Source organism: Gorilla gorilla, chromosome 6, assembly GCF_029281585.2.
Source record: "Gorilla gorilla gorilla isolate KB3781 chromosome 6, NHGRI_mGorGor1-v2.1_pri, whole genome shotgun sequence".
NCBI classification, from domain to species: Eukaryota; Metazoa; Chordata; class Mammalia; order Primates; family Hominidae; genus Gorilla; species Gorilla gorilla.
Genome location: NC_073230.2, coordinates 52,332,596 through 52,401,260, shown reverse-complemented (window position 1 = coordinate 52,401,260; position 68,665 = coordinate 52,332,596). Strand labels below are relative to the sequence as shown.

The window sequence follows — 68,665 nt, the reverse complement described above, 5'->3', positions numbered from 1 at the left end:
GAAAAAGAATAAGTCACATTGGTTCCATGGCCACAAACCATTCAGATCAGCCACTTGCTGACCCTGGTTCTTAAGGACACATGACATTAGTCCAATCTTTCAAAATCTTGTCTTAGGGCTTGTGAGGAATCAGAACTAACCCAGGACTCAGTCCTGCTTCTTTTGCCTCAAGTGATTTTCCTCTGTTTTTCACTAAATAAGCAAATGAAAACTCTCTCCATTACCTTCTGCTCTCTCTTTGTCCACTTACGCAGTAGGTGACTGGCATGTGCCACAGAGCAGGCCCTGCCTCACTGTCTGCTGGTCAGTTCTGGGTTCACTCAATGGTTTTGTGAATGTAAATAAGGGGCAGGTCTTGGCCCTAGAGGATTGAGATGTTTTTCTATATCTTAGAACTATTTTTGGATAAATTATATATTTTCCTTCCTAGTAGAAGTGTTACTGCCTGTAACTAGCTCAAAATACTAATGCAGTTTCTGCATTCTGGGTTTTGTTTTTCCTTTTTTTTTTTTTTTGAGTTTTGCTCTTGTCTCCCAGGCTGGAGTGCAATGGCGTGATCTCAGCTCACTGGCAACATCTGCCTCCCGGGTTCAAATGATTCTCCTGCCTCAGTCTCCTGAGTAGCTGGGATTACAGGTGCCCGCCACCACGCTCAGCTAATTTTTTGTATTTTTAGTAGAGATGGGGTTTTACCATGTTGGCCAGGCTGGTCTTAGACTCCTGACCTCAGTTGATCCACCTGCCTCAGCCTCTGCATTCAGTTTATTCACATATTTTTGGTAACTCCCATGGCAGCTCCTAGGATTTCAGCGGTCTGTGGGCCAGAAAGCAGACACCGGGGCTGACCTCAAGGCCGTATCAGAGGGCCAAGCAGAGTTCTTTTGGATACCTGCTTTTCATCCCACAGGGCCTTAGAGTCAGAGGTAAGGTAGCAACAGAGCTAGAATGGGGCAATGCACTCTTACCCTCCTTCTCAACTTTTATTTAAGCTGTGCTAAATGTTTTCTTCAAGGGAACCAGATTTAGTTCTTTACAGAATTTTCCAGTGAAATAAAACATGTTGTAATAGCTGTGTTTGAGATGAAATAAGAGGTTGTGGGCAGAGGGGAGGCACCTAAAGGAAAAGAGGAAAGGTGCCTGGGCTACCTATGCAGATAACCTGGAGTGGACTTCACTGTGGACTCATGGTACTAAGGCTTGGCCTGGACAGGCAGTCTAGGGGGTATGGGAATACATGGTGTGGTTCAACTATTTGCAAAGGTCAACCAAATAGACCACATGTTCGCAAAGTATCATCTGAGGAAATTAAGTACCTTCTTAGCCCTCTCAGTCATAAATTTGAACAAATTTTAATACACTTCCCTCATGCCCTTCTATATAAAACTTAATACCATTAGTTCCCCATTCTTGACATTTTCAGTTTTTATTATATATTTATTTGAAATATTTATTAAATTATCTGACCTACAGAACTAAATTCTTCTCCTTTTGTTATTTCTTATGTCCTATACCATATATGTACCTATTTATATATATATTTATATATTTTTTAAATTTTTATTTTATTTTTTGCGACAGTCTTGTTCTGTCGCCCAGGCTGGAGTGCAGTGGCGTGATCTTGGCTCACTGCAACCTCTGCCTCCCGGGTTCAAGCAGTTCTGCCTCAGCTTCCTGAGTAGCTGGGATTACAGACACCCACCACTACACCCGGCTAATTTTTGTATTTTTATTTTATCTTATTCATTTATTTATATTTGAGATGGAGTCTCACTCTGTCGCCCAGGCTGGAGTGCAGTGGTGCAATCTTGGCTTGCTGCAACCTTCACCTCCTGAGTTCAACAGATTCTCCTGCCTCAGACTCCCGAGTAGCTGGGATTATAGGCGCCCGCCACCATGCCCAGCTAATTTTTGTATTTTTAGTAGAGACAGGGTTTCACCATGTTGACCAGGCTGGTCTTGAACTCCTGACCGCAGGTGACCCGTCTCGCCTCCCAAAGTGCTGGGATTACAGGTGTGAGCTGGCCGGGCACAGGTGATGGGGTCTTGCTCTGTCCCCAAGGCTGGAGTGCAGTGGTGCCATCACAGCTCAAAGCAACCTTGAGCTTCCAGGTTCAAGTGATCCTCCTACCCTACCCTCCCAAGTAGCTGGTACTACAGGTATACCCCACTGTGCCTGGCTATTTTTACTCTTAAAAATACATGTGGGCTGGGCACGGTGGCTCACGCCTGTAATCCTAGCACTTTGGGAAGCCAAGGTGGGTGGATCCCTATAGCCCAGGAGTTCGAGACCAGCCTGGGCAACATGGCGAAATCTTGTCTCTGCAAAAAATACAAAAAATTTAGCTGGTGGCACATGCCTATAGTCCCAGCTACTTGAGAGGCTGAGGTGGAAAGGTCACTTCAGCCTGGGAGGTCAAGGCTGCGGTGAGCCATGATCGTGCCACTGCACTCCAGTCTGGGCAACAGAGCGATCCCATCTGAAAAAACAAACAAACAAACGCAATTTAGGGCCAGGTGGGGTGGCTCACGCCTATAATCCCAGCACTTTGGGAGGCCAAGGCAGGGGGATCGCCTGAGGTCAGCAGTTTGAGACCAGGCTGGCCAACACGGTGAAAACCCCTCTCTACTAGAAGTATAAAAATTAGCCAGGCATGGTAGTGTGTGCCTGTAATCCCAGCTATTCAGGAAGCTATGGCAGGAGAATCGCTTGAACCCGGGAGGAGGTTGCAGTGAGCAGAAGTCGAGCCACTGCACTCCAGCCTGGGGGGCAGAGGGAGACTCTGTCTCAGAAAAAAAAAAAAAAAAAATGCAGTTTAGTTCTCTAGGCTTTTCCATTTAATAGTTTTATATCTTCCTATTTCTAAATCTGGATGACAGTGTAACACTCCAGTAAGGTGAATTGTGAATTGCTGAAATTCTTCAGATGTTTAAAAGAGTTTTCAGTATTCCTCATGTTAGAATTAATGCAGAGAAAAATTATGTCCTTTGAACTAGTTACATGTTGTGGACTTCTGGCCTGAGGCTCTTGGGGATTATGTGACATATTGGGAAGGGACACATTTCTGCTCTGTGGCTGTTACTAGAAATCTAGCCAGCAAATCAGACTACGTTTCTGAGAAGACAGGAAGGCACAGATTAGGGTTGAGCCGGCCTTCAACAGGTGTGGCTGGCAGTAGACACAGTGGAGCACATCTTAACTATTTTGGTAGGTCCTGGGTTTCTCTTGGTAGTTTTTGATAGAAAGGGGAATGGTGTGAGGAAAAAGTGGGCATACATCTCACCTTTCCACTGATAAGGCAGGTGGAATTGGGATAGTCAGTGGATGGGCCAATAGCTGGTGGCTGTGAGAAGAATAAGGATTTCCATAGTGGTGTGTCATATTTACAGATAGGTTGTGACCTAAAAAGTTTTTTAAAAAACAGCAGTTAGGGGAGGGGCTGGGCGCGGTGGCTCACGCCTGTAATCCCAGCACTTTGGGAGGCCGAGGCGGGCGGATCACAAGGTCAGGAGATTGAGACCATCCTGGCTAACAACGGTGAAACTCCGTCTCTACTAAAAATACAAAAAATTAGCCAGGCGTGGTGGCAGGTGCCTGTAGTCCCAGCTACTCGGGAGGCTAAGGCAAGAGATGGCGTGAACTCGGGAGGTGGAGCTTGCAGTGAGCTGAGATCATGCCACTGCACTCCAGCCTGGGCGACAGAGTGAGACGACTCCTAAAAAACAAAAACAAAACAGTAGTTAGGGTACACACACACAAATTCTAGTGATTTTCCCCCCAATACTACCCTTGACTTTTGAAATTCCTGCTTTCTCAGAGTTTATAACATCCTTACCAAACAGCCTTCTCCCTCCTTACCACAAAAAAAGAAAAAAAAAGTTCTGGGGTTGAGGGGACACTCCATTCTTAACATCCTCTATTATCCCAGCCCAATTCCCCAGCTCTCACTGGGACTAGTTGTACCTATCTTCATCATTTGGTCCCAGCATGACTACCTGTTGGTGCATGAGCTGATCTCTCCTAACCTAACAGCCAGATGCTAGTCTCTGGTACTCAGATGCTGGGCTGCATCAGATAGGATGCACAGGGTCCTCCTGGAAGCTTGTTGACATAGATTCCTGTGCAACACTCAGATATAGTCTTAATGTAGATTTGTGTTGGGTGGTATGGTAGGCAGAATAATGGCCTACCACTCTAAAACATATGAATATGTTACCTAACATGACAGAAGAGAATTAAATTGCTAATCAGATGACTGTAAAATAGATTATCCTGGATCATCTGGATGGGCCTAATGTAATCACAAAGGTTGTTTCCTTGGCCTCTTCCAGCTTGGCTCTGGCTCCCTTCCTCCAGCAAGGGTGGGTTGAGCTCTCACATGGCACCACTTTAACCTCTTCTGCTTCCCTCTTCTACACTGAAAGACTTATGGGCCAGGAGCAGTGGCTCGCGCCTGCAATCCCAGCACTTTGGGAGGCCGAGGAAGGCAGATTGCTTGGCCCCAGGAGTTCAAAACCGTCCTGGGCAACGTGATGAAACCCCATCTAGAAAGAAAAGAAGAGAAGGGGAGGGGGGAGGGGAGGAGGAGATACATATATACACATACACACACACACACACGCGTACGTACATACATACATACACGCTAACTGGACGTGGTGGTGCGTGCCTGTAGTCTTAGCTTTCCAGGAGACTGAGGTGGGAGGACCACTTGAGCCTGAGATCGCGCCAGCCTGGGTGACAGTCAGACCATGTCTCAAAAAAAAAAAAAAAGATTTGTGATTAGGATTCTTAGTCCTCACCTGTATTAGTTTCCTATTGCTACTGTAACAAATTACCACAAATTTAGTGGCTTAAAACGACGCAAGTCTGTAGGTCAGAAGTCTGACACGGGTCTTAACTGGTGACCCGAGTCAGATTTGGGACACAAATAACAGAAACCAAGCTGTGCAGGTGACTGACAGGCAGTCCGGTTAGGGAGCCCTACAGCAACCCGCCGGTCCTCTCTCTCAGGCAGTTGCTGCCATGGCTCATTATTCCAACCGGTTCCCCTCAGCCCAGTCTATCTCAGTGGCTCCATTCATAGGGTGATGTGCCCGGCGGGACACTAACCCTAACCAAGCAGAGAGACGGTCATGCCCGTCACGACCTCGGCCCTCGGCCCCGGCCGAGGCTTCTCCTGCAGGTCGCGAGAATCAGGTGCGTCAGCGGCGTCCGGGAACGCCAGAAGAGCCAGTGGAGCGGCTCTGTAGTCCAAAGTACCCCGTCGACCCCAGCACGGCCGCTCCACCGCCTCCTACTAGACCCAGTCCCAGGGACTGCGCAGTCGCAGAGCTCCGTCCGAGTACCGGAAGCCTAGGCGCCAGCACTTCCGGGAAGTGACTTCGTCTCAGAAGCCGATTGGTTGTTGCTTTGCTCCCGTTCGCGTGGGTGGCGTTTTTCCTGCAGCGCGTGCGTGCTGCGCTATTGAGCAGCGCCATGGAGGACTCTGAAGCACTGGGCTTTGAACACATGGGCCTCGATCCCCGGCTCCTTCAGGTACACGCGAGGGCTGGGGAGCCGGCTTACGGGCTCCGCGGGGCGCGCCATCACTCTTCACGCCGGTTAAACCGCACTCCTGGTCTCTCCTAGGCTGTCACCGATCTGGGCTGGTCGCGACCTACGCTGATCCAGGAGAAGGCCATCCCACTGGCCCTAGAAGGGAAGGATCTCCTGGCTCGGGCCCGCACGGGCTCCGGGAAGACGGCCGCTTATGCTATTCCAATGCTGCAGCTGTTGCTCCATAGGAAGGCGGTGGGTAACGAGAGAGCTGAGGGGAGGAAAGAGGCAAGCTCCAAAAGCCTGGGAAGGGCGGTTCCCGTTTGTCTGAGGTTTTCTCTTGGCCCTGTACCCGTGCAGGCCGGCCTGAGAACCTGGTGCTGTTGTGGCAAACACTCTGGGCTGGAGTTCAGGTTACCTGGATCCTTGTCCGGCCCTGCTACCACCAACCTTTGCGTAATCTTCGACAAAGCACTTTCTTTTCTTTCTTACATTAAAAAGGGAGCACATCTCTCTTTTCCACTTACAGAATTATTGTGAGAATTTAGCTTCATAACTAGTATATTTAAAGTAGCTTCATAAACATCAGAGTACGTTATTCTTTTTGAGGGTCAGTGCCTGGGGAAAGAACTCTCCACTCTGCATTCTGAGGCGGGCAGAGTGATAGATGATCAAAGTACTGCTGAGTAGTGTTGCAGCAGATGGGTCAGGTAGGCTGGAAGGGGTAGAGACACGTGGACACAGTGATGTGCACTGCTGGCTAAAGTCTTTAATTCATATTCTTACAGACAGGTCCGGTGGTAGAACAGGCAGTGAGAGGCCTTGTTCTTGTTCCTACCAAGGAGCTGGCACGGCAAGCACAGTCCATGATTCAGCAGCTGGCTACCTACTGTGCTCGGGATGTCCGAGTGGCCAATGTCTCAGCTGCTGAAGACTCAGTCTCTCAGAGGTAGGTAAAAGCAGCAAAGCTGTACCTGAATGAAGCTACACAGTGTTGTGGGGTTGGGTTTGTGTGTGGCAAAAAATAGAGCAAATCCAGGGTGAGATCCCAGCTGCTACATTCTGCCTGATACTGATGTCCACCTGCAGAGCTGTGCTGATGGAGAAGCCAGATGTGGTAGTGGGGACCCCATCTCGCATATTAAGCCACTTGCAGCAAGACAGCCTGAAACTTCGTGACTCCCTGGAGCTTTTGGTGGTGGATGAAGCTGATCTTCTTTTTTCCTTTGGCTTTGAAGAAGAGCTCAAGAGTCTCCTCTGGTAAGGCAGAGGTGGGTGTGATTCCTAGTGGAAACATCTGTGAGTAGGAGTTGGGACGAGAGCGGGGTGGCTGGAAGCCAGTTACTACAATTAGCGGCCCTTGGAGCTGGAATCTGATTGGATTCTTTCATTTCAGTCACTTGCCCCGGATTTACCAGGCTTTTCTCATGTCGGCTACTTTTAACGAGGACGTACAAGCACTCAAGGAGCTGATATTACATAACCCGGTAAGAGGCACCATGGAAGTGTCTGGAGCTGCAGGCATGGGGGCACTCAAAGATCTTGATGCTCCTTCTTAGGGGAGCCTTTGGTGTTTTGGGTGAGACAGTTGTCACTTAGTGTCTCATCCCTGGTCCTGAGGCACTAAAAGCCAGTGGTCTAAAATCACTGTATATTTCCAAGTGTCCACAAGGGATGTCTCCCATTTCAGGCCATGCTTTGCCTAAAATCCTGAGCAAGGACCTCCCCTAAGGGGCAGCTTTGAGCAGCAGAGCCAAAATTCTAAGGCCAAGGTTCTCATCTTAAGTAAATTTTACCTTTCAGAAGGCCTGTTGCTGTAGGCCTTCCCTTCTCAATGTAGTCCTTTATTGATGTGTTTCTCTTTGTTCTGTGCTTGGAAGTATTTTATATATGGTTTATGTGGTATACTCTATATACCACAACAATAAGGGCATTTTGGGATTTTAGGTTACAAAACTGGAGGAGACTTAGGGTGCCAGGAATCCTTAAATGCATCTGTGCCCTGCACTAAAATGTTGATGCTTTGGTTGGTGAGTAAGTGGCCATACATCTCTGTGTTCTTTTCCTTTCTGACCACAGGCCTGTTTTCTCCCCAGGTTACCCTTAAGTTACAGGAGTCCCAGCTGCCTGGGCCAGACCAGTTACAGCAGTTTCAGGTGGTCTGTGAGACTGAGGAAGACAAATTCCTCCTGCTCTATGCCCTGCTCAAGCTGTCATTGATTCGGGGCAAGTCTCTGCTCTTTGTCAACACTCTAGAACGGAGTTACCGGCTACGCCTGTTCTTGGAACAGTTCAGCATCCCCACCTGTGTGCTCAATGGAGAGCTTCCACTGCGCTCCAGGTCTGCCACAGCCAACATCTTGGTTGAAATAAGTTGAAGATAGAGATGGAAAGGGGACCCAGTTAATGTTCTGTTTCTTAAGCACTTAGTAGGGGCCAGGTTCTAGATGTGACTGATACTGACTTCTCCCAACTCCAAAATACCTATCATGGCCGGGCGCCGTGGCTTAAGCCTGCTGTAATCCCAGCACTTTGGGAGGCCGAGGTGGGCGGATCGCCTGAGGTCGGGAGTTCGAGACCAGCCTGGCCAGCATGGTGAAACCCCGTCTCTACTAAAAATACAAAAATTAGCCGGACATGCTGGCAGGCACCTGTAATCCCAGCTACTCAGGAAGCTGAGACAGGAGAATTGCTTGAACCCGGGAGGTGGAGGTTGCAGTGAGCCGAGATCGTGCCATTGCACTCCAGCCTGGGCTACAGGAGTGAAACTCTGTCTCAAAAAAACAAAACCCTATAATTATTTTATTTCCAGCTGAGGAAACTGAGGCACAATGATTAAGTAGGGAAAGAGATTAAGAAGAGGAAAAAGGAAAGGGTGATGGTTACTGTGATACTAGGGATGACAGAGGGGCCTTGAGCTTGCTCTGCCGAGCTGATTCTCTGTCCGCTCTTGGCTGCAGGTGCCACATCATCTCACAGTTCAACCAAGGCTTCTACGACTGTGTCATAGCAACTGATGCTGAAGTCCTGGGGGCCCCAGTCAAGGGCAAGCGTCGGGGCCGAGGGCCCAAAGGGGACAAGTGAGTCCATGCCTCTTTTTCCATCCCTCCCCAGAAATGCCTGTGTTTTTAGCTTTTTGGAAGACTAAAACCAGAGTGCACTGAGCAGGGAGCCAAACCTTCCAGGCCTGGCTGGTAGTGTAGCCCAGAGAGCCCCGCAGGTTCTTGCTCAGCTGCCTGGATATAGAGAAGGGAGTGGATGGTGCACACTGCACATGCACCACAAAGGGCAAAACTGCCGGGGTTGTTGGCATGCAGAGCCCTGCAGGGGAGATGGCCCATCCTGCATTGGTGGTATGGCTGTGACTTGCAGGGAGCATATTTCTGAAGGGAAAAGGAACCCCCCAGCTCTCCAGTCTCTGTCCAGCCGAAGGCTTGACTAGCTCAGAGTTGGTTTTCAGATCACCATGTAGGGCAATGAGTTCTGCTGTTGTCCTAGAACAGAGGTCAGGCCAAGATTTGGCTACATGTCAAAGCTCCAGGCTGCCCCAGGAAACCCTGACTCCTGGAACGGTTCCATTGTTGAAGAGTCCTCTGTATGTCAGGGTCTTATGATCTACAGGCATTGTTTAGAGGAAGTTTTGCTGATTCAGCGTGTGAATACATGCCCAGAGGAGAGGAAGGGTCCGGCTGACATTGAGTTATCTCTGCAGGGCCTCTGATCCGGAGGCAGGTGTGGCCCGGGGCATAGACTTCCACCATGTGTCTGCTGTGCTCAACTTTGATCTTCCCCCAACCCCTGAGGCCTACATCCATCGAGCTGGCAGGTAGTAGTGTGACGGCCCAGGCATCGGCGTGGTAGGCACGCTGAGGGACTCGGGGTGTGCTGGACAGAGCCTGCGGGTTGGAGATGCAAGCTGCACTGTCTTCCCTTGCAGGACAGCACGCGCTAACAACCCAGGCATAGTCTTAACCTTTGTGCTGCCCACGGAGCAGTTCCACTTAGGCAAGATTGAGGAGCTTCTCAGTGGAGGTAAGAGCCTGGCTCCTGTGGTCCTGGGCCAGGGTCAGGCTTCTCCCACAATGCTTTAAAACTCCATGATAATGATGACAAGAGGTCACAACATAGTGTGACAGGCCACTTCCACCATCCATCCTTGTTCTGCCCTGAGTGGCAGGCACTGTCCCCCTTGAGAGATAAACAAATTGAGGTAATTTGTCCAAAGTTGTGTTTACTGTCTGCCTCATGAGCGTTGAGTGACCTGACAGGCTGCTGTGACAGCTCAGGACAGCACCTGACCCCAGGGTGCTGGGTGGTCCTAGACTGCTCTCTGTGGCCATCGTCATGGGGTACCTTGACTCCCAAGGAATACCATGGGGTACTCCTTGGGAGAGGAGAAGAGAGTGGGTGACGGGTTCTTGGGCTTGGGGCCACACAGGCCACCCCCATCCACACATGGGGACAGATGGGTCATCACTGTAAGAGGCCCAGGTACAGCTAAGCTGCATGTTCGGCATCCCAGGAAGGCGGTGGGTCCCCTGCTGCTTTCCCCCAAGGAGGAGGTGCAGGAGGCCTCCAATGAAGACCCTGTCCTAAGGCCTCAGCCTGTGGGACCCTCGCTGCTTTCTTCTCCACAGAGAACAGAGGCCCCATTCTGCTCCCCTACCAGTTCCGGATGGAGGAGATCGAGGGCTTCCGCTATCGCTGCAGGGTGAGCTGCTGTGGTGGGGAGGGGAATGAGAGGGGAGGGGCTGTGGCCCAGGGATTGCACCGTCTTGCTGAGCATCCAGGTGTGAAGGGAGGATTTGGGGCAGCCTCACTGTCTTGACCTTCAGTGTCCACCCCCAGGATGCCATGCGCTCAGTGACTAAGCAGGCCATTCGGGAGGCAAGATTGAAGGAGATCAAGGAAGAGCTTCTGCACTCTGAGAAGCTTAAGGTGAGGGGATGGGAGGTGAGAAGGGGATAGATCTTAGACAGCTGCCCTTTTTGGAGACTGGCTGAGCTCCGAGTGGTGAGAAGCAGAGAACTGGGCAGTTTTCTGGCCTTTGGCACAGAAGGGGAGGAAATGGACCCAGAATCATAGAAGGAAGCCAGTCTGTTCTGCTTGGTGGTAAATTGGCACAACCTTATGGTGGACACTGTCCAGCAGAATTACGAGCTCATGTGTCCTTTCATCCGAAATTCCACTTCTGGAACTTAATCCTGGTCACACTTGTGAATGTGCACAGTCAAGCATGTGCCTGCATTCATCCATCCATGGCATTATCATGGAACCAAAAGATGGAAACAGCCTGGGGCCACCATAGGGGGCTTGCTAGGTAAACTCAGGTGCATCCAGAGCCGAAGGTTACATGGGAAGGAAGGAGGTTGGTTGCGTGTCCATATGGAACAGTCTGTAAGATGATGCCCAGCAAAAAGGGGTACAGGGTACTGCCATGTGTGTCATGGAGAAGGGAAAATGGAAACATCCACTCCCGGGAGGTTCTGAGAAATGCACAGAAGCAGCTGCCTCATGGCTTTTGAAACACATGACTGTGTTATCCTTTGAAAAGCTAGGTCTGTGAAGTCACACAAGAAAGATGCTCACTCTGTGGCTCTCCCTCTTCCCCCGGCAGACATACTTTGAAGACAACCCTAGGGACCTTCAGCTGCTGCGGCATGACCTACCTTTGCACCCCGCAGTGGTGAAGCCCCACCTGGGCCATGTTCCTGACTACCTGGGTGAGTGTGGCCTGACAGGGAAGGAGGCAGCAGGCTGGGGAAGTGGCATTAATTTCTCCGCTGCTGGGTCAGCCCCTGTGCTTTGTGCTGGGGATGCTCAGGCAGAATAGAACCTGGAGACCCTGGCAGCACGCGGGCATGTAAACAGGCACACCCCTGTGTTTCTAAACTTGTTTGCTTGGTCCCACGGGTTAGCTGTTGCTGTCTCCATTTTAGAGATGAGGAAATTGAGGTAGTGCAGGATGGGTGGCAGACCCAGCATTTCAGGCCAGGTCGTCTCCAGAGCTGGGCCAAATGGCCATCCATGGGTCTAAGGGAGTGAACAGGTTTGGGAGAGAGTCACGGGCAGGAGGCAGAGAGAGCCACCTGTGCTGCAAAAGACTCAAGATTAGCAGCTGCTGAAGAGGCATCTGTGGAGTCTCTGGGTAAGAACAGTCAGCAGGGAGACAGACTCTGTAAGGCCTAAACCGACAAGGTAGCAAGAGAAGAGCCAGTGGTGGTGCGAGGGATGCAGGGGTTGGCAGGCATGAGGTCAGGACCCTGGGATTGGTTTCTGTGGTGCAGCCCAGGCTAGAGCTTTATGTGACCATTAAAGCTGGGCACCTCTCCTCATCTTTGGCAGGCTCTGGGTAATGACTTCTTTCAGTGTCTCATAGGAGGTGTTTTTGGTAATGAGTATGTGTGACTTTTATGCCTAAAATGGATTGAAGGAGGAGAGTGGTGGAGAGGAGGCTGTGGGCAGCAAGTGCAGGACCCTTCCCAATGCCACAGGGTCTGCTCAGCCTGGACCTGCAGCCACCCAGTGGGTGTGGTGTTGCTGCTATGGAGGTGACAAAGGGTGGAGATGGAATGTTCCAGGGCAGGAAAAGCCTGGGCACTGGGAAAGGAAGGATCCAGAAGAGATGGGAACATGAAAATGCCAGAGAGAGAGCTGTGGGGGCCAGGTTCCCACGGGACAGTGAGCTGGAGGAGACCCCAGTCCAGGTCCTGGCCTGAGATGTGAGGAGGGGAGTTGGGAGGGTGGGTAGGGAGGGAGAAGGTTAAGGCTAGAACTTTGGCCTCAGGAACCCAGTCTGCTCCTATAGCAGAGTCACTTGCCAAGGTGTGGCCAGGAGGTTTAGAAGGGCCAGGAGAAGGTAGAAAGGTGTCAGGATGTGGGATGTTTGACATTTGAAGGGGAGGGCCCTGGTGTGGTTGGCCTGGGGGAGTCCATGGGGTGGGCGAGGTGAAGATAGAGCCAAGATCAGGTGCAGCTGGGATGCAGGGCCCCCTGTATTTGTAGTAATGGGCCACAGGTGAAGAAACTACCTGTTGACTTTTATTTCAGCTGCATTTTCTTTCTTTAAGGATGTCTGTCTTTTTCTTTCTTGTTACATGTTTATTGCAACAAATCTAAACAGTATAGGAGAGTGATTTAGATAGTGGAAGTCTAAGGTGCTCACATTCTCCTGGCCCTGTGCAGATGTGATAGTGAATAGATGTATGTCATAGGCTGCCAGTTGGGTCAGAATTGGAGAATTTGCTGCAGAATCAGTGGGAGGGCAGGGGTGGGAGCAGTAGCGGTGAGCCCATTGCTCAGGCAAGCATCTCTTCCAGTTCCTCCTGCTCTCCGTGGCCTGGTGCGCCCTCACAAGAAGCGGAAGAAGCTGTCTTCCTCTTGTAGGAAGGCCAAGGTACGGCTCCTGGGGACTGCGGACAGCCCCAGGACGCCTCCCCACCTGCTCTTTTGTCATCACCAGAATGTGTAGGCGCCTTGCCCTAGGGAGGGGAAGAGAGGGCGCCCTAGAACCGGGCCCCAAAAATCTGGTGTGGGATAGGGGTACTTTTGGAGCCGCCTGCAGGCCCTGCTTTTCTTTCCCCAGCTGCCTTTCCCCGTTTCCCTATCTGCAGCACCTTCTGGTCGTGTTGGCCAGTTGCCAGCACGGCTCCCTTTGTGTCTTTCTCAGTTGGGTGGGTGGGTGGGTGGATTGTCTGTCGGCCTGATTCCCCCAACTAACCTGTGACTTTGCCTCCTTAGAGAGCGAAATCCCAGAACCCACTGCGCAGCTTCAAGCACAAAGGAAAGAAATTCAGACCCACAGCCAAGCCCTCCTGAGGTTGTTGGGCCTCTCTGGAGCTGAGCACATTGTGGAGCACAGGCTTACACCCTTCGTGGACAGGCGAGGCTCTGGTGCTTACTGCACAGCCTGAACAGACAATTCTGGGGCCGGTAGTGCTGGGCCCTTTAGCTCCTTGGCACTTCCAAGCTGGCATCTTGCCCCTTGACAACAGAATAAAAATTTTAGCTGCCCCAGTTTGTGCCTCCGGCATATGAAAAGGACTATTTGAATCCCCAAAACATCAGGAGTCGGGAAACTTCGGAAGACAGCTGCGCCTGGCTCTGTGGCTGCATGCAGTGCTTCACTTGGCCAGCAGAGGTCAGCTGTGCCGAGCTGCCCCAGCCATGAGAAGAGAAGCCTGCCCTTGCTGGCAGGTGGCTATGGCCGGCCCAGAGCCTTCTTGCCCAGCTCCTGCAGCCCTGCTGCCTGGGATCAGGCTGGGAGATGGGCCTTCCTGACCTCCAGCCTTCCTCTCGCCGAGCACACGCACATGTAGATTCGGGGGGGAAGCTGCCTGCTCTCCCTTAGAGGAGCCAGGGCAGCTATCTGCTGGTCCCTTTCTGAACAACTGTTGATGTGTGAGCTGTGTCTGTGTGTTATGTGCATAAGCGCTGGTGTAACGTACACATATGTGTACTGTTCCTTATGCCCTGGCCTGAGCTCTCCAGCTGCCTTCTCAGCCTGAAGGCTGGGCTTCTCTGCTGGCTTGGGGTCCTAGATTGCATGTCACCTGCTTACCAGGCGTCACAAGGCCAGGCTAGGGGCATGAGGAGGTTGGGGCAGCGGGAGAGTGGGGAGAAACTAGGAGAGTGCCTGAGTATTTTAGAAAGAACCAAGTTTTTTCTTGGCAAAAGCTTATACAGAGACGAGGGAGTCTGGGCCTTTGGTTATGGTAGGACTGAAGCTAGCAGGACCCGAGATTTGGGGCCTCCATGATCCCTGCTCCTCTTCTGTTAACACCCAAGGATTTCCACAAAGCCAGTGTGTATGATGGGAGCAGGACAGTGGTATTTTCTGGGCAGGTGTGAACTAGAGCTGCTAAGGAGCTGCAGACGATATTCTTGCAGTTTGGTGGTTAGCAGTATTCAGAAGGACAAAGAGTTAATGGAACTGGACATAAAGAGCAACCATTTGAGCATCTGCTGGGAGACATCTGTCAACTGCACAGACCCTATCAGTGGGCATCGCTTCCACCTCTTGGAAGACGAGACACGGCAGAGAGTGCCTGCAGTGCTGAGGCCTGGTCCTTGCCCTAGGTTGGCCTTCCCACCTGGCTTCATGGAGTGCTGAGGCTGGTCCTGGGGACAGTGAGTGCTCTGGATGTTTTAGCCAAGCTGTGTTCTAAAGTGATGCACAGTCTGTCTCCACTATGTTTATCTCTCTGACCCTGTCACTTCCAAGCACACCCTACGAAGAGCTTGTATCCCAGAGCCACCCTGATGGAGAGGAGATTGGTTTCCCCAGTGATTTCCTTCTTTGGGGGGTGGGGTAGAGGAACATGGAGCCAGCCTTATGCTGTATTCCTGCCTGGGGACAGCAGGGTCTGGGCCCGGAGCAGAGGAGCTTGGGTAAAGATATGGTGGCTGTTTGTTCAAAGTGTACATTCCTTCTTCCTAACGGCATCCCTGGGGGAAGGTATTTCTGTTTTAGGTGGGGAAGATGAGGCTCAGAAGTTGCCTGGTGAATGAGGTTCTTTGCAAGATGGGTTCTGGCCTGTCCACCCTGGTGGAGTAGCTGGTATCACGGGGGCTTTTGCTGTGGGGTTAGGCACCATGTGGGCGCTCTGGGGCCAGGGCATTGGAAAGAATGGGAGGATTGCTTGAGCCCAGAAGTTCGAGGCTGTATGATCACGCAACTGCACTCCATCCTGGGCAACATACTGAGACCCTCTCTCTCTCTTTTTTTTTTTGAGACAGAGTCTCACTTTGTTGCCCAGGCTGGAGTGTGGTGGTGCAATCTCAGCTCACTGCAACCTCTGCCTCCTGGGTTCAAGCAATTCTCCCTGCCTCAAACTCCTGAGTAGCTGGGATTACAGGCGGCCGCCACCACAGCTGGCTAAGTTTTTTATATTTTTAGTAGAGACAGAGTTTCACCATGTTGGTCAGGCTGGTCTTGAACTTCTGACCTCAGGTGATCCACCCACCTCGGCCTCCCAAAGTGCTGGGATTACAGGCGTGAGCCACCATGCCTGGCCGTGAGACTCTATCTTTAAAAAATAAAGAACAGGAAGGTCCATCTTCATGTCCTGAGATTACAGAGAGAAAGTAAGTATAAAGGGCTCGTTCAACACCCCACCTGGGAGGCAGGTACCATGTGCCCATTTATGTGTGAACAAACAGGCACTCAGGGTGGGCCTCTTGGACTTAGTCTGGCCAAAGCCTGTGCCCTTTGCACAAATGTGCAAATCAGGACTGGGGCAGGCCTTGGATGAGGGTATGTGTGCTATGGGCAAATGAACCTAGGGCTGTCCAGGGCCAAACAGCACAGAGGGCGTGTGGGCCTGGAAGGGAGGAAGGGGGTGTGGCACGTGCTGCGTGGAAGCCTAAGGCTTCACTAAACAGCAGAGAAGCTTGGATGGTTTTCAGGCTGGTGACGCCCTGGGCTGAAGCAGGAAGGTCAGGAGAATGCAGTGGCCTCTCCACTCTGGGCTGGCACAGTTTTGCCCACATGTATACCTGAATGGGTGCCTGGCTGTGTGCACTGTGCTACGGTCTGGAATCAGATGGACAAGGCACAGTCTATGAGGCAAGGAGCAGAGATGGTCAGCCAATGCAGACTGCTCAATAGTCATGTTGGGAGTTCAGGGTACTGAAGGGCTATAAGGGGCCCTCACCCAGTTGGAGAGAATGCTGGCTTCCTTGAGAAAGTGAGGTTTATGCTGAGATGGGAAGGGTGGGAAGGAACAGCAATCCTAGTAGGGGAGACAGCATGTGCAAATTCCCTGGGGTGGGAGGGATCCCTGCACATTTGAGGGTGAAAAGACCAGAGGGTTGTTACCAAAATATGCAATGGGGGCTGAAAATTTGATTTTTTAAAAAAAATGTAATAGTCACATATTAAAAATTCAAAGGATACAGAAGATGGAGGGTTTTTGAAAGTGAGGGCATTCTTTTTCTTTTTTCTTTTCTTTTTTTTTTTTTTTTGACATGGAGTCTTGTTCTGTCACCCAGGCTAGAGTGCAGTGGCGCCATCTCGGCTCAGTACAACCTCCGCCTCCTGGGTTCAAGCGATTCTCCCGCCTCAGCCTCCTGAGTAGCTGGGATTACAGGCACCCACCATCATACCTGGCTAATTTTTGTATCTTTGTAGAGATGGGATTTCACCATGTTGGCCAGGATGAACTCCTGACCTCGGGTAATCCACCCGCCTCGGCCTCCCAAAGTTCTGGGATTACAGGCGTGAGCCACCACACCCGGCCAACAACATTCTTATGATATAGCTGGTGATAGCAGATGGGAGGACAGTGGTGTGCCCAGAAACCTCTGGACCTAGAGCACAAAAGGCTCAGGGTGCATTCCCAGCCCAGCGGATTCTCTGCCTGCATCTGCTAAGGATGAATGACTCAGCTTTGGGGGAATTAGTTGTGAGACTTTGGACTTCAGGGGCGGGGCCTCAAGAGGCAATGGTGGTAAAGTTGAATTTGAGCAGGGAAGGTGCCCCTGTCAGCTGTCATCCTTTTCCCCAGGAACATCATTATGTAAGACTCCAGCCTTGTGGAACAGGCTGTGAGTTGCTGCTCTTCCATTCCTCACAGCCATGTTTACAAGGGTAAGGAAGGGAAGGAGTGGTTCATCATTGCAGAGGGGAAGGTGCCTTGGCCAAGCAGACCTGCTCTGTGCCAGGCATGACACTGGGCAAATGCACAGTATTTAGTTTATTTATCCTGAAATGCTTTCAGAACTCAATGCATCCAGTGTCTTGTTATCCCTCCAGCCTATCCGCAAACCTGCTGAGATGCAGTAGGTTTGGCGTAGAATGCACTGAGGGTATCTGTGGCACCAGTGGGCTAAAGAACAAGGCACATCAAGGGGGTCTTCCGACAAACACCCCAAGGGCTGCCTCCACCACGCAGCATCCTGCTGTGGCTCGCCTCAATGTCCCAGGTGCTCTGTGGGTACAGTGGCCAGGTCAGACCATGATGGCCACTTTCTGACTTTATGGTCTCATACAGGGAAGGCATGTCACTTTTCTTGGCCTTCTCTAGGTTCTCACCTGTAAGTGGGGGTAAAATGTCCCCTCCAAGGGTTCCTGTAGGGGCCGAAGTGGCTCAGGCACCTGGCACGCCTGTTGCAGCCCAGCTCTGTGCTAGCACCTCCCAGTGCCTGTTGAATCCACCATTGCCTTCTGGGATGTGTCTCCATACTTCCATGAGAATACGTCTAGGGCACAGCTTGGGGTTCTGCATTTGAGTTCTCACCTCCGTCCCAGGTGAGCCCAAAGGTGCTGGTCTCTAGTCCACATTTGAGAGGCAAGGCTTTAATATCCACCACACACATTTATTTTGCAGATTGGCAAAAGCTTAGATTGACTAGCCAGCCCAATGTCACTTGGCTAAGTGGTAGAGGGGAGGTGCTGTGTTTGTCAGACTCTAGTCTGGAATTGGAGGTGGGATACCTAGGTTCAAGTCCTGGATATGAAACTTCCCTGTCACATCCCTTCTCTGAGCCCAACACTGAATCCGAAAGTCATGGTGACGTGGGAGGCCAGGTAAGGTAGGAGATGTCTAGCTAGATTGGAATTTCAAATAATGAGGAATTTTACAGCATAACTGTGTCCTGTCCAATATTTGGGACATATGCTAAAACAGATATTCACTGTTTCTCTGAAATTCCAGTATAGCTGGGCATCCTGCTTTTTATTTGCTAAATGTGCAACCCTAGGTTGTGAGACCTCTCTGACCCATGCGTGGCCTCCTCCAGGAAGTCTTCCTGAGCGCCAGCCTGGGCTGGGCATCCTCCTCTGTGTGTCTGATGCTGCTCTGACCTCATGAAGCTCTAATTGCTGGGGCCTGTCCCCACCTTGATGTGGGAGCTCTTCGGAGGCAAGGACCATGCCAAGTTGCATATGTGTGTGTTCCTGAGTCCAGTGGTTCATTAAAAGCTTTTCCCTGAGAGTATCCTTAATGCCCTGGAGGTAATTCTCTTTTCACAACCTTTCTACTGCCTGAGGCTCTTGAGGACTAATTCCAGTTAAAAGCAGAGGGAAGGATGTGGTAGGAATAGCACCGCATGGAGCTGGACTCTGTGCCCCCCATGCAGCAGGCAGGACCCTCCCTCTGTGTCACCTCCATGACTCAGGGCTCAGACAGGAAGCCCTCATCCTCGTCCTCCATGGGTCTTATGTTTGTCAAGGCCAGGGGTATCAGGCGTAGGCAGGGGCCCATGCCTGCTCCCATCTGGGAGACCCTGCTTCAGGCCCCTCTCATGGCCCCTTTTGTTCCCCACAGCTCACTGTGCAACTTGTTGGTTCAAGGTTAGAAAATGCAGTTTTGTGTTGAGGGGGACCATCACAGAAGACAAAGGGTCCAGGATGAAGGCTACCCATCAGCTTGCAGGGCTGGGACGAATGTGAGAAGCAACTGATGCTTGTACAGTAGAGAGTAAGCATGTAGGGCCAGTCCCCAGACCTTGTCTCCCCCTCAGCCTTGACATGTGATCTCCATTTCTGGTGGCTACCCCTGCTAGTGGTCTGGCTGAATTCACCATCTTAGCCCTGCCCAGGCTAAGACCCTCTTCCATCAGAACCTGCAGCTGGGATGCTGGGAGCAACAGTCAGGGCAGAGCTGCCCATCCTCCCATTCAGGGAGCCCTCAGGAAGTACTTGGGACCCCCCGACCATTTATAGGTTCAGCCTGCCTCATCCCCTCCATGGACCAACACGCCCTTCTCCTCAGCAGTGGGCTGGGGGACCAGGCTCCTGAACTGCTTGTGGCTGTTCCAGCAGTGGGGAGATGGAGGGTCACACAGCCCTGAGTCTATGGCTTTGAAAGCAACGGGTCCTGATTGCAGCTGTATTCGTGAAGCGAAGTATCTAATACAATCACCAAAATGTACAAATTGGACCCCTATAGGTTCAAGGATTCTTGGTGTAGGAGGTATGGCCCCCGCCCCGGGAACCAGGACCTCAGCTTCCAGAAGCAAAATGCATGAATGCAGTGATGGTTAGGCCAAGTGCCAAGGGAGACAGCCAACCCCTGCTATCATGGCCAGAGGAGGGAGAGACCACTCAGGACTGGGTGGTGGTAGAAATCCTCACTGCCAAGGAGATTCTATGGGCAGGCATTGGGAAGGCCCGGAGAAGCCTGAGAGACAGGCTTGGCTTGGTTATAGCAGAGCTGGGTGGAGGGAGCAGATTAGTTGGCTTAGCATAGGCTTCCTGCAGGGTGGTGGTTCTCGGCCAGATTTGCCCCAGTGGGGCTTTTGGGAAAGTATGGAAATATTGTCGTTTTTTTTGTTTGTTTGTTTGTTTTTTTTTTTGAGACAGAGTCTTGCTCCATTGCCCAGGCTGGAGTGCAGTGGTGTGTTCTTGGCTCACTACAACCTCCATCCACCTCCCGGGTTCAAGTGATTCTCCTGCCTCAGCCTGCCAAGTAGTTGGGACTACAGGCATGTGCCACCGCACCCAGCTAATTTTTGTATTTTTAGGAGATGGGGTTTCACCATGTTGGCCAGGCTGGTCATGAACTCCTAACCTCAAGTGATCTGCCCGCCTCAGCCTCCCAAAGTGCTGGGATTACAGGTGTGAGCCACTGTGCCAGCCAAGAAACATTTTAGGTTATCATATCTGGGCAATGGATGCTACTGGCTTTAGGTGGGAAGAGGCCGGGGATACTGTTAAAATCATGCAATGTACAAGGCAGCCCCCACAAGAGAGTTCTGTTGTTGAAAATGTCCATAGTGTTAAGGTTGAGGACTCTGCTGTGGGGCAACAGTAGGAGAAGGGGTGCTAATAGTCAGGTGGTGGACAGCAGGGAATTACAGGTACATCAGTTAGGAGTGTATACAGCTGCAAGTAAGAGACCACCAGATGGCAGGAACAGTGGGAACAGAATGGTTTATCTTTTTCATGTGTCAAGATAAGTGGTGCTAAAGTCAGGCATGGTGGCCCTCACTTATAATCCCAGCAATTCAGGAGGCTGAAGAGTGAGGATCACTTGAAGCCAGGAGTTCAAGACCAGCCTGGGCAACACAGTGAAATGCCATCTCTAAAAATAAAAATTAAAAAAATTAGCCAGGGACTGGGTGCAGTGGCTCACGCCTGTAATCCCAGCACTTTGGGAGGCTAAGGTGGGTGGATCACCTGAGGTCAGGAGTTCGAGACCAGCCTGGCCAACATGGTGAAACCCTGTCTCTACTAAAAATATAAAATTAGCTGGGCATGGTGGCACACCTGTAATTCTAGTTACTCAGGAGGCTGAGGCAAGGGAATCACTTAGAACTGGGGAGGCGTAAGTTGCAGTGAGCTGAGATCACGCCATTGCACTCCAGCCTGGGCGACAGATCAAGACCCTGTCAAGGAAAGGAAAGGAGAGGGGAGAGAAGGGGAGGGGGGAGGGGGGAGGGGGGAGGAGAAGGAGGGAGGGGGAAGATTAGCCAGGCATGGTGATGAGCACCTGTAGTCCCTCCTAGCTACTCCAAAGGCTACAGTGGGAGAACTGCTTGAGCCTGGGAGGTCAAGGCTGCAGTTAGTGATGATCGTGTCACTGCACTCCAGCCTGGGTGAAAAAGTGAGACCCTGTCTCAAAAAGAAAACAGACAGATAGGAAGAAAGAAAGAAAAAGAAAGAGAGAGAGAGAGGGAGGGAGGGAAAGGAAAGGAAAGGAAGGAAGGAAATGCATGTGATTTTTGTGTATTGATTTTGTATCCTATAATTTTGCCAAGTTCATTTATTAGTTCTAGTAATTTTTTTTATTAAAAAAAATTTTCAAGATAGGGTCTCACCCTGTTGTCTAGGCTGGAGTGCAGTGGCACGGTTATAGCTCACTGCAGCCTCCATTGCCAGGACTCAAACAATCCTCCTGCCTCAGCCTCTTGAATAGCTGGGACTACAGGCAGGCCAGCATACCTGGCTAATTATTTTATTTTTTGTAGAGATGGGGTCTCACGTTGTTGCCCAGGCTGGTCTTAAACTCCTGGGCTCAAGTGATTGTCCTGCCTCAGTCTCCCAAAGTGCTGGGATTATAGGCATGCTCCACCACACTCAGACAAGTTATAATACATTTTCAGTGGCGTATTTACTGTTTTAGAATATAAAATCTATCTGCAAATAGAGATAAGTTTAATTTTTTTCTAATTTGGACACTCTTTTCCTTCCTCCCTCCCCTTCCCCTTTCCCTTCCCCTTCCCTTTTCCCTCCCTCCCTCTCTCCCTCTCTTTCTCTCTCTCTCTTTCTCTTTTCTCTTTTCTTTTCATTTCTTTTTTGCCAAATTGCTCTGGATAGAACTTTTAATACTATGTTGAATAGAAGTGGTGACAGTATCTCATTCCTAGACACTTTTCAAAAGAAGACATACATGCAACCAACAAACATTTGAAAAAAAACTCAATATCGCTGATCATTAAAGAAACAGAAATCAAAACCACAATGAGATACCATCTCACATCAGCCAGAATGGCTATTATTAAAAAGTAAAAAAAAGAAAAAATAACATGCTGGCAAGGTCATAGAGAAAAGGGAACACTTGTACAGTGTTGGAGTGTAAATTAGGTCAACTATTGTGGAAAGCAGCGTGGCAATTCCTCAGAGACCTAAAGGCAGAACTACCATTCGATCCAGCAATCCCATTACTGGGTATATACCCAAAGGAATGTAAGTTGTTCTACCATAAAGACACATACACACGTCTGTTCATTGCAGCACTATTCACAATAGTAAAGACATGGAATCAACCTAAATGCCCATCAGTGACAGATTGGATAAAGAAAATGTACATATATGTCATGGAATACTATTCAGACATAAAAAAAGACATGTGATTATGTCCTTTGCAGGAACATGGATGGAGCTGGAGGCCATTATCCTTAGCAAACTAACGCAGGAACAGAAAACCAAATATCACGTATTCTCACTTATATTCTCTCACTAAATGATGAGAACTCATAGGCACTAAGAGGGGAATGACAGATGCTGGAACCCAGTGGAGGGTGGGAGGAGGGAGAGGAGCAGGAAAAATAACTATTGGGTACTAGACTTAGTACCTGGGCAAAAAAATAATCTGTACAACAAACCCCCGCGACACAAGTTTACCTATATAACAAACCTGCATATGTACAACTTAACGTAAAATAAAAGTTAAAAAACAAGGCCAGGCATGGTAGCTCATGCCTGTAATCCCAGCCTTTTGGGAGGCCGAGGTGGGCAGATCACTTGAGGTCAGGAGTTTGAGACCAGCCTGCCCAACATGGTGAAACCCTGTCTCTACCAAAAAAAAAAAAAAAAAAAAAAAAAAAAGCCGGGTGTGGTGGTCCATGCCTGTAATCCCAGCTACTCAGGAGGCTGAGGCAGGAGAATTGCTTGAACTTGGGAGGCAGAGTTTGCAGTAGGCTGAGATCGCTCCACTGTACTCCAGTTTGGGTGACAAAGCGAGACTCTGTCTCAAAAAAAAAAAAAAAAAAAAAAAAGTTAAAAAACAAAACATCCGACACCACACACCACATGGCAGGATCCAGGATCCAATCAGATCAAGCTCTGGCATCACCCCATGGCAGGATCCAGTCAGATATTACCTTCCAGCATCACCTCATTGTGAGATCCAATTAGATCATGTCTCATTATTACCCTGTGCTTATAAAACCCAACCCAACCCCTAGCTCAGGAAAAGAGATTGAGCATTCCCTCCTTCCTTGCCATTTGACTTTAAATAAAGCTTTTCTTATCTCAAAATATAAAAAAGAAAGTATCTCCGCTGGGCATGGTGGGCTCGTGCCTGCAATCCCAGCACTCTGAGAGGCAGAAGTGGGCAGATCAACTGAGGTCAGGAGTTCAAGACCAGCCTGGCCAATGTAGCAAAACCCTGTCTCTACTAAAAATACAAAAATTAGCCAGGTGTGGTGCCTGGCTAATTTCCACGCCCGGCTAATTTTTGCATTTTTAGTAGAGACGGGGTTTTGCCACATTGGTTAGGCTGGCCTTGAACTTCTGACCTTGTGATCCACCCACCTCAGCTTCCCAAAGTGCTGGCATTACAGGCATGAGCCACCACCCCCAGCCCTCTTCTTCCTGATCTTAGAGGAAAAACCTTCAGTCTTTCATCATTAAAAAAAAAAAATTATTTTTCTAGACAGAGTCTTCCTCTGTTTTCCAGGCTGGAGTGCAGTGATGTAATCGTGGTTCACAGCAGCCTCAAACTCCTGGGCTCAAGTGATCCTCCTGTCTGAGCCTCCTGAGTAACTAGGACTACAGGCATGCACCACCGCACCAAGATTTTTTTTGGTAGGGTCTTGCTTTGACCTTCCTTTGACCTTGCTTTGACCCTTGATTTGACCTTGCTTTGACAGGGTCTTGTAATGTTGCCCAGGCTTCTCTTGAGCTCCTGGGCTCCAGTGATTCTACCACATTGGCCTCCCAAAGCAGTGGGATTATGAGCATGAATCATTGAGCCTGCCAGCCTTCTGTCACTGAGGATGATATAAACTGTGGGGTTTTTTGGTTGTTTTTGTTTCTGAGATGAAATCTCACTCTGTCGCCCAGGCTGGAGTGCAATGGCACAATCTCAGCTGACTGCAACCTCTGCCTCCTGAGTTCAAGTGATTCTCCTGTCTCAGCCTCCCGAGTAGATGGGATTACAGGCGTGTGCAACCACGCCTGGCTAATTTTTTGTATTTTTAGTAGAGATGGGGTATCACCATGTTGGCCAGGCTGGTCTCTTAACTCCTGACCTCAAGTGATCTACCCGCCTCAGCCTCCCAAAGTGTTGAGATTACAGGCATGAGCCACCACACCTGGACATTTTTTTTCATACATGGCCTTTATCATGTTGAGAGAGTTACCTGTATTCCTTGTTTTCTGAGTGGTTTTATTATGAAAGGATGTCGGATATTGTCAGATGTCTTTTCTGCATCGGTTGAGAGAATCATGTGACTTTTTCCCTTCATCCTGTTAATCTGGTATAGTTCATTAATTGATTTCCATATGTTGAACCATCCTTATATTCCAGGAATAAAGTCTACCTGGTCATGATGTATACTCTTTTTTTGTTTTGTTTTTTTTTGGAGAGGGAGTCTTGCTCTGTGGCCCAGGCTGGAGTCCAGTTGCATGATCTCAGCTCATTGCAACCTCTGCCTTCCAGGTCCAAGTGATTCTTCTGCCTCAGCCTCCTAAGTAGCTGGGACTACAGGCATGTACCACCACAGCCGGCTAGTTTTTGTATTTTTAGTAGAGACGAGGTTTCACCATGTTGGCCAGGCTGGTCTCGAACTCCTGACCTCAAGTGATCTGCCTGCCTCGGCCTCCCAAAGTACTGGGATTACAGGCTTGAGCCACTGCGCCTGGCCAATGTGTATAATCTTTTTAATACGATGTTCAGCTTGGTTCGCTAGTACTTTTACTCAGTATTCATGAAGGATATTGTATATTTTATTCAATATTTATGAGGTCTGTAGTTTTCTTGTAGTGCCTTTGGTTTTGATATCAGTATACCATAGGATCAGGATACTATGAACATGCCCTCATAGAATAAGTTAGGAAGTGTTCTTTCCTCTTCAATTTAGGGAAGAATTTGAGGAGGATTGATATTATTTATTTTTCTTTTTTTTTTTGAGATGGAGTTTTGCTCTTGTTGCCCAGGCTGGAGTGCAATAGCGTGATCTTGGCTCACAGCAACCTCTGCCACCTGGGTTCAAGCGATTCTCCTGCCCCAGCTTCCTGAGTAGCTGGGATTACAGGCATGTGCCACCATGCCCAGCTAATTTTGTATTTTTAGTAGAGACGGGGTTTCTCCATGTTGGTCAGGCTGGTCTCGAATTCCGACCTCAGGTGATCCGCCTGCCTCAGCCTCCTAAAGTGCTGGGATTACAGGCGTTGCGCCACCATGCCCAGCTGATATTAATTCTGCTTTAAATGTTTGCTAGAATTCGCCAGTGAAGCCATCTGATCCTGGGCTTTTCTTTTGGGGGAGTTTAAAAATTACTGATTCAATTTCCTTACTAGTTATATGTCTATTTAGATTTTCTGCTTCTTCATGAATCAGTTTTGGTATGCAATGTCTAGCAATTTGTCCATTTCTTCTAGATTATCATTTGTTATACATTCATTTATAGTATTATATTGTATTTTTATTTCTGTAAAATTGTAAAGTTCCCACTTTCATTTGTGATTTTGGTAATATGAGTCTTCTCTTTTTCTTAGTCACCTTACCTAAAGGTTTGTCAATTTTGTTGATTTTTTTCTTTTAAAATTTATTTTTCTGTATTATTTTATTTGTATTATAGATTGCTCCTCCAGAATATTTTTTTCAAGAAATCAACTTTTTGTTTCATAGCTGTTCTCTATAGTTTTCTATTCCCTATTTCACTTATCTCAGTTGTAGTCTTTATTATTTTTAAAAATTCTAGCTTTGAGTTTAGTTTTTTTTTTTCTAGCTCCTTAAGGTGTGCAGTTAGAAAATTTCAAATCTTTCTTCTTCTCTTCTCCTCCCCCTCCTCCTTCTTCCTCCTCCCCCTTCCTCCTCCTCCCCCTCCTCCTGTTGGGGTGATCAGACCCAACACCAGGTCGTGGGGGTGACAAAGTCCGGCGGAGTCAAAGGATTGAAACAAAGACAGTTTGCGAGATAAAGGTAGGACACCAAGGGGCCATCGTGATCATGGAGGCTGTGAAAGCCCCGCGCTCTGGGAGCCCACGGTATTTATTGGTAATCCAACAAAGAAACAGGTGGTGAGGCATGTTCTCACTCATAGGTGTGAATTGAACAATGAGAACACTTGGACACAGGAAGGGGAACATCACACACCGGGGCCCGTTGTGGGGTGAGGGGAGGGATAGCATTAGGAGATATACTTAATGTAAATGACGAGTTAATGGGTGCAGCACACCAACATGGCACACGTATACATATGTAATAAACCTGCACATTGTGCACATGTACCCTAGAACTTAAAGTATAAAAAAAAAAAAAAAAGAAACAGGTGGTGAGAATGTGGAGGTCAAAAGGGCAGGCGCATGATCTACAGCTGTGACGGTTTAGCATTTATATGGAACATGTTCTGCTACTTGAGATAATGGGAATAGGAGCCTAGGAGGGCTAGAAGCAAGGAGCCAGCAAGTCTAGACACATTCCAGAGGACATCATGCAAGTCCTGCCTCAGTTTCCCTCCCAACACTCAGCTTTTCCCCAACATCCTCCTCCTCCTCCTTCTTCTTTTTTTCTTTCTCTTCCTCTTCCTCTCTTTCCTCCTTCTTTTTTGTAGAGATGGGGATTTGCTATGTTAATCCAGGTTGGTCTTGAATTCCTGGCCTAATATGATTCTCCTGCCATGGACTCCCAAAGTGTTGAGATTACAGGCATGAGCCACCACACCTGGTCCTTTCTTTAAAAAAATTTTTTTTAAATTTTTTAAAATTTTTTTGAGACAAGGTCTTGCTCTGTTGCCCAAGCTGGAGTGCAGTGCTATAATCTCAGCTCACTGTAGCCTCGACCTCTTGGGCTCAAGTGATTCTCATCCCTCAGCCTCCCAAGTTACTGGGACTGCAGGCACGTGCCACCATGCCCGGCTAATTTTTCCTGTCTTTCTTGTAGAGACAGGGTTTAGCCATGTTGCCCGAGCTGGTCTCCCTCAATCCTGCCCCCTTGGCCTCCCAAAGCACTGGGACTACAGGCATGAGCCACCGCGCCAGCGTGCTTTCTTCTTTTTTGATTGTGCTTATGGCTAAAAATTTTCCTCTTAGCACAGCTTTGCTGCATCCCATAAGTTTTGGTATGTTGTGTTTTCATTTTCATTTGTCTCAAGGTATTTTTATATTTCCTTTGTGATTAATGCTTTGATCCATTGGTTGTTAAGCAGGTGTTGTTTAATTTCCAAATATCATGAATTTTCAGGGTTTTTTTCCTGTAATTTATTTACTTTTTTTTTTTTTGAGCCAGGATGGAGTGCAGTGGTGTGATCATGGCTCACTGAAGCACTGATCTCCTGGGTTCAAGTAGTTCTGTCGCCTCAGCCTTCTGAGTAGCTGGTACCACAGGTGTGTGCCACCATGCCTGGCTAATTTTTTTTTCTTGAAACAGTGTCTCACTCTGTGGCCCAGGCTGGAGTGCAGTGGTGCGATCATGGCTCACTGCAGCCTTGATCTCCTAGGTTCAGGTGATCCTCCCAACCTCAGCCTCCTGGGAAGCTGGGACTACAGGTGCACACCACTACACCAGCTAATTTTTTGTATTTTTAGTAGGGATGGGATGTCACCATGTTGCCCAGGAAGTTCTGAACTCTTGGACTCAAGCAGTTCGTTTCCCTCAGCCTCCCAAAGTATTGGGATTACAGGTGTGAGCCACCACACCCAACTTATTTTTATTTTTAGAGATGGGGTTTCTCTATGTTGCCCATGCTGATCTTGAACTCCTGGGCCCAAGAGATCCTCCCAACTTCTCCTCCCAAAGTGCTGTGATTACAGGTGTGAGTCACCGTGCTCAGCCCCTTCTATTATCGAGTTCTAGTTTCATTCCATTGTGACTGGAAAATATACTTTCTATGATTTTAATTATTTAAAATATAACAAGGCTTGTTTTGTTGCCTAACGTACTGTCTGTCCTGAGGAATATTCCATATGCACTTGAAAGAAATGTGTATCCTGCTGTTATGGAGTGGAATGTTGTATATATACAAGTGTCCAAGTGTTTTATAAATGTTCAAGACTTCTATTTCCTTACTGGTCTTGTGTCTAGTTGTTCCATCAATTATTGAAAATGGAGTATTGAAGTCTCCACCTACTTATTGTTGCATTGTCTATTTCTCCTTTCAATGATGTAATGTTTGCTTTACATATTTTAAGGTCACATTGTTTGGTGCATATATATTATTACTTATTCTTGATGAATTGACCCTTTTAGTAATGTATAATGTCATTTTTGTCTTTTGTAACAATTCTTTATTTAAATTCTATTTTGTGGTCAGGTGCAGTGGCTCATGCCTGTAATCCCAGCACTTTGGGAAGCTGAGGTGGGCAGATCACTTGAGGTCAGGAGTTCAAGACCAGTCTGTCCAACATGGCAAAACCCCGTCTCTACTAAAAATACAAAAAATTAGCTGGCTGTGGTGGGACATGCCTGTAATCCCAGCTACTTGGGAGGCTGAGGCACAAGAATAGCTTGAACCCAGGAGACAGAGGTTGCAGTGAGCCAAGATTGCGGCACTGCACTCCAGCCTGGACAACAGTGAGACCCTGTCTACAAAAATAAATAAAATAAAAATTCTATTTTGTCAGATATTAGTGTAGCAACTCCAGCTCTCTTTTGGTGACTATTTGCGTGGAATATCTTTTTCTATTCTTTTATTTTCAACCTATTTGTGTCCTCAGATCTAAAGTGAGTGTCTTAGACATCATATAGTTGGATCCTATCTCTAAAACAATGTATTCTGCATTCTCCAACTTTGACTACAGAGTTGAATCCATTTAAATTTGAAGTAATTACTGATAAGGATTTATGCCATTTTACCTTTTCTGTATGTCTCATAGATTTTTGTCTTTCATTTTCTTCATTATTGACTTCTGTATTTATTTATTTATTTGCTTTTTGTTTTATTTTATTAATTTTTTGTAGAGACAGAATCTCACTATGTTGCCCAGGCTGGTCTTGAACTCCTGGCCTCAAATGATCCTCCTGCCTCAGCCTCCCAAAGTGCTGGGATTATAGGCATGAGTCACCTTGCTTGGCTGGGTTTTAAAAATTGTTTTTGTAGTGACACATTTTGATTCTCTTTTCATTTCCTTTTGCATATATTCTATGTATTATTCTTCGTTGTTACCCTGGGGATTACAAATAAAATCCTAGAGTTACAAAAATCTAATTTGAATTGATACCAACTTAACAGCATACAAAACTCTACTCCTATACAGCTTTGTCCCTGCTTTAGGTTATTGGTGTCAAAAATTCCATCTTTACACATTGTTTGCTCAAAAATATAGAATTATGTTTTTTTGGCTGGGTGTGGTGGTTCACACATGCAATCTCAGTGCTTTGGAGGGTTGAGGTGGGAGGATTGCTCGAGGCCAGGAGTTTGAGACCAGCCTGGGCAACATAACAAGATCCCAGCTTTACAAAAAAGGGAAAAAGAAAGAGTGACTTGGCAGGCATGGTGGCTTAGACCTGTAATGCCAGTACTTTGAAAGTCTGAGGTGGGAGAATTGCTTGCCTCCAGGAGTTTGGGACCAGCCTGGGCAACACAGTGAGACCCCATCTCTACAAAAAAATACAAAATTTTGCCAAGCGTGGTGGCATGTGCCTGTAATGGGATTCCAGCTATTTGGGAGGCTGAAATGGGAGGATCAATTGAGCCCAGAGGTCAAGGCTGCAGTGAGCTGTGATTGCACTAATGCACTCCAGTCTGTCTCAAAACAAACAAAAAACAAACCCCCAAAAAACCCCAAAGTTAAAATAATTCTGGCTTTTATATTTACCCATGTAAATACCTTTATTAAGGATTTTTATTTCTTCAGACATCTTTGAGTTACTGTCTAGCATCCTTTAATTTCAACCTGAAAGAGTCCCCTTAGCATTTCTTGTAAGGCAGGTCTAGTGGTAATGAACTCTCTCAGCTATTATGTATCTGAAAATGTCTTAATTTCTCACTTATTTTTGAAGGATAGTTTTGCTGAAATAGGATTTTTGGTTGATAATTTTGTTTCAGCGCTTTAAATATATCATGCTCACTGCCTTTTGACCTTCAACGTTTCTTATGAGTAATCAGCTGTAATCAGCTGATAATCTTATTGAGGACACCTTGTATGTGATGAGTCACTTTTCTCTTGTTTTCAATATTCTCTCTCAGTATTTGCCTTTCAACTGTTTGATTAGAATATGGCTCAATATAAGTCTCTTTGTATTTATATTCCTCGGCGTTTATTGGACTTTTCAGATATTTAATATTCATGTCTTTCATCAAATTTGGAAAGTTTTAGGCCATTATTTCTTCAAATAATCTGTCTCATTCTCTCTTTCTTCTCCTTATTGAACTCCCATAACACCCATGTTATTTTGTTTCATGGTGTACCATAAGCAGCAGTCTCTGTTCACTTTTCCTCACTCTTTTTCATGTCTGTTCCTCAGACCTGATGATTTCAATTGTCCTACCTTCAGGTTCACAGATTCTTTCTTCTGCTTTCTCAGATCTGCTCTTGAGCCCCTCTAGTGAAGTTTTTTATTTCAGTTATTATCCTTTTCAGGTCCAGAATTTCTGTGTGGTTCTTTTTTATAATTTCTCTTTATTGATAACCTCATTTTGTTCATGCATAGTTTTCCTAATTTACTTTAGTCCTCATCCATTTTTGCTCTTAGCTCTTTAAGATAGCTATTTTAAAGTTTTTTGTCTAATAAGTCTAATGTTGGGCTGCCTTGGACACAGTTTTTGTCAACTTGTTTTTTTTTTCCTTTGAATAGGCCATCTTTTCCCGTTTGTCTGACTTGTGATTTTGCTGTTGCTGTTGAAAACTGGACATTTGACTATTGTAATGTGATAAGTCTGGAAATCAGATTCTCTCTCTTCCTCAGCATTTTTTTAAATTTCTGAAGGCTGTAGTAATGTTTGTTTTTATACTTTCCCAAGCTATTTTTGCAAAGACTATTCATTGTTTTTTTGTGGTCACCAAAGTGTCTGTTTCTTCAGCTTGTGTTTAGCCAGTGTTTTGACAGAGATTTCCTTGAATGCCAGGAGCTAAAAAAACTACAACACCAACACACACACACACACACACATACACACACAAGCATACCTCTCCCATCTTTTGCAAATTGGGGTTGGGACTCTTTTAACACTTAGCTAGGCTTGTTCTGAGCCTAGGATCAGCCTGCGACAAAAGTTTCAGGGCTTTTCTGAACATGTGTTTTGCCTTGTACATGCATGTGGCATTCTCAATTTCCTGTATACATAGCCGTTTTGTTTTTGTTTGAGTTGGATCTCACTCTGTCGTCTAGGCTGGTGTGCAGTGACATGATCATGGCTCACTGCAGCCTCGAACTCCTGGGCTCAGGTGATCTTCTTGTTTCTGTTTCTCAAGTGGCTGGGACTACAGGAATGCACCACCATGCCCAGCTAAGTTTCCCTTCCCTTCCCTTTTCTCCTCTCCCCTTCCTTTCCCTTCCTCCTTTCTTTTCTCTTTTCTTTTTTCTCTCTTTCTTTCCTTTTCTTTCTTCTTTCTTTCTTTCCTTTCTTTTTCTTTCTTTCTCTCTCTCTCCTCCCTCCCTCCCTTCCTTCTTTCCTTCCTTCCTTTTTTTCTTTTGCTTTTTTCTTTCCTCTTCTTTCCTTTCTTTCTTTCTTTCTTTCTTTCTTTCTTTCTTTCTTTCTTTCTTTCTTTCTTTCTTTCTCTTTCTCTCTCTCTGTCTCCTCCCTGCCACCCTCCATTCCTTCCTTCCTTTCCTTTTTTCTTTTGCTTTTTTCTTTCCTCTTCTTTCTTTCTTTTTCTTTTTCTCTTTCTTTCTTTTTCTCTCTCTCTTTCCTTCTCTCTCTCCCTCCTTCCCTTCCCCCTCCCTCCTGTTCTTTCCCCCTTCCCTTCCCTTCACTTCCTTTCCCTCCCCTCCCCTCCCCTCTCCTCACCTCCCCTCCCCTCACCTCCCCTCCCCTCCCCTCTCCTCCCCTCCCTTCCCCATCCTGTCCTGTGTGAACATAGCTCACAGCAGCCTTAACCTTGAGGGCTCAAGTGATCTTCCTGTGTCTCTTCCAAGTAGCTGGGACAGCAGGTGCCTAACCTCCATCTAATTATTTATTTTTTTTCTGCTCATCCTCTGTGGGTTGGACCCACTGCCTAACCAGTCCCAATGAGATGAACTGGGTACCTCAGTTGGAAATGCAGAAATCACCCACCTTCTGCACTGGTCTCACTGGAAGCTGCAGATGGGAACTGTTCCTATTCGGCCATCTTGGCCCCTTCCAGTTATTTATTTTTTTGTAGAGACAGGGTCTCATCATGTTTCCCAGGCTGGTTTCAAACTCCTGGGATCAGGGCAGGATCTTCCCACCTCAACCTCCCAAATTGCTGAGATTACAGGTGTGAGCCACCATGCCCAGCCTGCTTTTCTATTTTGTTATAGAGACAGGCTCTCACTACCTTGGCCAGGCTTGTCTCAAACTCCTGGCCTCAAGCAGTCCTCTTGCCTTGGTCTTCCAAACTGCTGTGATTACAGGCATGAGCCACTGCACCTGGCTTCTTCTTCTTCTTCTTTTTTTTTTGAGTCAACGTCCAGCCTGGAGTGCAATGGTGCAGTATGGCTCACTGCAGCCTCAAACCCCTAAACTCAGATGATCCTCCCACCTCAGCCTCCCAAATAGCTGGGACTACACGTACATGCCACCATGCCAGCTAACTTTTTTTACATTTTATTTTTTGTAGAGATGGGGGTCTTGCAATTATTGCCCAGGCTGGTCTCAAACTCCTGGCCTCAAGTGATCCTCCCACCTTGGCCTCCAAAAGCATTGGGATTACAGGCATGAGCCACTGTGCTTGGCTCATAGCTGCTGTAAAAATTTATGTACATATATATTTTTTAAGACAGAGACTTGCTCTACTGCACTGGCTGGAGTGCAGTGGCACAATCATGGCTCACTGCAGTCTCAAACTTCTGGGCTCAAGCAATCCTCCTGCTTCAGCCTCCCAAGTAGCTGGGACTACAGGTGCATGCCACCACCCCCAGCTAATTTTTAAATTTTTTGTAGAGACAGGGTCTTGCTATGTTGTCCAGACTGGTCTCAAACTCCTGGGCTCAAGCAATCTGCCTGCTTCAGCATCCGCAAGTGTTGGGGTTACAGATGTAAGCCACTGCGCCCACGAGTTGCTGCTGAATATCCAAATTGTCCAAGCTTCTCCTCTGGGTTTAAAATGGTCTATGGCCTCTGCCTCTGCCTCTGCCTCTGCCTCTCTGCCTCTGCCTCTCTGCCTCTGCCTCTCTGCCTCTGCCTCTGCTTCTCCCTCTCCCTCTGCCTCTGCCTCTGCCTCTCCCCACGGTCTCCCTCTCCCTCTCTTTCCACGGTCTCCCTCTGATGCCCAGCCGAAGCTGCACTGTACTGCTGCCATCTCGGCTCACTGCAACCTCCCTGCCTGATTCTCCTGCCTCAGCCTGCTGAGTGCCTGCGATTGCAGGCGTGCGCCGCCACGCCTGACTGGTTTTCATATTTTTTTGGTGGAGACGGGGTTTCGCTGTGTTGGCTGGGCTGGTCTCCAGCTCCTAACCGCGAGTGATCCGCCAGCCTCGGCCCCCCGAGGTGCCCGGGATTGCCGACGGAGTCTGGTTCACTCAGTGCTCAATGGTGCCCAGGCTGGAGTGCAGTGGCATGATCTCGGCTGGCTACAACCTCCACCTCCCAGCCGCCTGCCTTGGCCTCCCAAAGTGTCGAGAGTACAGCCTCTGCCCGGCCGCCACCCCGTCTGGGGAGTGAGGAGCATCTCTGCCTGGCCGCCCATCGTCTGGGACGTGAGGAGCCCCTCTGCCTGGCTGCCCAGTCTGGAAAGTGAGGAGCATCTCTGCCAGGCCGCCATCCCATCTAGGAAGTGAGGAGCGTCTCTGCCCGGCCGCCCATCGTCTGAGATGTGGGGAGCGCCTCTGCCCAGCCGCCCTGTCTGAGAAGTGAGGAGACCCTCCGCCTGGCAGCCGCCCTGTCTGAGAAGTGAGGAGCCCCTCTGCCCAGCAGCCACCCCATCTGGGAAGTGAGGAGCGTCTCCGCCCGGCAGCCACCCCGTCCGGGAGGGAAGTGGGGGAGTCAGTCCCCCACCCGGCCAGCCACCCCGTCCGGGAGGGAGGTGGGGGGGTCAGCCCCCCGCCCGGCCAGCCACCCCGTCCGGGAGGGAGGTGGGGGTGTCAGCCCCCCGCCCGGCCAGCCGCCTCGTCCGGGAGGTGAGGGGCGCCTCTGCCCGGCCGCCCCTACTGGGAAGTGAGGAGCCCCTCTGCCCGGCCACTGCCCCATCTGGGAGGTGTACCCAACAGCTCATTGAGAATGGGCCATGATGACAATGGTGGTTTTGTGGAATAGAAAGGGGGGAAAGGTGGGGAAAAGATTGAGAAATCGGATGGTTGCCGTGTCTGTGTAGAAAGAAGTAGACATGGGAGACTTTTCATTTTGTTCTGTACTAAGAAAAATTCTTCTGCCTTGGGGAAAAAAAAAAATGGTCTATGGCATGTCTCTACCTATAACCTCTTGCCCCAGGCATCTTTTCTGAGCAATGTCCTGATTTTAGGCAAGAGATACAGCATCTTGCATCAGTTCTTCCAGGATCCCCCAGACAAGAACAGATGCACATAATAGTTTGCAAATAAGGCCTGCTCTCTTTGGAGGAGGGAGCTGAGAACTGTACTACTGTTGTCTCAATTCCAAAACTGTTGGCTGAGTGCAGTGGCTCACGCCTGTAATCCCAACACTTTGGGAGGCCAAGGCAGGAGGATCACTTGAGGCCAGGAGTTTGAGACCAGCCCAGACAACATAGTGAGACCCTAGCTCTACAAACAATTTAAAACACTAGCTGGGTGTGGTGGCACATACATGTAATTCTAGCTTCTCAGGAGACTGAGGTTGGAGGATTGCTTGAGCCCAGGAATTTGAGGCTGCAGTAAGCCATGATTGTACCAATACACTCCAGCCTGGGCTACAGAATGAGACCCTGCTTCAAAAAAAAAAAAAAAAAAAAAAAAAAGACCAAGACTGCTGCCATGCTGGGGAAGGGGTGGGGCAAGACTAAGTAAAAACACCGCAAAACTTTGCTACTGTTTTGAAGATGGCCTTTTTTAAATTGAGTGTTTGCCTGGTTGCTGTAGGCCTTTGTTTTCTAGAGTGACAACAAAGTTGGTTCTGACAGTTTGGCTTGTTTATTCAGTGTTTCAGTTTGGAAATGAGAGCTTGGAGCTTCCTAGGCCACCATTTTGCTGATGTCATTTCCAATGGCATTTTTTGCATCTCGACTTTTTCCTCTTGTTCAATGCTTCAGGACCACAAGATGGTTGCTACAGCTCTAGACCTTCCATCTGTCTAGTGCGGCGAAAAGTGGGGAAGGCTAGAATATCATGCCAGCTGCATACCTCCCCTTTCATGAGGGAAGAAAAAGCCTTCCCACGGGGATCACGGGGCCCCTGCTAGCTGCAAAGGGGTCTGGGAGAACAGGGAGAGCCTCTCTCACCTGAGCAGTGGACACAATCCTTCACCAAATAGAGTGCAGGTTCTGATGGCAAGAAAGACGAAGGGGCCACCGGCAGGCTGGTTACCCCAAAGAGCCAGAAGTAGGGGATGTGATTACTTACATCTGTACCAGTCAGAGTGTTGTACACATATCCAGCCAAGGTACCTGTGGCCCAGGTCAGGTGACTGGCTTAGCAATGTCACCTACCTTCCTCTCAGCCCAGATCCCCAAACTCTTTGAATGCTGTTGGGATGCAGAACAGCAAGTCAGCGAGTGATTTTTTTTAATTTAATTTTTATGAGTACACAGTAGATTACATATTTATGGGATACATCAGATATTTTGATACAGATATACAATGTGTCATAATCACATCAGGTTGTAAATGGAGTGACCATCACCTCAAGCATTTGTCACTTCTCTGTTACAAACATTTTAATTATACCCTTTTAGTTATTTTAAAATGTACTGCTGATTGTAATTACCCTGTTATGCTATCAAATACCAGCTCTTATTCATTCTATCTAATTATATTTTTGTACCCATCAACCATCTCCGTTTCCCCCTACCTCCCCACTACTCTTCCCAGCCTCTGGTAACCATCGTTCTACCTACTGTCTATTGCCATGCATTTGTTTTAATTTTTAGCTCCCATAAATGAGTGAAATCACATGAAGTTTGTCTTTCTGTGCCTGGCTTATTTCAGTGAGTGATCCTCATGTCTCCAGGGCTTGTCTGCACATGACTCACCTGGGGCAGCCTCTGCCAGGTGTCACCCGGGAGCCAGCCACAAAGGGCTGCTCTGCTGATGGCTGCCTCACCCCCGGCTGCTCCCTCAGTGAACTGGCACAGCTCTGGGCCCCTCTTGGGACCTTCTCAGAGTAGCCACATTTCAGGCCTGTCTTATGATTCTAACATCAAACTTATAATATCAATCTTACTAATACCAATAGAAAGTGGAAAATGAGGTATTATCTGGCAGTCATTAAATTAGTAAGTTCTAATGACAAACATAATACACGATGAAGGTGAGACTGCGGGAAGATGGTGCCTTTGCGAGTTGCCCATGTCAGTGGTAAGAGTCACGGCCCTCGGGAAATCACTGAGTCTTCATTACCCAAGACTGGCATCAACCCTTCACCAAATTCCAATAACTGAGAATCTGATAATTACCCAATAAATCCTAGATTAGCCTGAGGAAAGAAATGAGCTGTCCACGTAAGAGTCGTAAACATTGGGCCGGGGCTGGTGGCTCACGCCTGTAATCCCAGCACTTTGGGAGGCCGAGGCAGGCAGATCACGAGATCAGGAGATCGAGACCATCCTGGCTAACATGGTCAAACCCTGTCTCTACTAAAAATACAAAAATGAACCAGGTATGGTGGCACATGCCTGTAGTCCCAGCTACTCGGGAGGCTGAGGCAGGAGAATCATTTGAACCCAGGAGACGGAAGTTGCAGTGAGCCGAGATTGCGCCACTGCACTCCAGCCTGGCAACAGAGTGAGACTCTGTCTCAAAAAAAAAAAAAAAAAAAAAAAAAAAAAAGAATGGTAAACATTGTACTCTGACTCACAAATCTCATCTAGGGGAACTTGTTTTAAGGAAATAAATTCAAGGAAAGAGGAAACATTGTTAGGTGCAAAGAAGTCAACCAGAAACTTATTTATCAAAAATGAACTATTGGGAACCGGCTCGACAGTCAGCACCAGAAGAGGAGAAGATCCACGCGTTCTGTGGACCATAACCTAGTCACAGACGTGCTGATCAGAGATTGAAGGCAACAGGGAGGATTTATGTGAAAAGTCAAGAGAAAAAGCAGGATGCATGTACATATCATATGGTCACAGCTCGGCACGTGTGTCCAGAGGCACCGGCAGCTGGGTTGGGATATCGGGTGTGAAATTTTCACTGTCATTCCGAGCCGGATTGTGCCGCTGTTATGCTGCGTGTGTTTCACAAATGACCCCAGGAGACCACATAGCTGCACTCTATCTCTCTGTGATGCTAGACTGGGCACAGCTGGGCTCCAGGGGCTTAGCCTAGACAGCCCCCACGGGAAGAAACATATGAAAGGCAGGGTGGGCCTTTCATATGTTTGTTCTGACACTCACAGCCCTGTGCATGCCAACAGTGACTTCTTGCCTCAAGTGCCCATGGCCCTGCCTAAGGCCCTTTGACACTGAATGTGCCCGCCACGTGCTGGGGCTAAAGCTTCCAGGAATGTCCTCTACCAGTGACAGATGAATGTGGTGGAAAGCTGTCTGTGTCCTTATTCCTTGGAGGGGACCTTCTTGGGCACGTCCCCACCAGCTCCCAGAGGTCCCTGGGGGCAGGAGCAAGCTCTTGGATGCATTCTGGTCAGCTTTCTTCCATCCCCTGGCTCATTCCCCATTCACCGACTGCTGTCATCTGGGGTCATCTCCCCAATAAACTCTTTGCACTGGGATCCTTGTTTCAGGATCTGTTTCTGGAGGAACTAGATGACAACACCGGGAACAGAGGACCTAGAGAGGCAGCTTCATGGGTGGTGGGGTGTCAGCCTCTGCCGGCCAGGGACTTAGGAGCAGTGCTAGGAAGGTGCTGGATGGAGCTGTCACTCACAGGGGCAGGCCCTTGGCTGCTGACTGTCTTTCCTCTCCACTGTGGCTGTCTTGAGGACTTAGGGGTCAGTCTGACCCTGCCTTGGCCCCCTTCCTCTCAGCCTCTGTCTTCTCCTGCATGAGGCTGGGTGGCTCCCCTGTGAATCAGGCAGGGGTCCACAGAACACTAGAGACAGGTCCCTCCCTGCAGCTGTCTCCAGTAGGTGGCCACGCAGGAGATGTTCCCAACAAGCTGCCCTTATCTGCAGCTCAGCTTTGGTAATGGGGGCCAAGGTCATGGCCCATCCTGGTGTTAGTGAGAACCCAAGGTAGGCCTTGAAGATTCCTATCAGGAGGGAGCAGAAAGTGTGTACCACACCCCTGGGCCCAGGTGGAGCAGGGCTGCTGCTCAAGGTTCCTGGCCACACTCTGTCCCTTGCTAGGGGTGACTGGTGGGACAGGCCTGGGCGAGGGACAAGAGGGAGAAGGTCAGGGGGAAGGGGGGATGAAGAGCAAAGTGAGAAAAGGAGAGTCTTCCACTATCTGGGGTCTCTGTCAACTGTCAGGCCCTAGAGTGAGCTGTTCTTTCCCTTTGCTTCCTGGAGGAGGGGACTTTTGTCACTGCCTCACTCCACCCTGACTGCCCCTCCGTTATCAGGCTGTTAATATTAATTAACAACAGTTGCTAGGGATGACAGTGCAGAGGGTGCCTCTGAGCCCATTGCTGGCCCTGGTCCCAAGAGGGGGTAGGGCAGAGCTGGGGTCTGAGGCTGAGCCAGGGAGGGTGCGGAGGTTCCTCGGCCATACTGAGCTCCTGAGGCCGGATCCCAGCCAGTGCCTGGTCCCATCTGTGCCTCCAGGCCCTGGCACCAACTCCAGCAGAGTTAGGGGCTAATAGCGTGGTCTCTCCCCTGGCTGACTCAGCCCTCTGGCTTCGGTCGCTTTGGGAAGTGAGTGGAGACCCTAGCACCTGCGTGATGAGGCTCATCTAAAGCGGGGGCCTGTGGACTGGGGCCAAACAGTGGGAGTGGTGGATCATTAACCAGCAGGGCTCAGCCTCATTGGTCCCTAACCCAGTCAGGCCAGGGTTGTCATCGAAGGGGAGGAGGCTGCCTTAATGTGTGTTCAGCCCTTGGCTGTTCTTGAGGCCTGGCCTGGCTCCCGGCTGACCCCTTCCCAGACCCGGGATGGCGGAGGGCGGCCTGAGGGGCTGGCTGCTGTGGGCCCTGCTCCTGCGCTTGGTGAGTCCCAGGGCTTGGCTCCACCTCCCCTGCGGCCTCCAGTTAGGGACCCTGGGGCCAGCCGTGTACCAGGCGAGCGTTACTGGGTGACAGCGAGGGAGCCTCAGGGCCTGCAGGCTGGGCCAGTCTCTGGACACATGAGGGATGCCAGGCCCCACAGAGGAGGGGTGCAGGTGGAGGGTTTCCAGGTTACAGGGATGAATGCACACAGGGGTGAAAGAGGCTGCTGGACTGGGGTGCTCCAAGTCCCTCCTGTCACTGGCCCTATTGTGGGGTCCAGGCCTGCAGTTGAGGGAGGTCTGAGGCAAGGAGGTGCTGGGATGGGGTTACCTGGTGAGCATCACCTAGGGAGGACTGAGCACTCTGGAGGCTGGGAGAAGATCCAGGGCTGGTGCCTCTTAAGTTCCTCGCTCACTTTGTGTCTGGGAGGTGGGTGACAGCTTTTGGCCTCAGGCAGGTGGTGGTAGTGGTGGTAGGAGTCAGGGGGCCTCCTGAACAGACTCTCCATGAGAGACCCTGGCCTCTGGATGTGGTGTACAGTGTGGGGACTCAGGCTGACTTCGACGTGGGCAAAGCCCGGGACCTTGGAGTCAGCTTTGCCTCCTTACCCATCTCTGGCCTCTCCAGCATGACTTTCCTAAGCTGCAGGTCTATCAGGCCACCCCCAGGAAGAAAGGCCAGTGTTGTCACTCCAACACTGGCTGGCTGGCACATGCCTCCAGGAGGCTTCCTACTCCCCATACTCCCCGCTTCCCTGCCTCTGCTCCATGTCCTTCTTACCCCCACGCCCTCCCTGGCTGCCTGCTGCCTGGATGGCACCCAGCTGTGTCAGGGCCCACGCGTGATGTTGCTGTGCTCTGCAGGCCCAGAGCGAGCCTTACACACCCATCCACCAGCCTGGCTACTGCGCCTTCTATGACGAATGTGGGAAGAACCCAGAGCTGTCTGGAAGCCTCATGACACTCTCCAATGTGTCCTGCCTGTCCAACACGCCGGCCCGCAAGATCACAGGTGATCACCTGATCCTATTACAGAAGATCTGCCCCCGCCTCTACACCGGCCCCAACACCCAAGCCTGCTGCTCCGCCAAGCAGCTGGTATCACTGGAAGCAAGTCTGTCGATCACCAAGGCCCTCCTCACCCGCTGCCCAGCCTGCTCTGACAATTTTGTGAACCTGCACTGCCACAATACGTGCAGCCCCAACCAGAGCCTCTTCATCAATGTGACCCGCGTGGCCCAGCTAGGGGCTGGACAACTCCCAGCTGTGGTGGCCTATGAGGCCTTCTACCAGCATAGCTTTGCCGAGCGGAGCTATGACTCCTGCAGCCGTGTGCGCATCCCTGCAGCCGCCACGCTGGCTGTGGGCACCATGTGTGGCGTGTATGGCTCTGCCCTTTGCAATGCCCAGCGCTGGCTCAACTTCCAGGGAGACACAGGCAATGGTCTGGCCCCACTGGACATCACCTTCCACCTCTTGGAGCCCGGCCAGGCCGTGGGGAGTGGGATTCAGCCTCTGAATGAGGGGGTTGCACGTTGCAATGAGTCCCAAGGTGACGACGTGGCGGCCTGCTCCTGCCAGGACTGTGCTGCATCCTGTCCTGCCATAGCCCGCCCCCATGCCCTGGACTCCACCTTCTACCTGGGCCGGATGTCGGGCAGTCTGGTCCTCATCATCATCCTCTGCTCTATCTTCGCTGTGGTCACCATCCTGCTTGTGGGATTCCGTGTGGCCCCCGCCAGGGACAAAAGCAAGACGGTGGACCCCAAGAAGGGCACCAGCCTCTCTGACAAGCTCAGCTTCTCCACCCACACCCTCCTTGGCCAGTTCTTCCAGGGCTGGGGCACGTGGGTGGCTTCGTGGCCTCTGACCATCTTGGTGCTATCTGTCATCCCGGTGGTGGCCTTGGCAGCGGGCCTGGTCTTTACAGAACTCACTACGGACCCTGTGGAGCTGTGGTCGGCCCCCAGCAGCCAAGCCCGGAGTGAGAAAGCTTTCCATGACCAGCATTTCGGCCCCTTCTTCCGAACCAACCAGGTGATCCTGACGGCTCCTAACCGGTCCAGCTACAGGTATGACTCTCTGCTGCTGGGGCCCAAGACCTTCAGCGGGATCCTGGACCTGGACTTGCTGCTGGAGCTGCTAGAGCTGCAGGAGAGGCTGCGGCACCTCCAGGTATGGTCGCCCGAAGCACAGCGCAACATCTCCCTGCAGGACATCTGCTACGCCCCCCTCAATCCGGACAATACCAGTCTCTACGACTGCTGCATCAACAGCCTCCTGCAGTATTTCCAGAACAACCGCACGCTTCTGCTGCTCACAGCCAACCAGACACTGATGGGGCAGACCTCCCAAGTCGACTGGAAGGACCATTTTCTGTACTGTGCCAAGTGAGTCCATGGTGGGGCCCAAGCGAGGAGTGGGCTGGGGCTGGGCTGTCATGGCCTCCTGGGAACCTGGCCGGGCATACAGCTGGTCCTGAAGGACCAGAGGTAGCTATTCCTACGGCTCTGGCCTGGGGCCGCCCAGATGATTATCTCTGCCCCTCGTCCGGCCGCCATTTCCTTTGGTCAGAGTTCCTGCTCATGGCTGCAGGTTTGTGCGTGGCCATCGCTGGCCCTTCAACCCCGAGTCCACTCTGTCTTTCTGCAGATTTCTTGACATGTGGGAGCTCCCTGCCACACTCTTGGTTTAAGTCTGACAGAGGAGCCCGATTGGCAGAGCACATATTTGTATTTGCTTTGTTTTGCTTCTTGTTTCTGTGCCAGGTGCCGTAGGGCCATCGGTAGCCCATGAGGTACCATGGTATGCATTGGAAAAGGTGCCCTCAGGCCAGAGGTCGTGGCTGGTCTCAGGCACCTGGGCCGGGTGTCCTGGGGTAGGCCACAGCCACAAACACTTCTATTGATTGGGGTTTGGTCCTTGGTTCTGTCCACTCTGGTGTGCTGCCAACAAGACGCCAACAAGGCTGCTGGGCCAAGGGGGCCAAGAGCCAAGGGCAGCAGCAGGGCCGTGGCAGTGGAGGCTCCTTGAGGTTGGAGTAGAGCAGAGGTCCTCAAAATGAATGTTTAGTACTCCATACTCCAGAGCAAATGAGGGTTAAAAGGGGCAAATAGCATCTTAGTGTTATTATGAAAACAGTTCTGACCTTACAGACCCTGGAAAGGGTCTCCAGGACGCCTAAGGGCCCCAGGCCACACTTTGAGAACCACTGGATTGGAAGAGAGTGCCAACACTTTCTGTCCCCCGCTACCTGGCTCTGCATCCCTTAGCTGGGCCCCAAGTTTGGGCTGCTTCCCAGAGTGTCTGTGCCAGGAACCCAAGGGCTGTCTCTTGGAAATAGCAGGAATGACAGGAGCCATTGTTTGCTCTGGGGAGGCATCATGGTCTGACCTCAGACTCATGTCTAATGGTAGCTTTATAGTCCATTATAGGGTATTATCTTTATTTTGACTTTGGATGCTCACAACAACTCTTGGGTGGTCCAATTATCTCCATTTTACAGACAGGAAAACTGAGGTTCAGAGGGGTGTGGTAAGGTGCTCAAGGTCACACAGCAACCAGCACTCGCTTGCTGAGATCTGAGAGAGGGGGGTGGAGAGCTTTGCTCAGGTGTCCCACTGCATCTTCACAATGACGGGCTTTGCAGAAAGGGCTAAGCTGAAGGACCTACAGACTTGCCTGAGGGCACCAGTCTAGTAAACTGTGAAAACATTGGCTCCTGGGCTCCAGGGTTCCAAATCTGACCTCAATACCTAGAGGGTTTTGCAGGGCCCTAGGCAGGAGAAGGAGGCTGAGAGGGCAACATTTGAGACAGCCCATGCCAGACCCCATGGCTCAAATCCCAGTTCTTCCACCCTCATGGGACTTCAGGTGTGATGCTCAATCCAGAATCAGATAATGTCAGAGCCAGGAAGGTCAGGCTAGTGTGTGGAGACATGAGAGGCTCAGAGGGACAGGGCCTGGAGCAGCCCCTGCCTGCCACAGAGAAGGCACTCAGGGCAGCTCCAACTCACTCTGTGGGCGGGGGCCTGCAGGAGATCTTGCTGGATGGGAGCCATTTAGGACCCACTCGGCTGGGTCTTAAATGGCTAAATGGCCTAAATGCAGATAACTGGGCTATCTGCAGCTATCTGCAGCCAGTGTCCCCCACCCCGCCAGCTCACCCTCCGTAGTGCTGTGGGTCTGGGGTGGGAGGGGAAGGGAGGGGCCATAGGGACTGGGCAGGGCCAGGAAAGTCCCCTTCCCCTTGTGGTCATCTCCCTCCAGTGCCCCGCTCACCTTCAAGGATGGCACAGCCCTGACCCTGAGCTGCATGGCTGACTACGGGGCCCCTGTCTTCCCCTTCCTTGCCATTGGGGGGTACAAAGGTAAGCTAAGTGGGCCCTGAGAGGAAGCCAAGGAAGATGCAGTATTGGGGCAGGAACCATAGACGGGAGGGTGGGAGTGGTGCTGGGGATTCTCACAGCCTAGGGGTAGCCTGGCTTCTGGAAGCTGTAGGCCAACCCTGTCCTGTCTCCTCTCTCTGCCATCTCCTTTATCTTCTTGTAGTGTTACTCAGGCACTCTGGATTTTTTGCCTGGGCCCAAAGGTCTTGCCTTTGGCTGAGAGAAGTGGGGTGTAGGAGGTAAGGCCATGTATCAGATGAGGAAGGAGTGGGGGAGAAGGAGCAAGGGGTGATGGGAGGGGTGCAGCTAGATAGGGGGAGGGAATATAGGGGTGCAGCTGGAGGGGGAGGGAGGCACGGGTGCAGCAGGAAGGGTCTGAGTATTTCTTATCCCAGGAAAGGACTATTCTGAGGCAGAGGCCCTGATCATGACGTTCTCCCTCAACAATTACCCTGCCGGGGACCCCCGTCTGGCCCAGGCCAAGCTGTGGGAGGAGGCCTTCTTAGAGGAAATGCGAGCCTTCCAGCGTCGGACGGCTGGCATGTTCCAGGTCACGTTCATGGCTGAGGTAGGGGCTGCAGGGTCCCTGGCTCTGGGGGTGCAACCCAGGTGGTCTTGGATCAGTTCCTGTGTCCCCATCCTGGCCCTGGCCCTTCCTAAGTGACCCTGGGCAGTGGCTGCCTGCTCAGAACGGGGTGATTGTGATGGCTGTTCTTGTAGCCTCACCAGCGATTATAGGGGGCCATCAGGCCCTATGACACAACACACAATTAGTGCCCAGTGACCGAGCTATTGAGAGCTGGCCTGGCTGAAGCAGGCACGGTCAGTGGGGGCTGGTCGGGTGTGTGTCCACAGCGCTCTCTGGAAGACGAGATCAATCGCACCACAGCTGAAGACCTGCCCATCTTTGCCACCAGCTACATTGTCATATTCCTGTACATCTCTCTGGCCCTGGGCAGCTATTCCAGCTGGAGCCGAGTGATGGTGAGAAGCGGGAGGGACACAGCTAAGTGGGCTAGCCCAGGACCCCAGGCATCTTCAGCAGGCCTTCTACAACTTTCCTAACCACAGCACCTCAGAACAGCAAAGTGGACACACCCAAGTGGCTGCCCCAAAGGGTAATACCTCTTGCAAGTGTTCTGTGCTGAAAGGTCAAGAGCAATTTTCTTTTCTTTTCCTTTCTTTTTCTTTTCTTTTCTTTGCTTTTCTTTTCTCTTCTCTTTTCCCTCCTACCCTCTCTTTCTCTTTCTTTTCTTTCTCTCTCTGTTTCTCTTTTTCTCTCTTTCTTTCTTTTGAGACAGGGTCTTGCTCTGTTGCCCAGGCTGGAGTGCAGTGGCATGATCTTAGCTCGCTGCAACCTCAAAACTCCTGGGCACAAGTGATCCTCCTGCTTCAGCCTCCCAAGTAGTTGGGACTATAGGCACTTGCCATTGTGCCCAGCTATTTTTTTTTTTTTTTTTGAGACAGAGTTTTGCTCTTGTTGCCCAGGCTGGAGTGTAACGGCGCGATCTCGGCTCACTGCAACCTCCGCCTCCCGGGTTCAAGCAATTCTCCTGCCTCAGCCTCCCGAGTAGCTGGCATTACAGGCATGTGCCACCACGCCTGGCTAATTTTGTGTTTTTAGTAGAGATGGGGTTTCTCCATGTTGGTCAGACTGGTCTTGAACTCCTGGCCTCAGGTGATCCGCCCACCCAAAGTGCTGGGATTACAGGCGTGAGCTACCACGTCCGGCCATTTTTTTTGTTTTTTATTTTTTGTAGAGATGGGGTCTCGCTTTTTGCCTAGGCTGGTCTCAAACTCCTGGGCTCAAGTGATTCTTCCTCATCGGCCTCCCAAAATGTTGAGATTACAGGTGTGAGCCACCACACCTGGCCTAAGAGCAGTTTTCTGTCTGTTACATGCCATACCCTCACTTGCCCAAATGCAAAGCTAAGACTTATAATCTCTTGCAATGCATGCTCAAGGAAGATGGAGTAGGCTCACCCATTCCTTTGGGTTTCCTGGACCTGCCCTTGGGAGGATGGCTCTGCAGAGGGGCTTTAATGTGAGATGTGAGCTCCTCACCACTGGGGGCAGTATCGGGCACCTGCAGGCACTGAGGGTGCCTGCCTGCTACGTTGTCTCGCCTAGCTGAGGCTGGTGGGCATACTGGGTAGGTGCTAGGTGGCTAGGGGGCTGAGCCTGTTTGCATTGCAGGTGGACTCCAAGGCCACGCTGGGCCTCGGCGGGGTGGCCGTGGTCCTGGGAGCAGTCATGGCTGCCATGGGCTTCTTCTCCTACTTGGGTATCCGCTCCTCCCTGGTCATCCTGCAAGTGGTGCCTTTCCTGGTGCTGTCCGTGGGGGCTGATAACATCTTCATCTTTGTTCTCGAGTACCAGGTAAGAAGGGAGGAGCTCTCCACACCCCCAACTGCCCACTCTTCTCCCAACCTCACCTCCTGGCCAGGTGGGACTCTGGCGTGAATTTGCTGGGTCTCCCTGCAGACTCTTTCTGTTCATCGACACTCATGTTTACAATATCTGTAGAAACTAGAGTGTGCTGACATAAATGACTTCATCCTGCCTCTACCATCTGGAATTAGCTTTCTGTTAACCCCTTGCAATGTCTAGTAAAACCTCTCCATGTTAGTACATTACAGCCTCCTCCTGTCTTTATGCTGCTACGTAGCATTCCATGGTAAGGATAAATCAGAGTCGATTTCACCTCTCCCTGTTGGTGAACAATTAGGGTTCCAACAGTGCTTGGAACAGGGATGCTATAGACATCTCGAATGCACCAACCATTTCTCCCAGCCAGACCCTGGAAGAAGAATATTGGCCATGGAGAGTATGAGAGTCTCTGATGATTCAGGAAGGTCAGAGCAGCTCCTCAGGCCTGGCTGCAGCTCTGGGCACTTGCCAACTCCCTGCTGGCCTTTGAGGGGCGGTGCCCTTGGAGGGCCCTGGCTCTTATCCCTGCTGTTCCCACACAGAGGCTGCCCCGGTGGCCTGGGGAGCCACGAGAGGTCCACATTGGGCGAGCCCTAGGCAGGGTGGCTCCCAGCATGCTGTTGTGCAGCCTCTCTGAGGCCATCTGCTTCTTCCTAGGTGAGCCTGGGTGAGACCTCCCCTCTTGGCATTAGGCCTGCTGGGTTAGTGCCGGGGCCTGGGAGTTCCCAGAGGGCAGTGGGTATAGTGCAGACCCCCTTCCCCCTGCACCCTGTCAATGTCGGCTACCACTCTGCCCTTGAAGCCAGGGTGCCCTGACAGCCCTCTGCTCCCTCACAGGGGCCCTGACCCCCATGCCAGCTGTGCGGACCTTCGCCCTGACCTCTGGCCTTGCAGTGATCCTTGACTTCCTTCTGCAGATGTCAGCCTTTGTGGCCCTGCTCTCCCTGGACAGCAAGAGGCAGGAGGTAGGGGCAGCTGGGCCAGTACTGAGGGACCTGCCCCTGGGTTCCCACCATGGCAGGGAGATGGGGTGGCTTTACCACCACAGAGATGGCCCAGAGAAGGGGGTGGGGGACAGGGGCATTGTGCCAGGAGGGTAATATTTAGGCCATGTATTCTCCAATTTCCTACAGAAAAATAAATTTGTTTTGACAATTTTTTAAATATAATCAAACCTCCTAAAGTGCATGAGGTTGAGAAATAAAATACAGTTGACCCTTGAACAATGTGGAGATTAGGGCACTGACTGTCTAAGCAGTTGAAAATCTGCATGTAACTTTTTTTTTTTTTTTTGAGACGGAGTTTCACTCTGTCACCCAGGCTGGAGTGCAATGGCGCGATATCAGCTAACCGCAACCTCTGCCTCCCGGGTTCAAGCGATTCTCCTGCCTCAGCCTCCCGATTACTGGGATTACAGGCCCCCTCCTCCCGCACGCCTGGCTAATTTTTGTGTTTTTAATAGAGATGGGGTTTCACCATGTTGGTCAGGTTGGTCTTGAACTCCTGGCCTCAGGTGATCCGCCCACCTTGGCCTCCCAAAGTGCTGGCGTGAGCCACCATGCCTGGTCTGCATGTAACATTTGACCCTTCTAAACTTAATTCCTACTAGCCTACTATTGACTGGAAGCCTTAATGATAACATAAATAGTCGATAACACATCTTTTGAATGTTATATGTATTATAAACTGTATTCTTACAATAAAGGAAGCAAGAAAAAAGAAAATGTTAGTAAGAAAATCATAAGGAAGAGAAAATCTATTTACTATTCACGAAGTGAAAGTGGATCATCATGAGGGTCTTCATCCTCGTGGTCTTCAGGTTGAGTAGGCTGAGGAAGAGGAGGAAGAGGAGGGCTTGATCTTGCTGTTTCAGGGGCGGCAGAGGTGGAAGAAAATCCAGGGATAAGTGAGCCCAGGCAGTTCAAACTCGTGTTGTTCAAGGGTCAGCTGTATAAATGAGAGGTCGACAGGAGTTGATCTGTTGGTTCCCATGATGGTGTAAAATTTAAAGATATTTTATCAAGATCAAAATAAAAGCAAAGAAAACAGCACACTGGTATGTCTCCATGAGGGCACTGGCACGGGCCACCCACAGAAGGTGACACTCCCTGGGGGCAAGAAGGTGGTCCCTGGGGTCTTGTCTGCTCTGGGACTACCTTGAGGGGCTGCCTCCCACTCCAGGCCTCCCGGTTGGACGTCTGCTGCTGCGTCAAGCCCCGGGAGCTGCCCCCGCCTGGCCAGGGAGAGGGGCTCCTGCTTGGCTTCTTCCAAAAGGCCTATGCCCCCTTCCTGCTGCACTGGATCACTCGAGGGGTTGTGGTGAGTGGGCCTTGAACCACACGAGAGCAAGGGGACTAGGTGGGGACCTCGCCTCAGGGAGAGCAGGGTTGGAGGTGGGGAGGTTGCCTAGGCCCAAATGCTGATACTTGGGGCTGGCACGCAAGTCTGCTCAACTCCAGAATGTTGCCATGACACCCTGACTGACTTAAATTTGTGGGGAGATGGGGGACGGCTGTTGGACAGGGTGGTCTCATGCAGCAGGTCCCTTCTCAGCTGCTGCTGTTTCTCGCCCTGTTCGGAGTGAGCCTCTACTCCATGTGCCACATCAGCGTGGGACTGGACCAGGAGCTGGCCCTGCCCAAGGTGAGCCCAGGCCCTTCTCAACCCTTAGGCCCCTGGGATTTGGGGAGGGGCAGTAGCAACCAGCAGGGATGGGTTGGGGGGTCTCCGGCCAGGGGCTTGGCCAGAGGTGCAGAATTGTTCATTGCTTTGGAGGCATCTCCAGCAGTCCTGGGGAGTGAAGCCACATTCGTGTATGAACAGCACAACAGCCAGGTGCCAGCCCCAGGCCACAGTAAGAGAGATGGCCCAGGCATCGGAGGGCTGTCCATGTGAGACGGCAGGCCACAAAGAATGACTGCCACTTTGCTGAGTGCCTGCCCAGTGTCCAGCCCTGCGAATTCTCTGGGCCTGAAGCCCGGGGAGGGCAGGGGTTCAGGGGAAGGAAAGCCCCGTGGTTGGAGGGGACCTCCAAGGTCGCATAGGATTTGCAGAGGAAAGTGATGACAGACTCGCCAGTGGGAGGCTAGGGTGAGCCCAGGTGTGTTTCCTGGGCGTGGCAGCGACTGTGGGGGTGGGACGAGCTGGAGGCCAAGGGCATGGTGGGGGAGAGTGCTGATTGCCCAGCCTGGACCAGTAAGTGTGTGGGCCAACAGGCACAATGCATCAGCCAAGGCTGGGGACCTGGCTCTTCTGGATATGCATCAGCAGTGGCCATGGGCTGGTGGCCAAGAGGAAGCCACAGACAACAAAGTCTGAGACACACGGTCAGACTGCATGAGCAAGCTCTAGGGAGAGGGAGGGCATCAAGGGGACTCGATGTCTAGGTCCCATCTGGGGAACAGTGATGGAGGTTTGGGCAAGGGTCTGGGTACTGGCAGGAGCCCCAGTGGAAGCAGCCAGGCCTGAGCCCACAGCAGGGCTGAGTGGGGTGCGGCTGGGGTAGGTGTGTTAGGCAGTACTGGCCTGGGGTCCTGGAAGCCAGGTGAGGGAGGACAAGAGCAGATGGCTCAGGACTGTACTTTGGGTGACTGTATGGAGGGAGAGCAGGTGAGGAGTCACAGAATGAACCTGCCACCTGCAGAAGCCCTGGGGGCTATGTCACGGGGCTGAGGTGAAGAGGGTCTCTAGTGCCCCAAGAGCAAGAAGGAAGGACGTGATGGGCTGCCAGACCCTGCTGAGGTTTTGTGTTGATGTCTTTTGTTTATTTTTCTGTTGGAGACATTTGTTTCTTACTGCTTTTAAAAATTTTATCATTTTTTTTCCATTTTTTATTGTGGTAAAATACACATAATAGAAAATTACCATTGTAACCATTTTTAAGTGTACAGTTCAGTGATATTAAGTACACTCATACTATTCAACTATCACCACCATCCATCTCCAAAACTCTTTCCTTTTCGCAAAATTGAAACTTTACCCAACAAACAGTGACTCCCCATTCTCCCCTCCCCTCAGCCCCTGACACAACCACCATTTATTTATTTATTTATTTTTGAAACAGAGTTTCGCTCTTGTTGCCCAGGCTGGAGTGCAATGGTGCAATCTCGGCTCACCGCAATCTCTGCCTCCCGGGTTCAAGTGATTCTCCTGCCTCAGCCTCCCAAGTAGCTGGGATTACAGGTGGCTGCCACCACAGCCAGCTAATTTTTGTATTTTTAGTAGAGATGGGGTTTCACCATGTTGGCCTGGCTGGTCTTGAACTTCTGACCTCAGGTGATCCACCAGCCTTGGCCTCCCAAAGTGCTGGGATTACAGGTGTGAGCCACCGCACCTGGCCTCTACTTTTTCTTTCTTTTTTTGAGATGGAGTCTTGCTCTGTCACCCAGGCTGGAGTGCAATGGTGCAGACTCGGCTTACTGCAGCCTCCGCCTCCCAGGTTCAAGCGATTCTCCTGCCTCAACCTCCTGAGTAGCTGGGACTACAGCTGTGTGCCACCACGCCCAGCTAATTTTTGTACTTTTAGTAGAGACGGGGTTTCGCCATGTTGGCCAGGTGGTCTTGAACTCCTGACCTTGTGATCTGCCTGCTTTGGCCTCCCAAAGTGCTGGGATTACAGGCATGAACCACTGTGCCTGGCCCATTTACTTTCTGTTCTATGAGTTTGACCACTCTAGGCACCTCAGGGAAGTGAACTCATACAATATTTATTTTTTTGGCTGGGAGTGGTGGCTCACTCCTGTAATCCCAGCACTTTGGGAGGCTGAGGCAGGCAGATCACCTGAGGTCAGGAGTTTGAGACCAGCTTGACCAACATGGAGAAACCCCATCTCTACTAAAAATACAAAATTAACTGGGCATGGTGGCACATGCCTGTAATCCCAGCTACTCGGGAGGCTGAGGCAGGAGAATCGCTTGAACCTGGGAGGTGGAGGTTGTGGTAAGCGGAGATCATGCCATTGCACTCCAGCCTGGGCAACAGAGTGAGGATTCGTCTCAAAAAAAAAAAAAAGTCTATTTTGTCTGATATCAGTATAGCTACCCCTATTCTCTTTTGGTTACTATTTACATGGAATATCTTTTTTCTGTTCTTCCACTTTCAATCTATTTGTGTTTTTGGATCTAAGGTGAGTCTCTTGGAGACAGCATATAGTTAGATCACGTTTTGTTGTTTTTTAGCAGATGGGGGCTGCCTAGGGCACAGTATGCTGACTCTCACAATCTCGATCGTGTGTGTGTGTGTGTGTGTGTTTAATTCATTCTACCACTCTTTTTTTTTTTTTTTTTTTTTTGAGATGGAGCCTCGGTCTGTCACCCAGGCTGGAGTGCAGTGGAGCGATCTCAGCTCACTGCAACTTACACCTTCTGGGTTCAAGCAGTTCTCCTGCCTCAGCCTCCTGAGTAGCTGGGATTACAGGTGCATGCCACCATGCCTGGCTAATTTTTTTTGTATTTTTTGTAGAGACAGGGTTTCACCATGTTGGCCAGGCTGGTCTCAAACTCCTGACTTTGAGTAATCCACCCACCTCGGCTTCCCAAAGTGCTGGGATTACAGGCGTGAGCCACCATGCCTGGTCCTACTACTCTCTTTTGATTGGAGAGTTTAATCCATTTACATTTACAGTAATTATTGATAAGGAGGGATTTACTTCTGTCATTTTGCTATTTGTTTTCTATATGCCTTGTTGATTTTTTGTTTCTCATTTCCTGCATTACTGACTTATTTTGTGCTTAGTTGATTGCTACTAGTGAAATTTTACATTTTCCTTCTCATTTCCTTTTGTGCATAGTCTACAGCTAATTTTATTTGTGATTACCATGGGGATTATATTAAATGTGCTGAAGTTATAACACTCTAAATTTATGCCAACTTTGTTTCCATAGCATACAAAAACTCTGCTCCTATAACAACTCCATCTTACCTCCCTTTCAGTTATTGATGTCACAAAATTATATTTTGAGCTAGCCATGGTGGCTTATGCCTGTAATCCCAATGCTTTGAGAGGTGGAGGCAAGAGGATTGCTTGAGGCCAGGAATTTGAGGCCAGACTGGCCAACACAGTGAGATCCCATCTCTAGAAAAAATTTAAAATTTAGCTGGGCAAGGTGGCACATGCCTGTAGTCCCAGCTATGTGGGAGGCTTGCTTGAGTCCAGGAATTCAAGGATGCAGTCAGCTATGATCATGCCACTGCACTCCAGCCTGAGCAACAGAGAGAGACCTTGTCTCAAAAAATTATATTTTTCAGCTGGGTGCAGTGGCTCATGGCTGCAATCCCAGCACTCTGTGAGGTGGTTGGATCACTTGAGGTCAGGAGTTCAAGATTAGCCTGGCCAACGTGACAAAACCCCATCTCTACTAAAAATACAAAAATTAGCCAGGCATGGTGGCACACAGCTGTAAACCTAGCTACTTGGGAGGCTGAGACATGAGAATTGCTTGAATCTAGGAGGTAGAGATTGCAGTGAGCTGGGATCATACCACCATACTCCAGCTTGGGTGACAGAGCGAGACTATGTCTCAAAAACTTTTGTATTTTTATGCATTATGTATCCAAAATCATAGGCTAATGATTTTTTTGCATGAGTCTCTTAAATCATGTACAAAAAGTGGAGTTATAAATCATAACATTTATAACTGCCCATTTATTTACCTTTGCCAGGGATTTATTTATTTATTTATTTATTTATTTATTTAAAGAGGCAGAGTCTTGCTCTGTTGCCCAGGCTGAAATGCAGTGGTGTTATCATAGCTCACTATAACCTCAAACTCCCGGCCTCAAAAGATCCTCCCACCTCAGCCACCTGAAGTACTGGGATTACAGGAGTAAGCCACTATGCCTAGCCAAGGGATTTTTATTTCTTCATACATCTTTGAGTTACTGTCTGATGTCTTTTTTTTTTTTTTTTTTTTTTTTTTTTTTTTTGAGACATTGTTTCGCTCTTGTTGCCCACCGAGGCTGGAGTGCAATGGTGTGATCTCAGCTCACCGCAACCTCCGCCTCCTGGATTCAAGCGATTCTCCTGCCTCAGCCTCCCGAGTACTGGGATTACAGGCATGTGCCACCACGCCCAGCTAATTTTGTATTTTTAGTAGAGACGGGGTTTCTCCATGTTGGTCAGGCTGGTCTCGAACTCCCAACCTCAGGTGATCCACCTGCCTTGGCCTCCCAAAGTGCTGGGATTACAGGCATGAGCCACCATGCCTGGCCTATCTAATGTCTTTTTATTTCAACCTACAGGATTCCTTTTAGCATTTCTTTCAGAGAAGGTCTAGTGATAACGAACTCCTTCAGTTTTTGTTTATCTGAGAATGTCTTAATTTCACCCTCATTTTAATTTTTAAAATTTTTAAATTTATTTTGAGATGGAGTTTCACTCTTGTCGCCCAGGCTGGAGTACAATGGCATGATCTCAGCTCACTGCAACCTCCGCCTCCTGGGTTCAAGTGATTCTCCTGCCTCAGCCTCCTGAGTAGCTGAGATTACAGGTGCATGCCACCATGCCAGGCTAATTTTTGTATTTTTAATAGAGACAGAGTTTTACCATGTTGGCCAGGCTGGTCATGAACTCCTGACCTCAGGTGATCCACCCGCCTTGGCCTCCCAAAGTGCTGGGATTACAGGCGTGAGCCACTGTGCCCTGCCCATTTTTATTTTTTAATTAAAACAATTTTTTTGAGATGGGGTCTCACTATGTTACTCAGGCTGGTCTCAAACTTTTGGCCTCAAGTGATCCTCCTGTCTCAGCCTCCCAAAGTATTGGGATTACAGGACGAATCACCTCATCTGGCATCTCCCTCATTTTTATTTTTTATTTTTAGTTTTTTTTTTTTTTTGAGATGGAGTCTCACTCTGTCTCCCAGACTGGAGTGCAGTGGTGTGATCTCGGCTCACTGCAACCTCCAACTCCCAGGTTCAAGACATTCTACTACCTCAGCCTCCAAAGTAGCTGGGATTACAGGTGCATGCCTCCACGTCTGGCTAATTTTTGTATTTTTAGCAGAGATGGGGTCTCACCATGTTAGTCAAGCTGGTCTCAAACTCCTGGCCTCAAATAATCTGTCTGCCTCAGCCTCCCAAAGTGCTGGGATTACAGGTGTGAGCCACCATGCCTGGTCTTTCCCTCTTTTTTAAGTGACAGTTTTGCTGGAATTAGGATTCTTCATTGACAATTGTTTTTTCTTCAGCACTTGTTTTTTTGTTGTTGTTGTTTGTTTTTGAGACAGAGTCTCACTCTGTCATCCAGGCTGGAGTGCAGTGGCACTATCTCAGCTCACTGCAACCTCTGCTTCTCAGGTTCAAGTGATTCTCCTGCTTCATCCTCCTGAGTAGCTGGGATTACAGGTGTGTGCCACCATGCCTGGCTAATTTTTGTATTTTCAGTAGAGATGGGATTTTGCCACGTTGGCCAGGCTGGTCTCAAACTCCTGACCTCAGGTGATCCACCTGCCTCAGCCTCCTGAAGTGCTGGGATTACAGGCATGAGCCACCATGCCCAGCATTCTTCAGCACTTTCAATTTACAAACCTCCTGCCATCTGGGCTTCAAGGTTTCTGATGAGAAATATGCTGATAGTCTTTTTGAGGATCTTTTGTATATGCCAAGTCACTTCTTTTTTTCCAATATTTTCTATTTTTTAAAAAACTTATTTTATTTTACTTTTTATTTTTATTTTTTAGAGACAGAGTCTTGCTATGTTGCCTAGAATGGACTTGAAACCCTGGGCTCAAGCAATCCTCCCACCTCAGCCTCTTGAGTAGCTGGGACTACAGGTATATGCCACCATGCCTGGCTTGTCTTTGGTTTTTGACAGCTAAATTATAATATCCAGCCGGGTGCAGTGGCTCACGCCTGTAATCCCAGCACTTTGGGAGGCCAAGGTGGGTGGATCACAAGGTCAAGAGATCAAGACCATCCTGGCCAACGTGGTGAGACCCCATCTCTACTAAAAATACAAAAATTAGCTGGGCATGGTTGTGCACACTTGTAGTCCAAGATACTTGGGAGGCTGAGGCAGGAGAATCACTTGAACCCAGGAGGCAGAGGTTGCAGTGAGCCGAGATCGTGCCACTGCACTCCAGCCTGGCAGCAGAGCGAGACTCCATCTCAAAAAAAAAAAAAATTATAATATCCTTTGGTGTGGGTTTCTTTAGTTTATCCTACTGGAGTTTATTGAGTTTCTTGAATGTTTACATTCATGTCTTTCATCAAATTTGGAGAGTTCTGGCCATAATTTTTTCAAATAATCTCGCTTCCCCTTTCTCTTTTCTTCTGGAATTCTTACAATGCATATTTTGGTCTATTTGATGATGATGATGTCTCACAGGTCCCTTAGGCTCTGCTCTGTTCACTTTTGTTATTTTTTTTCCTTTCTCTTCTTCAGACTCAGTAATTTCAGTGGTCTTATCTTCAGTTTGCTAATTCTTTCTTCTGACTGCTTTTGAATCCCTCTAGTGAATTTTTCATTTAAGTTACTGTACTTTTTAGCTTCAGAGTTTTTTTGCTCCTTTTTATGTTTCCTCCTCATTGATATTTCCATTTTGTTCATAAATTATTTCCTTGACTTTGTTTTCTTTTAGCTCTTTGAGCAACTTTAAGGCAGTTGTTTTATTCATTTATTTTATTATTTATTTATTTATTTATTGAGACAGAGTCTTGCTCTATCACCCAGGCTGGAGTGCAGTGGTGTGATCTTGGGTCACTGCAACCTCTGCCTCCTGGGGTTAAGCCTCAGCCTCCCAAGTAGCTGGGATTACAGGTGCCTGCCACCATGCTCGGCTAATTTTTGTATTTTTAGTAGAGACAGGGTTTCACCATATTAGCCAGGCTGGTCTCGAACTCCTGGCCTCATGTGATCTGCCTGCCTTGGCCTTCTGATGTTCTGGGATTACAGGCATGAGCCACTGCACCTGGCTGAGACAATTGTTTTGAAGTCTTTGTCTAGTAAGTCTGCTGTCTGGTCTTACCCAGGAACAGTTTCTGCTGGTTAATGTTTTCCCTTTGAATGGGCCATGTTTTTCTTTTTCTTGGTGTGTTTTTGGTTGAAAAATGGACATTTGATTCTTATAATGTGGTAGCTCTGGAGATCAGATTCTCCTTCTTTCCCAGGGCTTGTTTTATTTTATTTATTGCTGTTGGTGTTTCTGTGCTGGGGATCAGCCAAAGGCACAGAGTTAATGTCTTCTCAGGTATTTTTGAGACTGCATTTTTCTCCGAGCATTTATGCAGTGTGGTGACTGTCTAAATATCCCTATATTTATGGTTGCTTTTAAATGTCCTTGTCCTTATATGTATGGTTCCCAAAAGGAGAAAAAGGGAAAAATGAAGGGGCCGGGGATAGGTGCTTACTCTTTAAATCTCCTGGAAGTCACTTTAGTAAGATGTGGAGGCAGTTGCAACAATGGTGGTGGGAGTTGCAATAGTGGCTGCCAGCCTGTGTATCTGTACCACCAATATCAGAAGTAATGATCAATGATCAGGACTCAGATCCTTGATATTTGAATTAATTAATTAATTAATTAATTAATTTATTTATTTATTTATTTATTAGAGACAGGGTCTGGCTCTCTTGCCGAGGCTAGAGTGCAGTGGTGCAATCATAGCTCACTGCAGCAGCAATCTTCCAGGCTCAAATGATTCTCCTATCTCAGCCTCCTGAGTAGCTAGGACTACAGGCATGTGCCACCACACCCAGCTAACTTGTATTTTTTTTTTTGTAGAGACAGGGTGTCGCTATGTTCCCAGATCGGTTTCCCGCTCTTGGGCTCAAGTGACCCTCCTGCTTGCCCTCCCAAAGTTCTGAAATTATAAGTGTAAGCCATCATGCCCAGCTGATATTTGGTGGATGGTGTCCTTGCCTACCTGGCTCCTGCAAGCTGCGTACAAGCTGCTTCTGGAAAGCATACACAGCTGCATGCCTTGAGGCTGGGAGTGGCAAATGGGTAGCTGCTACTGTACTAAAGCTGAGATTGCCTGAAATTAACCACAATTTACTGTCCAAGCCTTATCCTGGAAGCTTCCAGCCCTCAATAGACTCCAGAGTTCCAAAATAGTTACACTAGGGCCGGCATGGTGGCTCATGCCTGTAATCCCAGCCATTTGGGAGGCCGAGATGGGTGGATCAGTTGAGGTCAGGAGTTTGAGACCAGCCTGGCCAACATGGTGAAACCCCATCTCTTTTAAAAATACAAAAATCAGCTGGGAGCGGTGGCACGTGCCTGTAATCCCAGCTACTCAGGAGGCTGAGGCACAAGAATCACTTGAACCCAGGAGGCGGAGGTTGCAGTGAGCAGAGATCACGCCACTGCACTCCAGCCCAGAAGACTCCATCTCAAAACAAAACAAAAACAAAAACAAAAACAAAATAGTTATACCAGACAAATTGTTGTCTAGGTGGGGAGAGGGATTCCTGACACTTCCTACTGTGCCATTTTCCCTAATGTCACTCTGAGCCTTTATGTTATAGAAGGGAGCAGACCATGAGGATGCCTGGTGCATGGCTTTGAGGGTGTGCACACTGACATTTATATGTGCACACAAATATGGGCCATTGTCACAGGCCAGCTTGTTAGACTGTGGCTGTGCCATATTGGGGGTGATAGGAAGGGGTACAATTATGTGTCTGTGCATGTTTGTGTGTGTCAGTGTGTGTTCATGTGAGGTGATAGGTGTTGCTCTGTGTTTGTACCTGCATAAGTGTACTTCTGTTTGCACCTGTGATTATACCTGTTCTGTGAACCTTGGAGTATGTTCATCTGTGGGTACACCTAAAACTGTGTTCCGGTGTAACTGTATAGTGCACATACATCTTGAGGGTACCCCTGAGTGTGTGTCTGTGCATGTCCTTCTCTATATGTACCTTATGTGTGACCTCTGAGCATGTACAACTCTGTGTATATTTTGTGTACTTGTGTGCATGTACCTCTGTGTACCTCTAAGCATGTATCTGCGTGTATATCTCTGAGTGTCCCACTGAGCACATCCGTTTGAGTGTGTAACTGCATGTGTATCTCTGAACATGTTCCTCTGTGTGTTCCTCTGATCATGGACCTCTGAGCATGTGCCTTTTAGCATGTACCTCTGTGTGTACCTTCGAGAGTGTGAGCTGGAGTGAGCCCTTTAGGGGTGTGCATAGCGAACCAAAGCTCACTGACCCTCCTCCACTCCTAGGACTCGTACCTGCTTGACTATTTCCTCTTTCTGAACCGCTACTTCGAGGTGGGGGCCCCGGTGTACTTTGTTACCACCTTGGGCTACAACTTCTCCAGCAAGGCTGGGATGAATGCCATCTGCTCCAGTGCAGGCTGCAACAACTTCTCCTTTACCCAGAAGATCCAGTATGCCACAGAGTTCCCTGAGCAGTGAGTTCCTGGCCCGCCCCAAACCCCGGCCTACTCCCTGTTTGAGTCCCCCCAGTCTTCTCCAGTCCCCTCTTCCTGCCTGTTCTATCCCTGTCCTGCTGCCTGCTGCCTGCTGCCTTGCTGCCATATGCCTGGGGAGGGCTTTGTGGGGGTTGGGCCACGAGAAGGACCCACCACCCTGCCCAGCTGGCCTTTTCACCCTTCCTCCCACCTGCCCCTTAGGTCTTACCTGGCCATCCCTGCCTCCTCCTGGGTGGATGACTTCATTGACTGGCTGACCCCGTCCTCCTGCTGCCGCCTTTATATATCTGGCCCCAATACGGACAAGTTCTGCCCCTCGACCGTCAGTGAGTGTGGGGCCATGGGGGCTCACTGTCCACCACAGCTCGGGCAAACTGAGGCAACAGAAAGGAGAGGACTGGAGAGGCTCCCTCAACCTCTCCCACGCATCCTGCAGGGTCTGTCGGGGGCATGGGTGCAGACGTGGCCTGAGGGACAGGCACTGTGTGAGAAGCACCTGTGTGGGTGACCGTGCTGGCCCGTGGGCATCACACATGTATGCTGCTGTGTACTGTGCCCCCACTTTCAGAGCACATGGTGCTCCTGGGTGGCAGGGCAGTGGGGAGTCAGGAGGGGAGAGCTGCTGAGGTTAGCACATGGCCCTGCCGCCCAAAGCAGTGGCATTTGTAGGTGGAGAGGCCTTTGTGGGGCCTGTTTTTCTGCCCCAAACTTCCTTTCCCCTTCTGCCTGTAGGTGCCCACAGTTTCTATAGCCAAGAGGAGAACTTCTCCCACAAATGACAAATGCAAATACCCCTAGAAGCGACTGGTTGAGGCTGGAGTGCCCAGGACCTTTGATGGGATTGTTGGGGAAGGAGGGGCACAAAGCAGGAGCTGCTGGCCCTGGGGTGTCACTGCCCAAACCCTGCTTTCTCTGCAGACTCTCTGAACTGCCTAAAGAACTGCATGAGCATCACGATGGGCTCTGTGAGGCCCTCGGTGGAGCAGTTCCATAAGTATCTTCCCTGGTTCCTGAACGACCGGCCCAACATCAAATGTCCCAAAGGGTAAGATTGGGAGGGCCTTCTGCTGGGGAGGACAGACATGTGGGACCCAGGATGGGGTTGAATATAGAGAGGCAGGAGGAGGCTATCAGGGGCCTCTCTGGGGTGGCTGTGGGCTGGGCAGATGAAAGAAGCTTCGTCCCTGGCTAAGCCTTTGCCCTGACCTTCTTGCAGCGGCCTGGCAGCATACAGCAACTCTGTGAACTTGACTTCAGATGGCCAGGTTTTAGGTAAGCATGGCCTTGCCTGGAGGGGAGGACATAAATCGGTTGCTCTGGAGGGCCCCCGAAAACCCTAGGGAATAGCCTGTCACATGTTGTCTCCCTCCTTTGTCAGGAGGTTCTCACTGCGCTGGCCCTGTCAGCAGGGGTCTTGTTTCCCAACTCCACATCTCAGACTTCACCCCTTCTCTCACTCCCAAGTCCATGGTCAGTGCTAAGTTTGTGGAATTCATTCAGCAGTTGATACCATACTTGGGAGTTCTCCACACCCTGGCTAAGCACCTTTCTTACCAGCACAAATTACACCCAAAGGGCAGCTGGTTAAATGAATTAGGATGCTTGGCACAGCACAATCCTAGCAGTCATTTAAAGTAACAAGAGGCTGGGCGCCTGTAATCTTAGCACTCTAGGAGGCCAAGGTAAGAGGATCTCTTGAACCCAGGAGTTTGAGACCAGCCCAGGCAACAGTAGGGAGGCCCTCTTTTTTTTTTTTTTTTTTGAGACGGAGTCTCGCTTTGTTGCCCAGGCTGGAGTGCAGTGGTGCAATCTCGGCTCACTGCAACCTCCACTTTCCGGGTTTGAGCGATTCTCCTGCCTCAGCCTCCTGAGTAGCTGGGACTATAGGAGCATACCATCATGTCTGGGTAATTTTTGTATTTTCAGCAGGGATGGAATTGCACCACGTTGGCCAAGCTGGTCTCAAACTCCTGACCTCAGGTGATATGCCTGCCTTGGCCTTCCAAAGTGCTAGTATTACAGGCATGAGCCACTGTGCCCGGCCTCCTCTACAAAGTAAAATTTAAAAAATTGCCCGGGTGTGGTGGCGTGTGCCTGTAGTTCCAGCTATTCAGAAGGCTGGGCGGGAAGAATGCCTGAGTCTGGGAGGTTGAGGCTGCAGTGAACTGTGATTGCAACACTGCACTCCAGCCTGGGCAACAAAGTGAGACCCTCTCTCAAAAAAAAAAGAAAAGAAAAAAGTGACAAGAGAGATGCAATTGGACTGACAGGAAAAGGACCCACAACATGCCGTCAGCTCATACAGCAGATGGCAGAACAAGACAGCCATCTGTGTAAAGGAGCTGGCCATAGCTCTGTGCAGACATGCTCGGTGTAGGGGCCCTAAGGGAGCTCGTGCTGGAGACGGATATGGGGGTCATCGGTGGGTGGGGGAGTTTTTGAAGGATGATCTCACTTTGTATTGAAATAATTCATAGTTTGAACTGCTGGCTGAAAGCTGCCTCAAGTTCGCTCACCCCACCCTTCCAGCTATGAAGTTCCCATGTTTCCAGAAGGGCAATGCACCCTGCCCGGCCCTGGTCCCTGAGCACAACAGGCTCTGTGAGGCCAGTGTGGTGGGGCTGGTGTGGACAGATGGGAGTGGGTGTGTCAGTCAGGGAACGAGGAGCAGGGCCTGGAAGGAGCACACAGTAGAGCCAAGCCCCCATAACCGGGGGCAAGTCTGCACCGTCTCTGACCTTTGTCTTCTTGTGTGTGCACTAGGTTAGTCTAGAGCAGCACTTCTCAAAAGTAAGGTCCCCCAGCCAGCAGCATCAGCATAACCTGGAAATTGTTCAAAATGAAGTTCCAGCTAGGTGCTGCAGCTCACGCCTATAATCCCAGTACGTTGGGAGGCCAAGGTGGGAGGATCACCTGAGCCCAGGAGTCTAGTCTGTCTGAGACCAGCCTGGGCAAAAAAGCCAGATATTGAAAGAAAAGAAGAGAAAAGAAAAGGAAAGAAAAGAAAAGAAAGAAAGGGAGAAAGAGAGAGAGAGAAAGAGAGAGAAAGAGAAGGAAAGAAGGAAGGAAGGAAGGAAGGAAGGAAGAAAGAAAGAAAGAAAGAAGGAAAGAAAGAAAGAAAGAAAGAAAAGAAATGCAAGTTCTCAACCCTCACCCAAGACTTTGCAGACCCCGAATTGCTGGGCTGGGCTGGGCATTTGTGTGTGAACTACCCTCCAGGTGGTCAGAGGCCTGGTGGGAAGTTCTCTAGGCACCTCCCCTGCTCTGAGATTGTATGTATCCAAGAACATTTCTCTCCTTTTTTCTCCACACTTATGTAGCACTATTGTTTCTTTTTCAGATACACATGCTCACTGTACACAATAAAGAAATAACTTTTTTTTTTTTTTGAGACACAGTTGCCATTCTGTCACCCAGGCTGGAGTACAGTGGCACAATCTCGGCTCACTGCAACCTCTACCTCCTGGATTAAAGTAATTCTCCTGCCTCAGCCTCCCTAGTAGCTGGGATTACAGGCGCATGCCACTATGCCCAGCTAATTTTTGTATTATTAATAGAGGCAGAGTGTCACCAAGAAATAACCTTTTTGGGCCAGGTGTGGTGGCTCACACCTGTAATCCCAGCAGTTTGGGAGACCGAGGCCGGCGAATCACTTGAGGTCAGGAGTTTGAGACCAGCCTGGCCAACATGGTGAAACCCTGTCTCTACTAAAAATACAAAAATTAGCCAGGCATGGTGGCATGCACCTGTAATCCCAGCTACTCGGGAGGCTGAGGCAGGACAATCACTTGAACCCGGGAAGCAGAAGTTGCAGTGAGCCAAGATCGCACCATTGCACTCCAGCTGCGGTGACAGTGAGACTCTGTCTTGAAAACAAAAACAAAAACAAGAACAAAAAACCCTTTATTGTATAAAGGTCTTAATAACCTTAATTTCTTCTTTTTTTTTTTTTTTTAGATGGGGTCTTGCTCTGTTGCCCAGCTGGAGTGCAGTAGCATGATCTCAGCTCACTGCAGCCTCTGCCTCCTGGGTTCAAGAATTCTCCTGCCTCAGCCCCCCAAGTAGCTGGGATTACAGGGGTGTGCCACCACGCCTGGCTAATTTTTGCATTTTTAGTAGAGACAGGGTTTCACCATGTTGGGCAGGCTGGTCTTGAACTCCTGACCTCAGGTGATCGACCTGCCTTAGCCTTCCAAAGTGCTGGGATTACAGGCGTGAGCCACCACACCCGGCCAATAACCTTAATTTCTTTAAAGTCATTAAGAAATAACCTTTATCTGGCAGGAGCCTTAAGCCACAGCTCTAATAATCCAACCGTTCTCATTTTTCTGTCTTCCTTTCTAGTCCTTTCCTATAGGAATATGCAAATTAAAAACCAATTAAGTTAATTTAAAAAATCCAATGCATATCTTGAAACCATACAGAGAAGAATCTCGGTTCACTAGGGAGATCTCTGTAGGTTTCACTCATCAAAGGTCAGGCCTGGGTCTCCCACAGCAGTGGGGCCAGCTATGGAGTTTGCAGGGCTGGTGCAAAACAAAAATATGGGCCTCTTGTACAAACTTTACTAAGAATTTCAAATGGTGGTGGCAGAGCCCTGAACCCAGCTTGATCACATGCCTGTGCCACTGCGTTTGTGGTGTTCTGAAGTTGTCCTGGAAAGGGCTCTGACCTTTGCCCTTCCATCTTCTGTGTGCCATGGCTGTCCAGCCTCCAGGTTCATGGCCTATCACAAGCCCCTGAAAAACTCACAGGATTACACAGAAGCTCTGCGGGCAGCTCGAGAGCTGGCAGCCAACATCACTGCTGACCTGCGGAAAGTGCCTGGGACAGACCCGGCTTTTGAGGTCTTCCCCTACACGTGAGGACCTGAGTGGCTGGGCTGGAGGGAGGTGGGGGATGGTTGCTGGAGACTGGAGGTTAGGGTGGAGGGCTTGCAAGGAGTTGCATGAGATGAGGACCAGTTTTAGGTCAGGAGGCTCTGGCTGCAGCCTTGGGCCTATTTCTTAGGCTGGTTTGCACCCCAATATAAGCCTGCCTGACCCTCAGCATTCTCCTTCTGAAGTGGGGTGTCCCACCCACCTTGAGGGCCCCAGAGGCCTAAGCTTGTGACCATGCTCTGCGCTCTGGCAGGATCACCAATGTGTTTTATGAGCAGTACCTGACCATCCTCCCTGAGGGGCTCTTCATGCTCAGCCTCTGCCTTGTGCCCACCTTCGCTGTCTCCTGCCTCCTGCTGGGCCTGGACCTGCGCTCCGGCCTCCTCAACCTGCTCTCCATTGTCATGATCCTCGTGGACACCGTTGGCTTCATGGCCCTGTGGGGCATCAGTTACAACGCTGTGTCCCTCATCAACCTGGTCTCGGTAACCCAGCAGACACAGGCACCAGGGGGCCTCTGGAGGGGTGGTTGGGGATCCAGCCTCGTAGAATACTCCTAGTTCTTTTTTTTTTTTCTTTTTTTAGAGGCAGGGTCTTGCTCTGTTGCTCAGGCTTGAGGGCAGTGACATGATCACAGCTCACTGTAGCCTCGAACCCTTGGGCTCAAGCGATCCTCCTACCTCAGCCTCCAAAGTAGCCAGGACTACAGGCACGTGCCACTGCGTCCAGCTAATATTTTAATTTTTGTTGTAGAGACAGGGTCTCACTTTGTTGCCCAGGCTGGTCTCAAACTCCTGGGCTCAAGTGATCCTCTCACCTCAGCCTCCCAAAGTGTTGGGATTATAGGCATGAGCCACTGCACCCGGCCAAATACTCCCAGTTCTGTCTAGAATCTAGATGCCTGCCCCGCGCTGGTCCTGGTGGAGGCCTCATCTCCCCAGTTCCTTCCCCACCTCTGCCTTTCTTGGCTTATGCCCCCCTCTCTGCCCATAGGCGGTGGGCATGTCTGTGGAGTTCGTGTCCCACATTACCCGCTCCTTTGCCATCAGCACCAAGCCCACCTGGCTGGAGAGGGCCAAAGAGGCCACCATCTCTATGGGAAGTGCGGTGAGTGGAGAGGAGTGGGCCACCCTGTGCCCCACTTGACACCCTGTGCCCTGCTTGATGCCCTGTGCCCTGCCTGATGCCCTGTGCCCTGCCTGACACCTGGCTCTGACCCCCCCAGGTGTTTGCAGGTGTGGCCATGACCAACCTGCCTGGCATCCTTGTCCTGGGCCTCGCCAAGGCCCAGCTCATTCAGATCTTCTTCTTCCGCCTCAACCTCCTGATCACTCTGCTGGGCCTGCTGCATGGCTTGGTCTTCCTGCCCGTCATCCTCAGCTACGTGGGTGAGTGCCCAGGCCTGTTCCTACCAGACTGTCATGATTATGCTGACGACAACAGTAACAGTGCATGCTCACCACAAAAGCTCAGGAAGTGCAAACAAGCCATGGGCAGATGTCAGAAGCCAGGACTATGACCATGTGGCAATTCTGTCTTGGAAGCTACTATTATTCATTTAATGTGCTGTGAACATCTTTTTTTGTCAGTGATGTATATCTCAAACAACGTTTCTGTGGCCCTGTACACTGTGGATCTTCACTGCACTGCTGTTGGACTTTTAAGCATGCCCTTCAGCAAGAAATATATTTTACACAGAGAGGTGACACGCACGGGCACACATAGACATGCCTGCCTAAAACAAATGCTTCACTAAATAATATTAATACTTCCTTTATACATGTGAAGCATTCTGATATTGCTGGTTCCATTCTATTATTATTATTAATATTTTTTGGAGACAGGGTCTTGCTCTGACACCCAGGCTGGAGTGCAGTAGCTTGATCACAGCTCACTGCCGCCTTGACTTCCCAGGCTCAAGCGATCCTCCCACCTCAGCCTCCTGAGTAGCTGGGACCACAGGTGCACACCACCATGCCCAGCTAATTTTTTATTTTTTGTAGAGATGGGGTCTCCCTATGTTGCCCAGGCTGGTCTCAAACTCCTGAGCTCAAGTGATCCACCATGGCCTTCCACAGTGCTAGGATTACAGGTGTGAGCCACTGCGCTTGGCTTTTATTTTAATTTAAATTTATTATTTATTTTATTTTACTTTACATTATTTTATTTTTATTTTTTGAGATGGAGTCTCGCTCTGTTGCCCAGGCTGGAGTGCAGTGGTATGATCACAGCTCCCTGCAACCTCTGCCTCCCAAGTTCAAGCCATTCTCCTGCTTTAGCCTCCCAAGTAGCTGGGATTACAGGTGCGCACCACCATGCCTGGCTAATTTATTTATTTATTTTTTATTTTTAGTAGAGACGGGGTTTCACCATGTTGGGCAGGCTGGTCTCGAACTCCTGACCTCAGGTGATCCGACCGCCAAGGCCTGCCAAAGTGCTGGGATTACAGGCGTGAGCCACTGTGCCCAGCCCTATCATTAATTTGTTTTTAATTATTTTAATTATTTTTATTTTTATTATTTTTAGACAGAGTCTCTCTCTGTTGCCCAGGCTGGAGTGCAGTGGCGCAATCTCAGCTCACTGCAACCTCTGCCTCCTGGGTTCAAGCGATTCTGCTGTCTCAGCCTCTCGAGTAGCTGGGATATCGGTGCATGCCACCATACCTGGCTAATTTTTGTATTTTTATTGGAGACAGGTTTCACCATGTTGGTCAGGCTGGTCTCGAACTCCTGACCTCAGGTGATCCATCTGCCTTGGCCTCCCAAAGTGCGGGGATTACAGGCGTGGGCCACCGCACCCTGTCTCATTAATATTTTGAAATGCTGGCCAGGAGTGGTGGCTCATGTTTGTAATCCTAGCACTTTGGGAGGCTGAGGCACATGGAAGCTCAAATTGAGCCTCCCAGGATGAAGGTGTTTCTGGCTCTCAGGGTGGGCAAGCTGGGAGGAGTTCAATTTTACCCCCCACCAGATGGTAATAATATTATTAGAAGACATTTATAGAGGGGTGTGTTTGTGCATCAACATATGTGTCTGTAATTCTCTTACTACCCCCGAGGCAGGTATTATTATCCTTCCCATTTTACAGATGAGGGAACTGAGACACCTGCCCCAGGTTACAGACTTGGTCAAAGGTAGTAGGGATTGGAGCCCACACAGCTCCGTGGTTCCTAACCATGTCTCTTGTGGGGACTCCCCGACCCTCTTGGAAGGAGTAGAGTGTGTGCACTGGGGGTGGTGGGTGAGACATAAGAGACGGGCAAGGAGGAGCAGTCGTGGGGTGTGCTTGGACGAAGGATATCCAGGGCCTTGGAGCTGCAGGTGGTGGCTATTCCTTGGAGGTTCCCAAAATGCTTGGGGGATGGAGGGACCAGGACATCCCTGAAGCTTGGGCTGCAAACATAGTGACCCTGGAAGGCACATGGCACAGATCCCCCCTGGGACCCTTCCTGCCTTGGGTTTGTTGTACAGAACCAGGAATAGCTTCTCACCTGTGTCCCCTGCCCACCTTTCTGACTGTGGTTCTCTGTCTCTCCGCAGGGCCTGACGTCAACCCGGCTCTGGCACTGGAGCAGAAGCGGGCTGAGGAGGCGGCGGCAGCAGTCATGGTGGCCTCCTGCCCAAATCACCCCTCCCGAGTCTCCACAGCTGACAACATCTATGTCAACCACAGCTTTGAAGGTTCTATCAAAGGTGCTGGTGCCATCAGCAACTTCTTGCCCAAGAATGGGCAGCAGTTCTGATACAGCCAGAGGCCCTGTCTAGGCTCTATGGCCCTGAACCAAAGGGTTATGGGGGTCTTCCTTGTGACTGCCCCTTGACACACGCCCTCCTCAAATCCTAGGGGAGGCCATTCCCATGAGACTGCCTGTCACTGGAGGATGGCCTGCTCTTCAGGTATCCAGGCAGCACCACTGATGGCTCCTCTGCTCCCATAGTGGGTCCCCAGTTTCCAAGTCACCTAGGCCTTGGGCAGTGCCTCCTCCTGGGCCTGGGTCTGGAAGTTGGCAGGAACAGACACACTCCATGTTTGTCCCACACTCACTCACTTTCCTAGGAGCCCACTTCTCATCCAACTTTTCCCTTCTCAGTTCCTCTCTCGAAAGTCTTAATTCTGTGTCAGTAAGTCTTTAACACGTAGCAGTGTCCCTGAGGACACAGACAATGACCACTACCCTGGGTGTGATATCACAGGAGGCCAGGGAGAGGCAAAGGCTCAGGCCAAGAGCCAACGCTGTGGGAGGCCGGTCGGCAGCCACTCCCTCCAGGGCGCACCTGCAGGTCTGCCATCCACGGCCTTTTCTGGCAAGAGAAGGGCCCAGGAAGGATGCTCTCATAAGGCCCAGGAAGGATGCTCTCATAAGCACCTTGGTCATGGATTAGCCCCTCCTGGAAAATGGTGTTGGGTTTGGTCTCCAGGTCCAATTCTTATTAAGGCTGTTGCTGCCAGTCAAGGCCACCCAGGAGTCTGAAGGCTGGGAGCTCTTGGGGCTGGGCTGGTCCTCCCATCTTCACCTCGGGCCTGGATCCCAGGCCTCAAACCAGCCCAACCCGAGCTTTTGGACAGCTCTCCAGAAGCGTGAACTGCAGTGGAGATGAAGATCCTGGCTCTGTGCTGTGCACATAGGTGTTTAATAAACATTTGTTGGCAGAAATGGTGTTTTATGTCACATGTCCTACCCTGGCTTCCTCTCGGTTTAAGATAATTTTTGTGAATGACACAAATAATACATGTGTGGGAGAGTGATTTGTGGAGATACTAGTCTGTGTTTTGTTCTATTTCTTCTCCCTCTTTTCAAGAAAGTAGCCAGGCCATTGTGTGCTCATGCCTTACAAGGGACTTTGAGGAGTGGGAGTAATTTCCCTTCAAAGTGGGAGGGCACGGAGCCTGAGAGTCAGTCAGGAGTAGGATGTGCAGCCCCTCCTTTTCTGGAAGAGACTGTGAAGTAGGCAACACCTGGAGGAGCTACAGGAGAACCACAGTGCATTCAAGGAGGGAAGAACCCACCGTACAAACAAGCAGCTGCCAGGAGGGCCCCAGGCCAGGGCAGTGGGTGGAAATGTCAAGGAACATTCCAGATCCCCTCGAGTCTTTCTGCCCCATGCT

The 68,665-nt window shown here is 49.8% G+C and overlaps 3 protein-coding genes across 6 annotated transcripts in view; all 3 read left to right on the top strand.

Annotated features, from left to right (window-relative positions):
• TMED4 (transmembrane p24 trafficking protein 4) overlaps nt 1-1,477 on the top strand; it is a 4,433-nt gene extending 2,956 nt beyond the window's left edge. For both annotated transcript variants that reach the window (XM_004045384.4, XM_019031183.3), the window contains exon 5: nt 1-1,477. This exon is cut by the window's left edge and continues 243 nt beyond it. The gene's annotated coding sequence lies outside the window, so the exon portion shown is untranslated.
• Nucleotides 1,478-1,580: 103 nt separating this feature from the next.
• DDX56 (DEAD-box helicase 56) lies at nt 1,581-13,552 on the top strand. 2 transcript variants are annotated; one of them, XM_004045382.5, is made up of 14 exons: nt 1,592-5,536; nt 5,630-5,791; nt 6,325-6,485; nt 6,626-6,796; nt 6,933-7,023; nt 7,633-7,877; nt 8,497-8,616; nt 9,249-9,362; nt 9,474-9,568; nt 10,174-10,247; nt 10,385-10,474; nt 11,154-11,259; nt 12,856-12,932; nt 13,277-13,552. In XM_004045382.5, exons 1-14 carry the CDS (start codon nt 5,477-5,479, stop codon nt 13,352-13,354), a joined length of 1,644 nt encoding a protein of 547 aa, XP_004045430.1. In that variant the 5' UTR covers nt 1,592-5,476; the 3' UTR covers nt 13,355-13,552. The 2 variants fall into 2 exon arrangements, 1 of the variants encoding a protein (XP_004045430.1); XR_008667521.2 differs by lacking the exons at nt 12,856-12,932; nt 13,277-13,552 and having other exon boundaries at nt 1,581-5,536; nt 10,372-10,474.
• Nucleotides 13,553-39,356: 25,804 nt separating this feature from the next.
• On the top strand, nt 39,357-68,224 carry NPC1L1 (NPC1 like intracellular cholesterol transporter 1). 2 transcript variants are annotated; one of them, XM_004045379.5, is made up of 19 exons: nt 39,428-39,481; nt 40,345-41,870; nt 43,750-43,850; nt 44,264-44,436; nt 44,724-44,852; nt 46,065-46,247; nt 46,841-46,955; nt 47,136-47,263; nt 48,480-48,617; nt 48,852-48,941; nt 58,468-58,658; nt 58,881-59,005; nt 59,598-59,724; nt 59,896-59,951; nt 63,390-63,540; nt 63,813-64,044; nt 64,553-64,666; nt 64,785-64,947; nt 67,099-68,224. In XM_004045379.5, exons 1-19 carry the CDS (start codon nt 39,428-39,430, stop codon nt 67,299-67,301), a joined length of 3,999 nt encoding a protein of 1,332 aa, XP_004045427.4. In that variant the 3' UTR covers nt 67,302-68,224. The 2 variants fall into 2 exon arrangements, with proteins under 2 accessions (XP_063564363.1, XP_004045427.4); XM_063708293.1 differs by lacking the exons at nt 46,841-46,955; nt 48,480-48,617; nt 48,852-48,941; ... (7 more) ...; nt 64,785-64,947; nt 67,099-68,224 and having other exon boundaries at nt 39,357-39,481.
• Nucleotides 68,225-68,665: the final 441 nt, after the last annotated feature.

What these genes read in the sequence shown, in the direction of transcription:
- NPC1L1 (XM_004045379.5), top strand. Translation starts at nt 39,428, where the DNA reads ATGGCGGAGGGCGGCCTGAGGGGCTGGCTGCTGTGGGCCCTGCTCCTG. An exon ending in CATTTTCTGTACTGTGCCAA is followed by an intron (nt 41,871 to 43,749) that starts GTGAGTCCATGG and finishes ATCTCCCTCCAG; the next exon opens with TGCCCCGCTCACCTTCAAGG. An exon ending in TTTGAGGTCTTCCCCTACAC is followed by an intron (nt 63,541 to 63,812) that starts GTGAGGACCTGA and finishes GCGCTCTGGCAG; the next exon opens with GATCACCAATGTGTTTTATG.
- DDX56 (XM_004045382.5), top strand. Translation starts at nt 5,477, where the DNA reads ATGGAGGACTCTGAAGCACTGGGCTTTGAACACATGGGCCTCGATCCC. An exon ending in GAAGACTCAGTCTCTCAGAG is followed by an intron (nt 6,486 to 6,625) that starts GTAGGTAAAAGC and finishes GTCCACCTGCAG; the next exon opens with AGCTGTGCTGATGGAGAAGC. An exon ending in TACATCCATCGAGCTGGCAG is followed by an intron (nt 9,363 to 9,473) that starts GTAGTAGTGTGA and finishes CTTCCCTTGCAG; the next exon opens with GACAGCACGCGCTAACAACC.